Source organism: Bos indicus x Bos taurus, chromosome 17 (assembly GCF_003369695.1).
Source record: "Bos indicus x Bos taurus breed Angus x Brahman F1 hybrid chromosome 17, Bos_hybrid_MaternalHap_v2.0, whole genome shotgun sequence".
NCBI classification, from domain to species: domain Eukaryota; kingdom Metazoa; phylum Chordata; class Mammalia; order Artiodactyla; family Bovidae; genus Bos; species Bos indicus x Bos taurus.
Genome location: NC_040092.1, coordinates 58487626 through 58559714, shown reverse-complemented (window position 1 = coordinate 58559714; position 72089 = coordinate 58487626). Strand labels below are relative to the sequence as shown.

General features: G+C 41.2%; 1 protein-coding gene across 1 annotated transcript; it reads right to left on the bottom strand.

Annotated features, from left to right (window-relative positions):
- Positions 1-20108: 20108 nt before the first annotated feature.
- Positions 20109-65415, bottom strand: LOC113907807 (FRAS1-related extracellular matrix protein 3-like). Its single transcript, XM_027567431.1, is given in 10 exon segments — positions 20109-20194; positions 37741-37806; positions 41704-41910; positions 50690-50767; positions 56767-56856; positions 58459-59555; positions 59557-61859; positions 61861-62057; positions 62060-63361; positions 63364-65415. Coding segments are annotated over 8 exon segments (5364 nt in total). The 5' UTR covers positions 63635-65415; the 3' UTR covers positions 20109-20194; positions 37741-37806; positions 41704-41884.
- Positions 65416-72089: the final 6674 nt, after the last annotated feature.

Sequence of the window (72089 nt, the reverse complement as noted above, 5' to 3'; positions counted from 1 at the left end):
GGTTCAGGATGGGGAACACATGTATACCTGTGGTGGATTCATTTTGATATATGGCAAAACCAATACAATATTGTAAAGTTAAAAAAAAAAGGTATCTATATTTACTATGCTTTTTCATTTATGCTTTCTGCTCTTGACTTTAAACACTTGTTTCCATAAGGGACAAATGTTTTCTAATATTCTGAGGCTTACTCTTGTCTCAGGACTGGAACACTTTGATGGTATCCAGAATTACCCTTGAAAGGTGGAAGAGCTGCAGGGTTATAATGAAAGACACCTTGGGAGAGGCTGAGTTTCTATTTCTTTCACCTGAATTAGAAGCAAAAAATATTGATGTGTATGCCTCCCTGCACTAAAGAACAAAAAGGGATCCATTTAAAGACATAGCTCACAGAAAGGTCACAGCATTTTAGTGCTGACAGAGTCATTCCACCCCCACCTTTTACTCTAAATGAGAAAATGAGGACCCAGAGGAGGTTCTGGACATTTAAACTGGTCATTATGTTATTAAAACAGTTTTGAAACATAGGCCTAGTGTCCTCAAATGCTTGTGCTATTCAGGGGACTTCAGAAGACTCTCTGAACATTTCTAGAGTCCTCTGTGCAGAATTTTCCTCCAGAATCCTCTGCCCTGTGAACTCCAGCTGCCTTAGCTTTTTGTTGGTCTCAATTCTGCTTTCCTATTTTGTAGACCGCACAGGGCGTTGGGAAATGCTTCAGGCTGTAAGAGCTCACGTCCCCTCTCTTGGGAGTTGCTGTCCTACTGCTGCCTGGGGTCCACTGTCTGAAAATCATTTTTTCATATATTTTGTTTGTTGCTTGTTTATTTAGTAATATTGTTTCACGCAGAATAAATCTCAACCATTTTTCTCCATCTTCTCTCCTGCTGTCTGATCCAGGCAGTTCACCTTCTGTTTTATTAACTTCTCTTTATTGTCTCCTTTCTTATCCTTGCTTTTGGTTATTCTGTTTTTTTTTTTTTTCTTCTAACTTTTAAAGTTCATATTTAGTTAACTTTTAGCTTTTTCCAAATGATGTACTGAATTGTTTAAAATGTTTACTGTTTTCCTGTTTGTTGCTTCATTTTTTGGTAAGCTATTTAATGATTATTTTTACTTCCTAGATAATTTTTATTTTTAACATCACGTGGTGGTCCTCTTTATCTCTGAAAATGCCTTATTTGTAAGTCTATTTTGTCTGATATTGATATGGGTGTATCAGCTTTATATACTTCTTATAGACTCTTTACCTTTTTATTGAGATTTAATATACATACAGCAAAGAACATGGAGGGTGCTAATCTTCAGGGTTGAGCTTGATGAAATTTTTCTTGTACCCGCCACTTGGATGAAGACAGAGAACTTTTCCAGTATCCCAGCTGGTCATCAGCCTTTTATTTAACTTGGTAATTTCTGTGTACATCTTTTTCTACCTCTTTACATTCAACCCCTCTGTGTTATCTTTGAAAGATTTTTCTTTTAAATAGTATGTGACTTTTCCCAAAGTTGTAATAAATATATATTTACATTTAATCAAGAAAATGTTTTTGTTTACAAAATAATCACATGAATCACAGCCTTGTGTAACTCAGTGAAGATATGACCCATGCTGTGTAGGGCCACCCAGGATGGATGGGTCATGGTGGACAGTTCTGACAAAATGTGGTCCTCTGGAGAAGGGAATGGCAAATCATTTCAATATTATTGCCTTGAGAACCCTATGAACAGTATGAGAAGGTTAAAAGATATGACATTGGAGGATGAACCCCCCCAGGTCAGTAGGTGTCCAATATACTACTAGGGAAGAGCAGAGCTTCTAGAGCTAACACCAGAAAGATGTCCTTTTCATCATAAGGGAATGGAATGAAAAACTAGGAAGTCAAGAGATACCTGGAGTAACAGGCAAGTTCGGCCTTGGAGTACAAAAAGGCTAACAGAGTTTTGCCAAGAGAACACACTTGTCATAGCAAACACTCTCTTCTGATCAAACCAGTCAATCCTAAGGGAAATCAGTCTTGAATATTCATTGAAAAGACTGATGCTGAAACTTAAGCTCTAATACTTTGACCACCTGATGCAAAGAGCCTACTCATTGGAAAGGACCTTGATGCTGGGCAAGATTGAAGGCAAGAGGAGAAAGGGAAGACAGACGATGAGATGGTTGGATGACATCACTGACTCGATGGACATGAGTTTGGGTGAATTCCAGGAGATGGTGAAGGACAGGGGTAGCCTGATGTGCTATAGTCCATGGGGTCGCAAAGAGTTGGACATGACTTAGTGACTGAACAACAAGATTAGCATTTTGAAATTGAAATTATTTTAACAATAAAAGGGACCAGAGAATTTATTATCTCTCCAAGAGGTCTCTAAGGAATAAGAAAAATATATTCCCTATTGGGTAAATAAATAAAAGATTGAATGTTTTTTACCTTACCAGAAGGAGACTCCTCAATAACCAGTTTGCAAAAAAACTGTACGAGGATAATCATAGGGACTGAGTGTTATGAAGAAAATAAAGGGGAAAAAAAGAGGTAGAATTGAATAGGGAGGGGAAGAATTGAATAGAAAAGAAGCTGCTTTGTCTCCGCTTGGCTGGGGAGACTTAATTCATTCATCAACATTTTCTTGAGTTTTTCGGTATTCCACTCTCTAGTCCCAGCTTTGGACATACAGTAGTAAATAAAGCAGACAAACAGACAAGCAGACTCAACAGACTCTTGATTGAATGTGTGAGACAAGAATGATCTGAAGGAGGCAGCCTAGCAAAGGTATGAGACAAAAAAGAGAAGAAAAAAAAAAGAATAAAATTCTTGATAAAGGAGCAAGTGTATTGGAGTTTCAGGGAAAGGGTTTGACTGGAGACTAGTGAGCAACGAGAGAACTAGAGAGGGATGGGGCTGGCGGAAAAGGTTGGGCAAAGCTTTGAAGAGTGGGGTTTACTCTGGAGTAATGGGAGCCCATTGGAGATTTTAAGTATGGGAAGTACATGACATAATTTATGTTCTAGAAAAATTATTCTCATTGCATTGTGATGGATAAAATGTAGGAAATATGAGTAGAAACTGAAAGACAAAATGTGGCACTCATACAGATAACCTCACCTATATGTTTCAGTAAGAATAAATGATGTTGGTCATTTTTCAATGCCCTCCTTTTCTTAATTTCAAAATACCTAAGGAAGGGAGTACTTTGACCTGAGGAAATTAAAATATCCAGCACTTTTATGTTTGAATGGGCCTAGAAAGGATCTCATTGATTTAGGTTAAGTAAGACTTACATCAAACTGATTGCATTCGATTTAAAGATAATACCCTTCAGCTGAGAATGGAAATAATTCTCATATGGTTGGAAATATTTGAAATATTACTCAACTTCAGTTGGAAAAAAAAAAAGGTCTAAAAATTACTTTATTAGGTTTCCTCAGAGGACATCTTATTACAAATAATACCACCATGAGAGAGAGGAGCCATGAGATGGGTCAAGGACATTCTATGAGTAACTTAAGTAGAGATTGGAATAACATATTCTCCTGATATATGATGCCCCGATCAAATTTGGCAAAGTCAATTGGAAGAGACCCAAACTGAGGCAACAACCCTAGTTAATAAGCTCCATTGAGTGATGTTCATCAACTGATAATGTGAACTCAGCTTGAACTCTAGTCATAGCATTTGGGAAAAGGGAAGTCTGAGAAATTGTATATTGTTTATTGCAAAATGATTGATCTGAGCATGAGATTAATTCTAAGAATGACTCTAAGGGGGTCAGATAAGTTAAAAAAAAATAAGAACCACTCAACAGATGTTCATCATCTCCAGTTCTATTCCCAAACCCATATTTACTGAACAACTTTTTGGATCCCCACTGTGGAAATAAAACTCTGGTGTTTAATATGAACTGCCATTTTGAATTCTCAGTAAGACACAACTAACCAGTCTCTGAAACATTTCAGACATGCAACAGAATCAAAGAACATAAATTTGGATGATCATTTTTACCAATTATAAATAAAATCCCATGCAGGTTAATGCAGTCTGTCCATTAGGGATATGTGCTTAGCAACTATCTTGTCATGATTTTACTTTTTAACTTTGAAAAAAGTTAATGACTTTTATTGTACTTCTTGAAAAATGTAATACAGGCTTACTAATAGAAAATTTGGAAGCTAGAAAAATATGCAAAGAAGGAAACTAAAAATAGTTGTGATACCATCACCTAGATGAACACACACACACACACACATACACGAGTTCTTTAGGATCCATCTATAAACATAGGGCTTCCCTGGTTGCTCAGATGGTAAAGAATCTGCCTGCAATGCAGGAGATGAAGGTTTGATCCCTGGGTCAGGAAGATCTCCCAGAGAAGGAAATGGCAACCCACTCCAGTATTCTTGCCTGGAGAATTCTGCCATGGACAGAAGAGCCTGGTGGACTAGAGTCCCTGGGGTCACCAAGAGTCAGATGACTGAGTAACTAACACACACTTTAAACATACCACAAACATCATTCTTTATTACTAAATTTAACAAATTACAGCATAATGTGACTGTTAGGTAGTGTCCTGAGGTTTCTAAATTACTCTAGATTTTATACATTCAAAGTGATGCTTCAGGTGGTCATAGTATACATTTATTCAAATGCTGGTCTCGTGCAGCACAGATATGTGACGGTCCTCTTGGTGTCTATCAAGGGGAGCATGTGGCTTGTGGCTAGGGCCTCCTGCCTTTCAGGACAGGAGAAGAGCTGTCTCAGACACCCCTCAGCCCCTAGTAGGGCAGTCATGATGTGCCTGGTGTGTGTGGGGAAGGGTGTGCCACACAGGGTGACTCTAGATCCTGCGGTTCTAACTTTCCTTCGTGGACACGTGGGCCTCATGGAGTCCCTAGAAGGCTTCTGACTCAGCGTTCTCAGCAGGATCTGCCGTCCTCCCCAGAGCGCCTTCTCTGGGTGCTCGCATCCCTCTCCTTGTTCTACTGTTTATGGCTGTAAGACTCTAGACTTCAGCCACATGAATTATATTTGAGATCAATCCATACCTATGGAAGAAAGTCAGAAACCCTGGCTTAGAGACAAAGATTTGAATAAAACTTAGCCCCTGCCCTCAAGGAACTCACAGTATGAAATACTTGACCAGTGCAGTTTCAGCAGTTAGGCTCCTGCGGTACTTGAATGAATCTTAATTTTTCTGTATCATTCCTGTTGCATCCCACCCATGTGATTCCATTTGCTCTGAGACAGCCGCCCAGTGAGAATTCAGTCTGAAGCCTTCATTCCCTTTATGCATGTTCTCTGCTCTTGTCTTTGATGAGAACTTCATTCCATCTCACCTATCCTACTGCAAAGGGTTTCATATTTTAAAAACTGGATGAAAATAGCAAATCATCATTTTTTTCAAGTATATAATTTTTAATAAATGAAAGATTTAAAAAATTCTATAGTGCTTTACAATTTTCAAAACTTTCACACACGTAATTTCATATAAACCCATAACTAACCCCTTTTCCCACCTACACTTATATTGCTCCCTCACTGTTAACCACTGGTTTGTTCTCTATACCTGTGTCTGTTTCTTCTTTGTTTTATTTAGTTTGTTGTATTTTTTAGATTTCACTTGTAAGTGATATCAAGCAGTATTCATCTTTCTCTGTTTTGCTTATTTCACCTTATTATGATAATCTCTGGATCCAAACATATTGCTGCAAGTGGCAAAAATTTCATTCTCTTTTATGGCTGAGTAGTATTCCATCATATGTATATACACCACATGTTCTCTATCCATTCACCTGTTGGTGGACCCTTAGGTTGCTTTTGTACCTTGGCAATTGTAACTAATGCTACTATGAACTTTGCAGTGCATGTGTCTTTTTGTATTAATATTTTTTTTATTTCAGATACACACCCAGGAGTGGAGTTTCTGGGTCATATGGTAGTTCTATTTTTAGTTTTTTGAGAAACCTCCATACTATTTTTAAGTGGCTGCACCAATTTACATTCCCACCTACAGTGCACGAGAGTTCACTATTCTCTACATCTATACATGAACATTTTTTTAGAGACATTTCCCAACATTTTTTAATGAAAATTTTTGCTGTATAGTAAATTGATTCATATATATATATATATTCAGAATATTTAAAATAGCATATATATACTTTGTAAAATATCTTTTTTTCATTATGATTTATCACAGGATACTGAATACAGTTCTCTCATCTATACAGAAAGACCTTGTTGTTTATATATTCCATATATAATAGCTTATATCTGCTAACTCAACCTCCCAGTCCATTTTTCTTCCAACCCCTTTCCCCTTGGAAACCACAAATTTTTTCTCTATGTCCTTGAGTCATTTCTGTTTTGTACATAGAATCATTTGCCTCATATCTTAGAGTTCACATATAAGTGATATCTTACAGGATTTGTTTTTCTCTTTCTGATTTATTTCACTTAGTATGATAATCTCTAGGTCCATCTATGTTCTACAGATGGCATTATTTCATTCAACTCTTTTAAACTGGATTTGAATGATGTAAAATTTGGTGAGTTGATGGAAGATCATATACATACCTTCTGCTAACATTACAGCAAATAGATATATGTCTTAATATGAAAAAATAATTTTTAAGACTACATTCCTGCTCAGTTGTGTCCAACTCTTGTGACCCCATGGGCTGTAGCCTGCCAGGCTCCTAAGTCCATGGATTTCCCAGGCAAGAATGCTGGAGCGGGTTGCCTTTTCCTATTCCAGTGGATCTTCCTGACTTAGGGATTGAACCCAAGTATCCTACATTGGCAGGTGGATTCTTTTCCACTGAGTCATCTGGAAAGCCCAGTTTTAAAGACTACAACACATTAAACATGTAGGATCATATTCTTCCTAAGGTGTATAGACTAGATTATCTTATTGATGAATTAGGAAACAGAAATCTTTCTATTTCGCCCTTTTTCAAAGCATTTATTTTTCATGGACTATTTTTGCCGTGTTACCATGCATTTCAATCACACCCCAAAAAATGTTTCATGAGATACAGATAATGGTATCCCAAAATGTCTCTGATGTTCAGTTTTGAAATAGAGCTCTAGCTCTAACTTAGAGATATTTAGCAGGAACATACAAACTTTGGTAGCATTCCACTTTTAAACCAGCAGCCATAATTCTTCAGCAACAACAGGAAGAAAGAAACTATTGAATATCGGTACCCGTTTTGTTCTGAACTTGTTTATTTATGCACCTGTACTTCTGCTTAGTTCAGAGTAAACATGCTATGTTTTCTACCTTTCTGCTTGAAAGTAATTTGTGTGCACATTTTTGCATGGAAACGGAGTAAACATACTTGTTACTTTTCATGGCTGTGGAGCAGTCTATTTTGTTAATGTACTAACAAGAAAACTATGACTGACATATAGACAGTACCAAGTTGTTGGACATTTGAACTATTTCGTTGTTAGCTTCTGCCATGAATGCACAAAATAAATTACAAAATAATGAATTCTAAATTGCTCTTTTGTGTTTTTATTAGTGCACATTCTTCAAAATGAAAATATGAGCCAAAATATAAGAACAAATTTTTAAATTTGGGGATACATTTTTCTACTGTTTCTGAGTCAATTTAGAGAGTAAATCTGACCATGTGTAAGTGTTCTTTTCATTATGCCTTATCTATTTTTCACCAAAAAATCATTTTGCTCCATTAATAATTCTATCAGTATAATGGTTGGGGCTTCCCTGATGGTACAGATGGTAAAGAATCTGTCTGCAATGTAGGAGACCTGAGTTCGACACCTGGGTCAGGAAGATCCCCTGGAGAAGGGAATGGCAACCCCCTCCAGTATTTTTGCCTGGAGAATTCGTGGACAGAGGAGCCTGAGGGGTATAGTCTATGGGGTTGCAAAGAGTTGGACATGACTGAGAGACTAACACACACACACATAATGATTATATTGAATGAATAAGATCCACAAAATAAAATTTAAAATAACTTTAGTTATATCTCCTGTGTCATTTAAAATTTAATCTATGGAACTGGTCTTCCATTGTTCCTCTGTTAAAACCTGGGTGGACTCCAGGACTATCCTGATCACTGTTAATTAATACCAATCATGCTCCAGTTAGTTATTACAACATCTATACTATATTGCTCAGCAATTCCAGATATAGATCTGAAAAAAACAAAAACGCCAATTTGAAAAGATACTTTGAGCTCAGTGTTCATAGCAACATGATTTATAATCACCGAGATACAGAAGTAACCTAAGTGTTCATCAATGGATAAGGAAGATGTGATATATATATGTATATACATATGTTCAGTTATATAGGTGTTCATGTATATGTTGTTAACCTATATAAATCATACATAAATATTCTATACCAACACAAAGCACATACAACATATATGTATGTACACACATATAACATGTATGCACTATAACATACATGATATGTGTAGCATGCATCATATGTTAGCAGCATACACATGTTATTAACATGTAGTATACAATATATGTATATATTAACATATATACATAACACACGTGTGTGTTAATAACATATATATGTTATTGACATATAAAATATGTTATACAACATATAGCACATGCATGTGTAAATAACACGTGTGTTTCAATATGTTCAGAACATACATGCATATGTTCATATATGCACACACATATACATGTATATACATACATACACACAATGAACACTATTCAGCCATAAAAAATAATGCAATTTTGCCATTTGCAGCAACATGAATAGACTTGGAGGGCACTGTGCTAAGTGAAATAAGTCAGACAGAGAAAGACAAATATTGTATGAAATCAGTTATATATGGGATGCAAAAAATACAGCAAACTAGTGAATACAGCAAAAAAGAAGCAGATTCACAGATATAGAGAACACACTAACAAACTAATGGTTATCACTGGGGGAAGGGGCAATATAGTGGTGAGGGAGTAGGAGATACTATTGGGTGTAAGCTAAGCTGCTAAGTCACTTCAGTCGTGTCCGCCTCTGTGCGACCCCATAGACAGCAGCCCACCAGGCTCCCCCAGCCCTGGGATTCTCCAGGCAAGAACACTGGAGTGGGTTGCCATTTCCTTCTCCAATGCATGAAAGTGAAAAGTGAAAGTGAAGTCGCTCAGTCGTGTCCGACTCTCTGCAACCCCATGGACTGCCGCCTACCAGGCTCCTCCATCCATGGGATTTTCCAGGCAAGAGTACTGGAGTGGGGTGCCATTGCCTTCTCCAAAGCTAAGCTACAGGGACATATTGTACAACATGCGGAATATAGCCAATATTTTATAATAACTGTAAATGGACTGTACAAAAACTAAAAAGTTTTGAATTTTAGTTGATTTTGATTACCAATGCAGTAACCAAACTTTCCATTCTGATTTTGAGTTGATGTTTGTACTCCTTCCACCTCCCTAGGATTAGGAAAGAGATGGTCATCTTCCTCCTCCCATCCTACCTGGAGCTTTCACTCCTCTTCCTGCATCTTGATATGTGAAACTTCTGATCCCTCCCCCTTGCATTGGAGCAGAGTAAGGGAAAAACAGGTAAGAGAATGGGAAAGTTTTGACGACACCAATATCTTCACAGTGGCCCCGCGTTCTACTCTCAGCAGAGATTTTTCATTGGAATCTTTCTCTTGCAGGTGCTTTTGCAGGTTATGCAACTTTCCCATCACTGGGGACCTCTCACTTCCCATTCTCTTGGGATTTCTAGATCCATCTCTACCTCAATTGGTGGCTTCCATCTTGTTCAGTCCTTAGTTGTCTGGCTGCACTTCTATTTTCTATTAAAACCTGTTCCTTCATCTAGGAAGCCATCTCTGCTATACCCAACACCACCCCTCCCCAAATCTATCCTATATAAAGCCCACAGGAAAGCCTTTTTCTCATTGCCCCTCCCCCACCAGCTTCAGAAATGCTGTCACACCCGCATCACTACCATTCCTGGCTGCACCATCAGGCAGCACTAGAGCATCTGCTGTTTAGATTTCTCAAGTGAGAATCAGACTTCTATAATGTTCAGAGGACACAAGCACCCCGTTGGTGCTGGCCACCCTATAGACTTCATTTTGAATAAATCTCAAGACATTTTGCAAGGTAACTATTCTCATCCTCACATTGCAGACCAGGAAACAGAAAATATGTGAATAAATAAGCAAAGCTTTAAACTCTGGCATCAAGATTGATTCTCTTTCCACATCATGCTGTGTGAAATCTTTATGATATTACTATGCATAATGTCATTTTAAATATTAAGAAAAGTGTCATGAAATAAGAAACAAGTTTTGGGAAGCCATGGAGGAATTACGAAATGAGTGGAAGTCCCATCTTTCAATGACACCCAGTTAAGGAGGGAGAGAAGTGAAGTTGCTCGGTTGTGTCCGACTCTTTGCGACCCCATGAACTGTAGCCTGCCAGGCTCCTCTGTCCATGGGATTTCCCAGGCAAGAATACTGGAATGGGTTGCCATTTCCTTCTCCAGGGAATTTTCCCAACTCAGGAATTGAACCCAGGTTTCCTGCATTGCAGGCAGACTCTTTACTTGCTGAGCCCTGAAGGAAGTCCATTAATGAGGGGATGGAATTCAAATCATAAGACAAGCAACACATGAGAATTTAGATGCCTTTTTTAAAGCTAGTGGTGTAAAGTCCTTTTTCAGTTTCCAGTGGACATTCCAGCTAAATAGAGCTAAGTGCACAAACACATTAGCACTGGGAAGTGAAAATGGAGAGTGAAAAAGTTGGCTTAAAGCTCAACATTCAGAAAATGAAGATCATGGCATCCAGTCCCATCACTTCATGGGAAATAGATGGGGAAACAGTGGAAACAGTGTTAGACTTTATTTTTCTGAGTTCCAAAATCACTGCAGATGGTGACTGCAGCCATGAAATTAAAAGATTCTTACTCCTTGGAAAGAAAGTTATGTCCAACCTAGATAGCATATTCAAAACCAGAGACGTTACTTTGCCAACAAAGGCCCGTCTAGTCAAGGCCATGGTTTTTCCTGTGGTCATGTATGGATGTGAGAGTTGGACTGTGAAGAAGGCTGAGCACCGAAGAAATGATGCTTTTGAACTGTGGTGTTGGAGAAGACTCTTGAGAGTCCCTTGGACTGCAAGGAGATCCAACCAGTCCATTCTGAAGGAGATCAGCCCTGGGATTTCTTTGGAAGGAATGATGCTAAAGCTGAAACTCCAGTACTTTGGAAGGAGGAGAAGGGGACGACAGAGGATGAGATGGTTGGATGGCATCACTGACTTGATGGACGTGAGTCTGAGTGAACTCTGGGAGTTGGTGATGGACAGGGAGGCCTGGCGTGCTGTGATTCATGGGGTCGCAAATAGTCGGACACGACTGAGTGACTGAACTGAACTGAACATAACAAGAAGTCTATACATAATACTGGGTAGAATTTTGTACTAATTTTTGCCTAAGTGCTCTTAGGATTTGCTTGTGTGAAATTTGCAGCATTTGACAAGACAAATGCTTAGAATAAATCAGAAGACTCTTCCTCAGTTACTATTACGGGTACACTACAATACCCCTTTTGCCACATCATTCCCTGCCTCTCCATGTTCTGCCTTCCAGCATCTCCCCCGTTCTCCATTCATTTTCTGTCCATTGTAGACCCTTTGCTCACATCTATACAAGCAAGCACCTAGGCCTGAAGGATAACATTTTCTAATCAGCTTCACTCACACCCCATGGCTCTAGTCCCAAAATTTAAGAAATTTCAAGTTCGCCATTTATAGGGTCATGTTAGCTTTGTAGGTAAGCTTTCTTTACTATAATCTTATGATGACTTAATTATAAAAATATGAAGAGTCAAGGTCATTTCTTCCCACAAACATTAAATTTAAGTATGAAAAATTCATCAATAGAAGTACAGAGAAATTGAGGAAAAGTTCAAGGTTAAAGTAATTCCTATTTTTTCTCTGGACTCTTGCTCTGGTATAGATGGCAGGGCCATCTGATGTCTTATTGTCTCTGACTTGTAAATTGCTTTAGAGACAAGTTTAGTTGTGTGTTCTCTCTTGGTTAACATTTTGTTTTTATTGAAAAGAATGGAACTCCGGGAGTTGGTGATGGACAGGGAGGCCTGGCGTGCTGCTATTCATGGGGTCGCAAAGAGTTAAACACGACTGAGCGACTGAACTGAACTGAACTGAACTGAAAGTTGTATTGATGCTTGGGCCATTCACTTGATTAATTTAACATGATAATATTGTTATAACTACTTTCATAATATATATACCAACAGAAATACATTGTTCTTATTCTTTATTTTTCTATAATTGATTTAGTACAACCAACACTCTCTGAACATGCAAGTAGGTTAAGAATTAGATTTTTTAACATATAAGAAAGTAAATCTAAGTTGCCAAGCTCAAATATGTACATAATACTATTTCCTTAATTATCATGCAATAATGAAAAGCCATATGAATGTTTAAATGGAATATCACAAGAATACACAATGTTTTTACATTGCTTTTCAAGTTTTACTACAAATGAGTGATAAGTGTACAGTCACAAAACCTTAGTCTCCAGGATTCAGAAATTTCTTTTAAGTTATTTAAACCAATTTCCAAAACTTTATTAAAAATAGAAAGTAGGACTGGACAGATTAAAGCATTTAATTGAGAATACAGGGTAATCTTTTTATATATTCAAATACATGTCAAATTTGCATATCTTATTGCATTTACAGAGTTATTCAGAAGTTTCTTTTTGTAAGCAAAGTCATTAAGTCTTTTCCTCAGGATACTCTGCCCACTGACATAATTAAATATTCCAGTGGAACTCAATTCATGTCTGTGCCCCGAATGACTTAACACTTTAGACTTTCAGACAAGTTATCGTAAATGAGTGCTTTATACATGTGTACTATCCCACTTCTTTTAATAGGAAAAAAACTTTTGTGTTGATTTATGCATCAAAGGATGAATGTGTATGTCATTTTATATATTTAAATCTATTCCACGTCTTTATCTATGTATATGTACCTATGTGTATTTATGTATGAAAGGCATTTCCAAGCACAAGATTTATTAGTGTGATTAAAACATCATCTTTAATGTAACACATACCTTGCCTGTTCAGCAATGAAGGAAATAATAGCATTTTGCTCTCCTTTTAATTTATTCAAAATAATGAAAATAGACTCAGAAGTTTAGAATGAGAAGAAAGCTTAGATTTTATCTAGATATTACAAACCTGTTCATTTGAAAGCATAATCATTAAAATGCCAAAGAATAGAATGTCAGTCTTAAAGAACTGTGCATGAAGCCAACTAAAGTTTTGAATAAGAATTCTAAGTCATTTAATTATAAAAATTATGTTAACATACAAAAGCAAGCATGAAAGAAAACATTTGTCACTGGACTCATTATGATGAAATTTTTATCCTGAAATTGTACAACTTGGGAAGGTATACAACATATTGGTTTTTTTGACATGTTCATTTTTCACTTGACCAAAATGTACATGTTTATTTTTTACATGATTGAAGTCTTGTCTTTGAGTTCTTCCAAAACTTGATTTGGTGAGATGACTCTCATTCATTACTAGGCTGAGTCTTATGGAGAAAAAACAAAACAGTGGTATTAAACACAGTTATATTTAAATACAACGGGAAACTAATTCATAAAATAAATTTCAGGATTCTATATTCTTACAGAGTTGTCCTAGAATACAACTGTTAGGAAATGAAAGGAATTTCTTTTCAGATTATCTCTATTAGAGTTCTGTGTAGTGAAACAGAATTTCTTAGAAAATCTATTCTAAAAGCCTTAGAACTTAAGGAACAAACATAACTGCTCTTGTCCTAACTTCTGCAGAGACGAGAAACTAATAGAGAACTTGTGAAGGGGTGGAATAGAGTGTATGTAAATGATACATACAGTATCATGTATGTATCATGAAAGCAGTAAATGATAAGTGAGTGAAATTACACATATGTGTTTGAATTTAAGGCAAGCTTCCTAGTTTGTAATCTCTTTCAGAAGTAACTGTTTTTTCTTAGACATAAGCACGGGTAAGGCTGTACAGAAACTCACTGCTAAAATCCTCTCTGATTCTACCATGTGAAAGAAGGGCCGGCCTCCTCCACCAAGTGTGATGTCCCCCTTTCCTTAGCTAGTAGGTTGGATTTATGTTACTTCCAGAAACTGTGTGAAACAGATGGGCTGAACCTTTGCTGTTATGGAAGCAGAGCATTTCCCACAGTCTCCTTTGATTAGGGAATTACAGGAATGCTGCACCCCCAAATCCTGCCATAGCAAATGGACTGGTAGAAGTCACATGTGGCCATCACTGTGAGCAGCTAACTCAGATTCACTTATTCTCATTTCCCACCAACCATTAATCCTGTGCAAGTTCAAAGAGGTAAAAGCAATTCATTCTTTATGCCCCAACATCTCTTGTTCTTGTTGAGATGGCATGATCACTCCCATCTCTTATTGCCTTTGACTTGTGAGTTACTTTAGAGCAGTATTCTACAAAAATAGGGCTAACCCACTTTCTGGAATCTTGTGTGTTTTCCCACATTTCCTGTGAAGTGGGGTCTGATTTGATAACCCATTTTGTTAGAACAGGCAGATAGCTAGAAATGAGCAGACAAAGGGAGGCACAGACCAAATGGCAGGAAACCCCACATCTTGTAAACAAAGCAGGTCCTTGGGAAGACAGAAAACAGGAAACCTTTGGACTGACAAGAACCCAGACATTTGGGGGTAACAAGTGTCCTGGAGCCAGACAAAGAAAAGTAGGGAAAAGCGGAATCTCCAGTGTCCAAATGTAACCTTTTGTTCATTATGTTCTTGTTGCAATAAAATCAGCTGTGCAGATAAGAAGTTTCCATCATGTACTGATGCTGTGACACTTCTGATCAAGACTGAATAAGGACAAAGATCCCTCCTTTTCTTAGAAAGGTGGAGCTGGGGTAAAAATCAGGAAGTATCACTCTAAACCTCTCCCCTCCCAAATGAACATTCTGCCCACTCATTTTTACACTCCAAATAACCAGTTGGTTAAAGGAATTCAGGGCAGCTACCCAACCTGAATATACTCATGCTCCCCCTGAGAACATCCTATCACTTAATAAACTCTTTATTTTCTTGACTTACATGTCTCATCTCCTGTTTCTTTCTGCCAAGAATTTACTCTCTGGTAACAATTTCACTAACTTACTAGGACATATTTAATAACTTCATTTGCACAAATATGGAGAAATGAATTGAACCTAAAATCTGGTTTATCTCACTTTCCACTGCCTTTATGTATATTTGAGACATAAATGAAGAACTGAGGTATTAATCTTGCTAATGTGGAAATCCAAAATCACTGCAGATGGTGACTGTAGCCATGAAATTAAAAGACACTTACTCCTTGGAAGAAAAGTTATGACCAACTTAGCATATTAAAAAGCAGAGACATTACTTTGCCAACAAAGGTCTGTCTAGTCAAGGCTATGGTTTCTCCAGTAGTCATGTATGGATGTGAGAGTTGGACTATAAAGAAAGCTGAGTACTGAAGAATTGATGCTTTTGAACCGTGGTGTCAGAGAAGACTCTTGAGAGTCCCTTGGACTGCAAGGAGATCCAACCAGTCCATCCTAAAGCAGATCAGTCCTGAATATTCATTGGAAGGTCTGATGCTGAAGCTGAAATTTCAATACTTTGGCTACCTGATGAGAAGAGCTGACTCACTGGAAAAGACCCTGATGCTGGGAAAGATTGAGGGCAGGAGGAGAAGGGGACGACAGAGGATGAGATGGCTGGATGGAATCACCAACTCAAAGGACATGAGTTTGGGTAAACACCAGGAGTTGGTGATGGACAGGGAAGCTTGGTGTGCTGCAGTCCATGGGGTCACAAAGAGTCGGACACGTTGAGCGACTGAACTGAACTGACTGAACTGAATGTGGAAATGCACACAGTTCCTTGACTACATCATATTCTGTCTTCTTTTATGATTTTGTTCAAGCTGGACTTTTGTCTAGAACTGACTCTTCTCTAGAAACATCTATCCGTCCTTAAGACTGACCTCAGGTGATTTCATCTGCAGAAGCCTTTGCTATTAATGCCCGCCCCCATCTTTTTAGATACTAATGCCTCTGCTACCTTAAAACCTGTTTCCTTCAATGACCACAGTCTGTTTACCCCAAAGATGCTCAACTTCTAGAGGACAGAGACTCCTATTGGTATATCTAATAAGCGTGTAGGTGCCCAAACCACAGTAAGCATTTGGAAAATGTCTGTTGCACTTAAACTTACAAGGATATTTTAATGAACTTTGATGGATTAAATTGTCCCAAATTTTGCGGGCTATTGCACAGAAAGGTTCAAGATTATATGGGGAAAAAAAGCAGACAAAACATTAAACACTAAAATTGTCACCAAAATAAATCAGTAGTTAAAAGCATATAGAAATTTAGGTAACCAAACATTAGGTCTTGCCTAGTAATTGCTCCATTTTAAAAACAGCTTCAAAACATTTTTTTTTTTTTTTGGAAACAGTGCAGACTGTCGGTAAAAGAAATAACACATATTTGTCCTAGCTGCAAATCCTATAATGAAGTAACCCTAATTAAAACAAGTGAATCTGGTTCAGGATTCAAAATGTATGTTGTTTAAGGTATCTGCACGTTGGGGTTTTATAAATCCTGCTAGCTGAGAATGACATGTACGCCATTCACCCTACCAAGCATGAACCTTCTAGGACTAAACAATTATATACTAATCATCTTCAAGCTTTAAGAACCTATAAGGTAGTGTGATGAACCTAGTTCTGCATATATAGGCTGGGTTGGAGAGTTTAAAATTCTCTGTTTTTTTATGACCCCAGAGTCTAAAAAACCTAGCAAGTCCTTTAAAGATAAGTGCTAGGTCTAGGGTTAAACATTGGAATCTGGGAATTTACAGCCCCTAAGATCTGTCATGATTTTTTATAATTATGGGAAAAACTTCAATTTTGTAGAAAGCAGGATCAGTTCCCTTTTGCTTGAGCATTTAAAGCCCATTCTATAGCGACTTGTGTTTGGTGATTATCTCCCCAAACGCATGTCATTTGGGTTCACACCTCAGGCAAAATTTAATAGTAATAGAACTATATACTCAATTAGCGATATTATATAACAGGTCATAATTAATAAAATTAGTTAGATATTAAAACACACAGCAGAGGCAGCAACTACTACTCAGCTCTTATGAATTTGCTCTCATGTTGATAATGGATACTTCAGTCTTGTTAGAGTTTACATTTTTTTTTCTGCAAGGAAGTGCTAATATCTGGGTGTTTGTAAATGTAAAAATTTCACACTTTTTAAGGTTGTCTCTTTTTGGAAAACACTACTTAAGTCAATAGTGTTCTGGGTGAATAAGATCCACCTGCTGTTTTCACCATGTTTATGTATCCCCTTTCCCCCTGAGAGTGGAAATGATGAAGGAGCCAAGTGACTGGCAGAGATCATTGGGTGTGGAACCTGCAAAATTTTTAACAGCTACTAGGCATTGGAAAAAGCAATGGCACCCCACTCCAGTACTCTTGCCTGGAAAATACCACGGACGGAGGAGCCTGGTGGGCTACAGTCCATGGGGCCGCTAAGAGTCGGACACAGCTGAGCGACTTCACTTTCACTTTTCACTTTCATGCATTGGAGAAGGAAATGGCAACCCACTCCAGTGTTCTTGCCTGGAGAATCCCAGGGAAGGGGGAGCCTGGTAGGCTGCCGTCTCTGGGGTCGCACAGAGTCGGACACAACTGAAGTGACTTCGCAGCAGTAGCAGCAGGCGTTGGGTGCTTACTCTGTCCAAGAACTGTTCTAGGCACTCTACTACTTGTGGCAGTTTATTCACTCCTCATGAAACTCTGTGAGGTGAACACCATCATTATGCCCATGTTGAATTATCAGCCCACTCACTATTATTATCTCTATAAGAATAGCTGGTTTAGGGTTCAGATCAGATCAGATCAGTTGCTCAGTTGTGTCCGACTCTTTGCGACCCCATGAACTGCAGCATGCCAGGCCTCCCTGTCCATCACCAACTCCCGGAGTTCACTCAGACTCACGTCCATCGAGTCAGTGATGCCATCCAGGCATCTCATCTTCTGTCGTCCCCTTCTCCTCTTTCCCCCAATCCCTCCCAGCATCAGAGTCTTTTCCAATGAGTCAACTCTTCACATGAGGTGGCCAAAGTACTGGAGTTTCAGCTTTAGCATCATTCCTTCCAAAGAAAACCCAGGGCTGATCTCCTTCAGAATGGACTGGTTGGATCTCCTTGTGCTAAGTGGTGGAGTATGGATTCAAACCACGGTCTTTGTCCAGATTTGGGGCTATTGAACTAGCCCCCTACAGGTTTTCCTATACTCAACTTTGTAGCTTGGAAAATAAAAAGTACAGGAAAGAACTTGTTTTTTGCTTTATGTCAGCATTTTTTTTACTTTTTTTTTAAAAGATACTTTGCACCTAAGAGAGAATTTCATTATATTGAAGAGTATAAAAGTAAGTTATTAACTTATTTTCCTTCCAAAATGGCAAAAGGCAATAAAAATATTAGCACCAACCTTTTCCATTTGTTTAGAAGTTTCAGAAACATGTTTTAATACCCCATTTCTCTATGAATAAAAGGGAGAAGAATGTTAGTGCCACAATTTTATACACTTAGACACAGTAAGAAAAATACCTCAGATTAAAAGCACATTTTTTTGGCTAAATTTTGTTTTCTTTCAATTAAAATTCACTTTGTAGAGTTCTTTTGTGGAAAAAGCAGTTATTTCATAGATACTTACAAACTTTGGTTTAAACTTGTATTTCTAAATAGTATTTGTTATTTCCATAGGTGAACTATTACCCCAAACATTGACTGTGTCATAGTTCCCTGCTGTAATGAAAAGCTGAATTGAAATTCTTTTTAAAAAAGCGACAGTTCTTTTAGTTGTAATAACCATGACCCAATTCTACTATATTCGTATGGAAGATGTTCTCTGAATTTTGCCAACCAAGTATGTCATTGTCTTTTTCAGATTTAGGTCATCAGCCAAGAGAAAAGACAACTAAATTTGTCATCTGTGCCCAAAGACAAGGGGATGACTTTGTCCCCAACATTTAAACTGCAAACAAGGAGTCATCTTCCACTCAAGTCCTTAAAAAATCTCTCATATTAGAGCAGACACTCTCAATTACTTTACTTTTAATAAGAAAATATTATTTAGAGAAGATAAATTTACATGGAGTAATGCTAATCAATCATAGATTTGAATGATTATCAGAGTCACCTAACAAAAATAGTTAAAAAAGAAAAGGGCAAGGGAACTCTATGTAGATTTACTATCAATCTTGTTGTTATAGCCCTAACATTGCAGTTTTGTGAGCTCTCGAAAACAAGCATTTTATAAAGAATATATACGTATATAGAATGGCTGTGGTATGGAGATCACAAAGAAAGACAAAAATAGACGGTGAATGAGAACTCAATTGCACCACTCTTTTGTGACTAGGTACTTAATGACCTAGGATTATAATTCCAAATTACTAGCATTATAATCACACACACAAATGTTGTGTCTGAACTACCTTAAACAGGAGGTTATAGCAAAGGTAATGTGCTTTAGAATGCTGTCATACAGACTCAAAAGTATCTTTAGTGATGAAAAACATTATTCATGGCTGAAAATTCATAGGTGGAATTTGAAAAATCTGTCCCAGGAAATAGAATAAAAAAGCAAATGTTTTCAGCATTAGTAAATATATCGTGTTATTTTAAAGATTTTTCATATGCAAATTAAACTAGATACTATAATTAGACATTTGACTATTTCATACACATCCATCAAAATATATTAAACCAAGTTAGAAGCCTTGGAGGATGTTTCATTGGAAAACAGGTAGATTGGTATTTGGGGATTCTTCATAGGCAAATGCCAAATAAAAAATTCTGCTAGAGTAACTCAGTGACTTCTCTGTGTCCAGTTGAAAAAGATGGAGTTTCATGCAGTTTGTTTTCCTTTTGAGTTTAGTTGAAGCCCTAGAGTTAAACCCTCCTGGAGCTATTTATACCAGAACTTAAAATTAAAACTGAGTCCTCACCAATTGCAGTATGAAAAAAAGGCTGACACTTCCGATGATAATTCCAATGATACCAGCAATCAGCGCAAGAATAGCGATTACCATTTCTATAGGAGAAAAACAGAGGAGCAAATTATAAAAGTGTAAAGTAAATGACCACACAGCATATGTAAAATAAAGCAGGTAAAATCAGGGTAATATCGCTTTGTCTTTTTATAGGGGAAAGTGATAGTCCGCAAACAGTGTTGGGAAGGTAGCTCCAAAGTGGTAGCACAGAGTCTAAAACGAATCTGGACTAAGACAGGAAGGATCTGTATTTATTCTGGATGTACCCACGGTTGGCTAGAAAGCTGAAGATATATAACTTAAAATAAAAATGATGATCAGATTATATACTGCTGTTTCTAAAATGTTTAAGGAAATTGGAAATGCCTATTTTGGTTCTGAAAAGAGCATATTTTATTTGTTTTTACAATTTGTGTCATTGAAATAAGTAACACTCTTGTTTTTAAAATTAGCTAGTGGTTACCAGTGGGGAGAGGGAAGAGGGAAAGGCAATATGGGGATAGGAGAATAAGAGGTACAAGCTGTCATGTGTAAAATGAGCTGCAAGGATATATTATTGTACAGGGCTTCCCTGCTGCCTCAGACAGTAAAGAATCTGCCTATAGTGCAGGAGACCTGGGTTTGATCTCTGAGTTGGGAAGATCCTCCGTAGAAGGGAATGGCAACCCACTGCAGTATTCTGGCCTGGAGAATCCCATGGACAGAGGACCCTGGCGGGCTACAGTCCATGGTGTCATAGAGAGTCGGACACGACTGTACAACTAAGCACAGCACGTATATTGTAGAGCACACAGGGAATGCAGCCGTATTTTATAACAACTATACATGGAGTGTCACTTCTAAAAGTGTGAATCATTATATTCTACACCTAGAACAAATAATAATGTATAGTAACTATACTTCAATTAAATTTTTTTAAGCAAAATCAGAAAGAAAATAAACTTAAAAAAATAAAATTGATGCTTCTGTTCCAAGGCATTTAAAACTCTCAAAACAAAATGTTAAATGGAATGATCATCATTCTTTGTCAAATATTAACATACCTGGCTGTGTCGAATCAGGTTGAACTACTATCATTTGTCCTAAAAAGACAATATTGAAAATAAGGTCAGAAAACATATGTCATATTTAAAAAATACCCCTTTGGAATTAGACTGTCTAGTGGATTTTTGTTATTCCTTAACTGTGTTTAAAGAACTACATAGTTCATCTTTCAACAGTGAGTAAGTAAAATATATGAGGTGATGTGTCAGTCTTAACATTAATAATCCCAATATCTACTTTCAGCTACCCAACAAGTTTCCATTCATCAAGAATTAGTAAACTCCCTCATGCACTAAAGGGAAGGATATGAGAAACTATTTGAAGAACCATCTATGGACTTCCACAAGAAGCAGTGCATTTTTAAAAAATGTAAAAATAGTGATCAGAAAGAGATATATTGAGCTGTAATCCCACATGAACATCAGTCCAATCCTCAAAAAGAGCTGGACATGACTGAACATCCATTCAGTTAGAACTGGACATGGAACAACAGACTGGTTCCAAATCAGAAAAGGAGTATGTCAAGGCTGTATTCTGTCATCCTGCTTATTTAACTTATATGCAGAGTACATCATGAGAAACGCTGGACTGGATGAAGCACAAGCTTAAGTCAAGATTGCCAGGATAGATATCAATAACCTCAGATATGCATATGACACCATCCTTATGGCAGAAAGTGGAGAAGAACTCAAGAGCCTCTTGATTAAAGTGAAAGAGGAGAGTGACAAAGTTGGCTTAAAACTCAACACTCAAAAAAATGAAGATCATGGCATCTGGTCCCATCACTTCATGGCAAATAGATGGGGAAATAGTGAAAACAATGGCAGACATTATTTTTTGGGCTCCAAAATCACTACAGATGGTGACTGCAGCTATGAAATTAAAAGACATTTATTCTTTGGAAGAAAAGTTATGATCAACCTAGACAGCATATTAAAAAGCAGAGACATTACTTTGTCAACAAAGATCCGTCTAGTCAAGGTTATGGTTTTTTAGTAGTTATGTATGGATGTGAAAGTTGGACTATAAAGAAAGCTGAGTGCCAGAGAATTGATGCTTTTGAACTGATGAATTGATGGTGTTGGAGAAGACTCTTGAGAGTCCCCTGGACAGCAAGGAGATCCAACCAGTCCATTCTAAAGGAGATCAGTCCTGAATATTCATTGGAAGGACTGATGCTGAAGGTGAAACTCCAGTATTTTGGCCACCTGATGCGAAGAGCTGACTCATTTGAAAGATCCTGATGCTGGGAAAGATTGAGGGTTGGAGGAGAAGGGGATGACAGAGGATGAGATGGCTGGATGGCATCACCGACTCAATGGACATGAGTGAGTAAACTCCAGGAGACAGTGATGGACAGGGAGGCCTTGCGTGTAGCGATGTGTGGTTTCACAAAGAGTCGGACATGACTGAGCAACTGAACTGAACTGAGCTGAATGCTTTGCTAGAGTTAATACCCCCTTACCAGTCCACAATAATATTTCTTTTTCTGCTGTCTCCCAATTCCATTTTATGTCATTTGTTAAATTTACTACTAATAACATACTGCACTACATTCCATGACCTCATCAAAGACGTGATTACAGTGGGTCATTCTTTCGCCGCTCACTGTTTACAGGATTCATGGCATGTGTGCTGTGTGTGTCTGCAGTGGACCCATGAATGTTTCTGGTTTGACACTATCATGTGGGCTTAACACTGAAATCACTTTGAAAAGTAGATTATTTAACTGGATCCAGAAGTCCAGTAATGGGTTCTAAGCACTTAGCCTAATTTTCTTCTCTTGGTCTCCATCCTTCTGAAAACCCATTGCTTCCCTTTTTCTGTGTTTCCACTAGCTAATGATCCAAGAGCTATGCTGTCTTCCTTGAGACTTTACTTTCAATCCAGAGGACCCTGCTGAAACCCCACCTACAAAAGACCTTCTTCTTTTCTACTTTCAACCTGCTCTTCAAAGTCATCTTCTTCTCCATAGAAGAATAATCAGAGAGACAGTGAATGCCACCTGATCATCCTTATCTCAGGACCCAGATGGCTTATACTTTACTGGGCACGTATGATGTCTTGGGCTCTCAGTCAAGCAATTTTACACACATTTTCTTATTTAATTCTTAGAGAAACACTGTGAGATAGGTATAATGAGCCCCATTTTAAAATTAAGAGATGGAGACCCGTTGGAGAACTCAGGGCTCAATCTACTCAGGTCAGCACCTGGGACAGGGCCAAGCTCAGGGCTGAGTCCAGCCACGTTTGACCGTAAGCCCCTCTCACCACTGCACTACTGGGTCTCTTATACCTGGCCTACCATTTCATGCTCACATTCATCATTTATGTGTTTTTCTAGAATGTTTTAATGTCTTTAATCTACAGTAGTATTCTTGTCCAACATTCCAGAAGCGAGAGTTCCTCTAGAGGAGAGAGACTTTGACTATTTTGCTTTCATTTCTCGGTCTTTGTCAGTTTCCCTGCAGTAGTCAGTCCCATTAAGTCGAGCTGCATCATAACAGTGACTCCAGAGAAAAACTGTTTTAAAACATCAAGAAACCCCTTGTTTCTGTTTCAACAATTATATGCTCAGGAGTGAGTGGTGCTGTACTAGGAATGGCACTGGTCGAAGAAGGCACAGCTGTACGAAAGAGAAGTTGAGAAAGGGATTAAGGTTGAGGGAATGAGTGGACCACAGAGCACATCACACAAGACAAATTCATCCCACATCTCTCCCAGTGGCAGCTCCAGAATTTTTATGTGGCAGGGCCTTACAGGTGAAGAAGGCGAGCCTTGATTTCCCCATCTGTAAAATGATAATACTTCAAAATGTCATTGAGAGGACTAAGTTAGTTTAATATATAATTTGTGTGCCTTCACACACACACATATCAGTTAGTATAGTGTGTGGTTAGTCGCTCGGTCATGTCCGATTCTTTGTGACTCGTGGACTGTAGCCCCCGAGGCTCTTCTGTCCATGGGATTTTCCGGGCAAGAATACTGGAGTGAGATGCCATTTCCTTCTCCAGGGAATCTTCTCAACACAGCGTCTGAATTTGCATCTCCTATGTTGCAGGCGGATTCTTGACCACTGAGCCACCTGGGAAGCTCCACCTGACTCATTCAGATCAGATCAGATCAGTCAGTCAGTCGTGTCCGACTCTTTGCGACCCCATGAATCGCAGCACGCCAGCCCTCCCTGTCCATCACCAACTCCTGGAGTTCACTCAGACTCATGTCCATCGAGTCAGTGATGCCATCCATGTATATAAAAAATTATTACACAAATTAGGTATCAATTCAGTTTAGTTCAGTCGCTCAGTCATGTCTGACTCTTTGCAACCCCATGAATCGCAGCACGCCAGGCCTCCCTGTCCATCACCATCTCCTGGACTTCACTCAGACTCACAGGCATCGAGTTGGTGATGCCATCCAGCCATCTCATCCTCTGTCATCCCCTTCTCCTCCTGCCTCCAATCCCTCCCAGCATCAGAGTCTTTTCCAGTGAGTCAACTCTTCACATGAGGTGGCCAAAGTATTGGAGTTTCAGCTTTAGCATCATTCCTTCCAGAGAACACCCAGGACCAATCTCCTTTAGAATGGACTGGTTGGATCTCCTTGCAGTCCAAGGGACTCTCAGGAGTCTTCTCCAACACAACAGTTCAAAAGCATCAATTCTTCAGCACTCAGCTTTCTTCACAGTCCAACTCTCAACCATACCCTTGACTAGATGGACCTTTGTTGGCAAAGTAATGTCTCTGCTTTTGAATATGCCATCTAGGTTGGTCATAACTTTCCTTCCAAGGAGTGAGCATCTGTTAATTTCATGGCTGCAATCACCATCTTCAGTGATTTTGAAGCCCAAAAAATAAAGTCTGACACTGTTTCCATTTTTCCCCATCTATTTCCCATGAAGTGATGGGACCAGATGCCATGATCTTCGTTTTCTGAATGTTGAGCTTTAAGCCAACTTTTTCACTCTCCTGTTTCAATTAGGTATATGGTGTGACAAATAACTAGTATCTCTAAGTTATCCTTCATCATTTTGATGCAAAGGTGTAAAGTGTAATGTAAGAACAAGTGCTTTTCTCAATTGAAATATAGTTGATTTACTATAATTCAAAAAGAATTCAGTTATACACATACACACATACACACAGACATATATGTATATTTTCAGGTTCTTTCCCATTAAATTATTACTAAATATTGTATATAGTCTCCTGTGCTATACAACAGGTCCTTGTTGTTTATGTTTTTTACACATAGTAGTGTGCATCTGTTAAGACCAAGTGTTTTTAAACAATAACTAGATCATAGGAATGTTGAGGTTCAGCAACTATTGAGTTTAAAATCATGGAAAGAAAGATTTTCATTAGGAATCAATGAAGGTATATAAAAATAAAAAAGAATAGCTAATGAACAAAAATGATCTTTCTTTCTTAGTTAATGTTACATCTTACTTTATACCTTTCAGTTCAGTGCAATTCACTCACATTTAGGGCACACATTTATAACCCCTGTGGATACCAGTGAGCTTTTCTGAAACAAGCTTCCCTGGGCTCCTAGATCCCAGGTCTGGCACATTTTGAATCTCTTCCACACTAGAACAGGGCTCCGTACATGGCGGGTATTCAGTGAAATACTAGCTGTTGTAAATGTTTGGCCAATTTCCTTTCTTTTTTAAAAAGATCTTCTCATTTTCTTGAGATATAATCCACATACAGCAACGAATTGTTTGACTAGGTTCTTATGGAGAGACAGGGAGGTGAGTGTCTGGATCGCGCCTAAAATAAATGTACTGATGAATGAAACAAGCCACATGCAAAGGGGCATGCACGGAATGAGTGTAAGAATAGTGGAAACCTGCCTCCACAGCAGACTGACACAATATTTTGGATATTTCAATAACAAGCACACAATTTTACAACTACGAGAAAAAAAAATCCCAAAGTGAAAAACAAAAAAAAAAAAACCCCACCAAATTTAAAATTTTTAAGAAGTGCATGCATGCTAAGTCACTTCAGTTGTGTCCGACTGTTTGCGACCCTACGGACTGTAGCCCACCAAGCTTCTCTGTCCATGGGATTCTTCAGGCAAGAATACTGGAATGGCTTGCCATTTCCTCCTCCAGGGGATCTTCCTGACCCAGGAATCGAACCTGCATCTCTTGTCTCTTGCATTGGCAGGCGAGTTCTTTGCCACTAGTGCCAACTGGGTAGCTAAAAGTTTACCTGAAGCCATCTAGAGTTTTCACTGAGTGCAAAGATTGCACTACCCCGGGCTTTCTGCCTGTCTGAGTCCAGAGTTCCAGTGGTTAGTTAGGGAGGTGTGCTCAGTCTATGGGATGGTGCCCCCTCCTCTTTATGAACACCTACAAGACTCTGCCTGCCCCAGCCCCTGCCTGCCTCCCCATCAGTGCTTGCAACTTCACTCTCCTTTGGGGTCCAGGCATCTGGACAGCTCTTGGTTCCTCAAATGCAGCACACTCTTCTCCAAGCCCACACCTTTGTACCTAGTCTTCTCTTTGCCTGATATATCCTCCTGTCGTCCCCTTCTTGGCTGGCTATCCACTTTTCAGGTCCCAGTTCAAGGACATTTTTATTGGGAGGTCTTCTCTGACCTCCCCTACTTTTTGCTACTGCTGCTAAGTTGCTGCAGTCGTGTCCGACTCTGTGCGACCCCATAGATGGCAGCCCATCAGGTTGCCCCGTCCCTGGGATTCTCCAGGCAAGAACACTGGAGTGGGTTGCCTTTCCTTTTCCAGTGCATGAAAGTGAAAAGTGAAAGTGAAGTTGCTCAGTCATGTCTGACTCTTAGCGACCCCATGGACTGCAGCCTACCAAGCTCCTCTGTCCTTGGGATTTTCCAGGCAAGAGTACTGGAGTGGGGTGCCATTGCCTTCTCCGTCCCCTACTTTGGTTTAGGCTAAAAACTCCACAAGATCCCAGTGCTTAGCATAGTGTGTTAAAACTAAATGAAATCTTATGATTGTTTAGAATCCAGATGTTTTTCATAGGCCTTGATGGTGTGGATGAAAAAAAATTGCCTGCCGTATCAGTGAACAAAGGATGTTGCAGACACCATGCTTTCAGCCATTGCTGCCCCCACAGACTGTAGACCCTGAGGGGATTCAGGATGCAGAGAAGCAGGCTCAGTTCAGTTCTGTTGCTCAGTCTTGTGACCCCATGAATCCCAGCATGCCAGACCTCCCTGTCCATCACCAACTTCCAGAGTTCACTCAGACTCATGTCCATAGAGTCAGTGATGCCATCCAGCCATCTCATCCTCTGTCATCCCCTTCTCCTCCTGCCCCCAATCCCTCCCAGCATCAGAGTATTTTCCAATGAGTCAACTCTTCGCATGAGGTGGCCAAAGAACTGGAGTTTCAGCTTTAGCATCATTCCTTCCAAAGAAATCCCAGGGCTGATCTGCTTCAGAATGGACTGGTTGGATCTCCTTGCAGGCCAAGGGACTCTCAAGAGTCTTCTCCAACACCACAGTTGAAAAGCATCAATTCTTTGGTGCTCAGCCTTCTTCACAGTCCAACTCTCACATCCATACATGACCACAGGAAAAACTATAGCCTTGACTAGATGGACCTTTGTTGGCAAAGTAATGTCTCTGCTTTTGAATATGCTATCTAGGTTGGTCAAAACTTTCCTTCCAAGGAGTAAGCGTCTTTTAATTTCATGGCTGCAATCACCATCTGCAGTGATTTTGGAGCCCAGAAAAATAAAGTCTGACACTGTTTCCACTGTTGCCCCATCTATTTCCCATGAAGTGATGGGACTGGATGCCATGATCTTCGTTTTCTGAATGTTGAGCTTTAAGCCAACTTTTTCACTCTCCACTTTCACTTTCATCAAGAGGCTTTTGAGTTCCTCTTCACTTTCTGCCATAAGGGTGGTGTCATCTACATATATGAGGTTATTGAGATTTCTCCCGGCAATCTTGATTCCAGCTTGTGCTTCTTCCAGTCCAACGTTTCTCATGATGTACTCTGCATATAAGTTAAATAAGCAGGGTGACAATATACAGCCTTCACGTACTCCTTTTCCTATTTGGAACCAGTCTGTTGTTCCATGTCCAGTTCTAACTGTTGCTTCCTGACCTTCATACAGATTTCTCAAGAGGCAGGTCAGGTGGTCTGGTATTCCCATCTCTTGAAGAATTTTCCACAGTTTATTGTGATCCACACAGTCAAAGGCTTTGGCATAGTCAATAAAGCAGAAATAGATGTTTTTCTGGAACTCTCTTGCTTTTTCCATGATCCAGCGGATGTTGGCAATTTGATCTCTGGTTCCTCTGCCTTTTCTAAAACCAGCTTGAACATCAGGAAGTTCACGGTTCACGTATTGCTGAAGCCTGGCTTGGAGAATTTTGAGCATTACTTTACTAGCATGTGAGATGTGTGCAATTGTGCGATAGTTTGAGCATTCTTTGGCATTGCCTTTCTTTGGGATTGGAATGAAAACTGAACTTTTCCAGTCCTGAGGCCACGGCTGAGTTTTCCAAGTTTGCTTGCATATTGAGTGCAGCACTTTCACAGCATCATCTTTCAGGATTTGAAATAGCTCAACTGGAATTCTATCACCTCCACTAGCTTTGTTCATAGTGATGCTTTCTAAGGCCCACTTGACTTCACATTCCAGGATGTCTGGCTCTAGGTCAGTGATCACATCATCGTGATTATCTGGGTCGTGAAGATTTTTTTGTATAGTTCTTCCGTGTATTCTTGCCACCTCTTCTGAAGTGTTTGAACCAGACTTTCATTTGGAGAAGATCATTGTCTATGGCACGAAGGAGGATGTAGGAAAAAAAAAAAAGAACAAGCCAAAAAACCATGGCCTGAGCTCTTCATAAGACGATCCCATCTTGTGTTCAGTACTGGTCAAGATAAGTCGTTTTGCAAATAGGCTGCTCCTCCTTACAGAGGGTCCTTACCACTTGTCAGCACAGCCTTTGGTAGGGAAGGCCTGTGGACTAAGACCTTCAAGGACAGGAAATTGCAGCAAGTTGTAAAAAGAATATGCCACAGAGCCGGCGGTAAGATCTCACACCTCTAAAAACTGGCACTTTCAAGCCTCTCATTTTAAGCAAAGTCAGAGAAGAGGAACATGGTGTTCGCCAGGGATAATCAGTTCGGTGTAACTTTTTGCTATCCAAATAAGAAAATGCTTAGGGAGAGACAGCTCATTAAAATTAATTTGAACTTTAGCAAAGCAATTTTAACAGTCTAGCCTGAACCTCTTATGGGCTGGATTCCAGGAGGCATTTCTTTCCTGCCTTTTTTTCCCCTCTTTTGCTCTAGGCCCTTCCCTTTCTGTTACTTGTTGTTCAGTCGCTCAGTTGCGTCTCTGTCCTCTGTGCTCAGACTCTGTGCGACCCCATGGACTGCAGCACTCCAGGCTTCCCTGTCCTTCACTGTCTCCAGGAGTTTGCTCAAACTCATGTTCATTGAGTCAGTGATGCCACCCGACCATCTCATCCTCTGCTGCCCACTTCTTCCGCCTTCTATCTTTCCCAGCATCAGGGTCTTTTCCTGTTTGCCTTATTTGTTGACTCAAAGTCAATCTCAATTTTGTCCTAATTAATTCAGAATATACTTTTACATTTTACCTTCAAGTCCCTTGGAACAGTTAACCTAACTTGCTTATTTTACAGATAATAAATTTGAAAATTAAATGATTGGCTCAGTTTAACAAAGTAGGTAAGGAACAAAACCGAGACCGAATTCTGCTGTTTTCCAATAATATTCCTACTTCACAGATCTCCACCTGGTTGAGATCTTGTCAGCAGGATTTCTTCGATGTTTTAGCATATTAGCTGGTGAACATTGGGATGCATTGTACACACAAAAATGACAACTAAGTTCCTTGAAATTCCCAGATACCCTAAGGGCTAGAATTGATAGAATAATCACGTAGTCTTCATTTTGATGATTTGTTCACACCAATTTATTGTATTACTTCCTTTATACCTCTTAGACTTCCATGTCCTCTTGTTAGAGCCTCTAAGAAAAACTGTTTTCTGCTCTAGCAATATTGACCTGAGGGTCTTTTCCTTAACCCTTTTACTTCTTTTTCAGGAACATATCCAGACTATACCTGAAAAATTCCACTCTGTCTCCAAGAGAAGCACTTTTACCTCGAGGCATAATGGAAGATGTGTCCAGTGTCACACTACCTAAGGAACACATGGGTCTTGGACCAACAGGGCACAGTTCCTGAGCTTCACTGGGCTCCAAAGACTTACTCTGAAGCCTCACCCTCCGCCTGCTTGCACTGAGTCACTGGCTGAAACTTGAAGGATGGATAGAGTTTTAGGCGGAAATGTGGACGAGGTCAAATTAAGGTGAAGAAGTGACCTTAAAATGGGCTAAAATATGAAGAAAGAGAATACAGTGTGCATTTACGTGGGCGTTAGAGGGCAGCCAGTAGGCAAAGATGGCAAACCTCTCAGACTGACACGAGTTTCATGTTCAAGTGGCAAATTAGTGCAAACGGGAATAAAAGGGTAGGTTTAGCAAGGCCTCAAACTCCTAGCTTAAAAAAATTTTTATAGTGCCCAAATACTAAAATGACATTTGCTCTGGCACTTTGCACAAAGTATGTATTTGTTACTTGGACTGAATCACTTAATTTTAGGTTTCAGAGGCAGGAATGAATGAATGAATATGCCACCCAGAATCTTAAATATTCCAAATTTGTGTGGTGGTATCATCTCATACTTGCATAACATCTGAATTGTTCCAGAACATTCATCTCTTTTGTCTTGTATTGTCATGGCTCTGACCTCACAGTTGTTCAGAAAAACTCTACCAGCCCGAGATGTCTGGGTATTGCAGGAGGGAGCACGACAGTGCGGGAGAGGTGGGTTGACTCGTGGGTTAGAGACACAGTCGGGCATGGAGATCTAGTCTCCCAGCTCTCTGCACTATGCTCTAACTGGTAGGCACACAGCTCTCCCAAACAACTGACTTTCTAACATGGAATGTCATTAGAAAGAATATAAAATGCAATGTTGGACCAACACCCTGTAGTTTTGCTCTCTGCCCAAATTTCTAGCTGCTGAGCTCCTGTCATGAAGTGATAAAGTCATCTCATGCAGTCGTTGGTTTTAGCTTGGTTCCCTCCTGCCTTGCAACTGATAGAAGTCTTATCTCAGCAAAGCAAACTCTTACAAGGATACACCCCACCTATGAAAGGCCTTCAATAGTTTCCAAGTCAGAAAGTGACATTTTCTAAGTGTTAGACTTTTCTGGCACTGGGATGACCAGGAAAACTGATCGGTAATGTATTTGTGAAAATTCTGAACAGCTTATTTGTGGTAAAACTGGGAAAAACTCACATTTGCTGGCTTCCAACTCAATGCCTTTTCTTCCAGACCTTATTATTTTTTTACAGAATGGACAGGACTCTTCCTTATTCCAAAAGATATTTGAAGAAAGCTATTGCCATGAAGCAATATTTTAAAAGAAATACTCAGTTTTGCCCTTGAACCAAAGGGTTGACAACATCAATCTGATCAAGTTGTGATAATATAGTTAGATGTCCCTTTTGTCTGCTGTTGTTCACTTTTATTTTTTTGGAGAGATTTAGTAAGTCAAAGTAGCTAGTTACAATTTAGAAAAATTGAACTTTCTAAAGGATAAAACGAGATGCCAGTCCAGGTTCGATGCACGATACTGGATGCTTGGGGCTAGTGCACTGGGACGACCCAGAGGGATGGTATGGGGAGGGAGGAGGGAGGAGGGTTCAGGATGGGGAACACATGTATACCTGTGGTGGATTCATTTTGATATTTGGCAAAACTAATACAATTATGTAAAGTTTAAAAAAAAAAAAGTTGATGGGATAACATTTGCACTTAAGTGTTTTGAATAGCCCTCGAAATTTTGTGTGAAGTCTCTGGTTAATGACTCTTAGAGAGCATGTCCACTGGTGCAATCAGTGGACCGGATGTCAAATGCAATGACCCAGTGTCTGCTCACCTACAGAGTGGCCTGCTTGGACAGTTCCCAGCAGCGAATGGGTCACAACTCTGTCTTCCCCAGCTTGGTAGAGAACAGCTCCTCACTAAGTCTGCCTTGAAGCTATTATTGCCTTGGAGGACAGTGGTTTCCCTGACAGAACTTCATAGCCTGGCTCTGTCAGTCTATGTCCTGCCCAGATTCTAGTCACTCTCACTGTTCCGAACTATTACTGAACCAGCCAGTGAGAGAGAAAAACCAGCCTATAATCCCAGCCACTGTGCGTTCTTTAGCCTGAACGGATAGAAAGCAAGGGATGTTTCTGTTCATTGCCCCAGGGAGAAAGGAGATCAGGATTCAGGCCCCGGGTTTGCCATCAAGGGGTGGAAGACCTGAGTAAGTCACCGAATTTTCTAAGCCTCCATGTCTCACTTATAAAATGCGAGTAAATGGCAGGGGTCCCCAAACTCTGGGATCTAATGTCTAATGATCTGAGGTGGGGCTAATGTAATAATAATAATAATAGAAATTAAGTGCACAATAAATGTCATGCAATTGAATCATCCCAAAACCACCCCTCCCACTCCTGGTCTATGGAATTGGTTGTCCATGAAACTGGTTCCCAGTGCCAAAAAGGTTGGGGACTGCTACCTAAGGTACTCCATTATTCCAAAATCATAGACATTTGCATGTCTGAGACAGTAATATTCATAACAAACAAATTGTGCATTAACTACATTCTAGGCATTTTCTCTTCAAAACAATTACCTGAGAGTATATTATTATGTATTAATTTATTATGTGTAGAGGAAAAAAAAACCAAAGATCAGAAACATCGCTTAACTTGTCTAAGATCATAAAGCTGATAAATGGTGGAGGTGGCGTTTCATTTCCCACCTATTTGACTGCAGAACTCTCTGCCAAGTTCTGCCATGATCTATGCAAAATAAAAAGGTTGAGAGCACCAAATAAGTGTCATTAAAAGAAGATGAAACTCTCACCAAGTTATGTAACTAACTCTCAAGTAAGCCATCCCTTCTAGTAAATCAGGGCTAACTGAAAAGATGCAAAACCAATAATTTCTGTTGTGCAGAAGCTGAGGGTGGGAGGGTTAGTCCCTTAACATAGAGGTAGAATGATATCCAGTGTCATATCCAGCTTATGGAAGGACAGGTATTTCTGGTTGGTAACAATTTATAACCTGAAATTTCATTTTTTTCCTGCTAAATATCTTCCAGTCCAGTTACTCTTGCTTTACCATGAATCCTCGGAATTAAAGAAGATTTCACGTATTTTAGATATGCCAGCTTTACTTTAAGATATGGGCATTTGTGTAGCTAAACTCCCTAAACATATTAGATATGGGATTAAAGAAGTTAGACTGGATGAGAAAAATTCTAATTAAAAAATTAAAGTTCTCACAGCACTGATACTTCTCATGCCTGGCTGGACAATAAAGAATGGGAAAATAGAAACTAGATCAGTATGCTCACTCTTGATGCTGTGTATTAGAATCATCTGTGTATTCAGACATTGGAGTCTAATGCACTGCCTGCAGCAAGAATATTGCTCCAGACTAGATAAACATGTAGAAACATCATTTTCCTAATCATTAGGACTATGTCTTACATTTTCAAAGGTTCTAATACCAGTTGCTGCTGCTGCTGCTAAGTTGTTTCAGTCGTGTCCGACTCTGTGTGACCCCATAAATGGCAGCCCACCAGGCTTCCCCGTCCCTGGGATACTCCAGGCAAAAACACTGGAGTGGGGTGCCATTTCCTTCTCTAATGCATGAAAATGAAAAGTGAAAGTGAAGTCACTCAGTCGTGTCTGACCCTCAGTGACCCCACGGACTGCAGCCCACCAGGCTCCTCCATCCATGGGATTTTCCAGGCAAGAGTACTGGAGTGGGGTGCCATTGCCTTCTCCGTCTATAATCAGTAGTCCCCAATCTTTCAGGCACCAGGGACCAGTTTCATGGAAGACAATTTTCCCGTGGACTAACGCTGGGAGAAGAGGGTTTGGGGATGAATCACCCACATTACACTCATTGTGCACGTTGTTTCTGTTATGACTACACTGAGATTAACCTCTACTAATGATAGTCTCCGTTTGCACCGCAGATCGTCAGGCGTTAGGTTCTCATAAGGAGCACACACCTGGTACCTTCCATGTGCAGATCACAGCAGGGTCCATGCTCCTGTGAGAATCTAAAGCTGCTGCTGATCTGACAGGAGGCGGAGCTCAGGGGGCGATGTGAGCGATGGGGACGCTATACATACAGATGATGCTTTGCTCACTCCTGCTATGTGGCCCGGTTCCTGACAAGGGTTGGGGACCCCTGTCTTACATCACCCTTATCTTGTGTTGAATAGATTTATAAAGCAATTGGATATTAGCCTGATTCGCTTGAGAAGAGTTGGATGTGACTTAGTGACTGAGCGACTTAGCGACTTAGCGACTGAGACTGTGTCTCCTGGTCAGACACAACGCCATTTTCCTGGTCCAGCTTCCCAGTTGCCTTGATCAGATGCACTATGTTCACCTTCTGTGCTCTGGATTTATTTTCTTTCCTTTTGACTTTTAAATATCATCATGACTGAGAAATAAGTAGCAATATCAAAGGGAGAGCCCTCGAGAAAAAGATCACTTAGCCCAGATTAAAATGAGCAAAAGGTTACCATCATAGTCATAAAATTAGGGTTCATTAGCTGTACCAATGGCACCCCACTCCAGTACTCTTGCCTGGAAAATCCCATGGACAGAGGAGTCTTGTAGGCTGCAGTCCATGAGGTCGCTAAGAGTCGGACATGACTGAGCAACTTACTTTCACGTTTCACTTTCATACATTGGAGAAGGAAATGGTAACCCACTCCAGTGATCTTGCCTGGAGAATCCCAGGGACAGCAGAGCCTGGTGGGGTGCTGTCTATGGGGTCGCACATAGTTGGACACAACTGAAGTGACTTAGCAGCAGCAGCTGTACCAAAAGGAGAAGACAAACTAGGAGCCTTTATATAGGCTTCACTTTAGCGAAAGCATGAGTAGAACATTAAGTGACAATGTTGCAAGAGTATGGAAGAGCCAGGACTTCCCTGACAGTTCAGTGGTTAAGACTCTTCACTTTCAATGCAGGAGGTGTGAATTTGACCCTTGGTCTAAGAATTAGGATCCCACATGCCAAATGGTGCAACCAAAAAGAAAAAAACAGTTAAAAAGGAAAAAAGAATAAGATAGGGCCAAGCTCAGAACATCAACGTGGATGAGGAATAAGCAGTTTCATGTGTGGATGAAATTCACAGTCTCTAGAGCCTGAATGCCTGGTTTCAAACTAATTTCACTAGTTATTAGCTGAGACCTTGGGCAGCAGACTTATACTCTATACTTTTGGTTCATAATTTACAGAATGAGGATAATAATTGTCAATCAGGCAGAGTTACTGGCTAGTTAAATGAATTAAGTATACACAGATATATAAAGGTTTACACAAATAGAAAAATTGGTCTTAAAATTCATATGGAATTTGTAGGGACCCCAAATAGCCAAAATCATCTTGAAAAAGTACAGAGATGGATGACTTACATTGCATCATTTCAAAACTTACTACAAAGCAATGGTAGTCAGAACAGCATGGTGCTGCCCTAAGGATCAATGGAATAGAATTGAGAGTCTAGAAATTAACTCCTATATCTGTGTAACTGGCTTTCATCAAGGGTATTAAGACCACTAAATAAGGAAAGAATAGTCTGATCAAAATATCAAGGAAGACAAGGCTCTAGACACGCTGAGGTCGGAACTCTCCTCCTTCACTATGTACTGGAGGTTGGTATGGTGCTTGGGAACCAAGAAAAGAATGTACAGTGTTTTGTGGCTTGGGGCTTTTAGTATATTTGGAGTCATTTGCTTTTCTGAGACTGACATGGTCAGAACATTGCCCGACTCCCAAGGTGTGGTAGAAGTCTCTCCATGAATTCCTTCCTAAGATTCTATACGCTGCCACTGTCCCACGACTCTTAGCAAGTAGAGTGTGGCAGCTGGGGACTTGTGGGTGAGTTACTGTATCATAGAAGAAACAAGTCCTACAAGAAAACAGAAAATGGGCCTTTTCCAAAGAAAATGTATATATGGCCAACAGACACATGAAAAGATGTTCAACATGGCTAATCATCAGAGAAATGTAAATCATAGACACAGTGAGATATTACCTCACATCTGTCAGAATGACTATCAAAAAAATCTACAAAAGTTGGCGAGGATGTAGAGAAAACAACCCTTGTATACTGCTGGTGAGAATGGTAATTGGTGAAGCCATAATGGAAACTACTATGGAAATTGCTCCAAAAATTAAAAATAGAGCTACCATAGGATCCAGCAATTCCATTCCTCAGTATATACGCAAAGAAAATGAAAACACTAACTCCAAAAAATGCATGAACTGCAATGTTCTTAGCAGCATTGTTTACAATAGCCAAGGTATGAAAGCAAGCGAAGAGTCCATCAGCAGATGAGAGGATAGAGAAGATGTATAACACACACACACACACACAGAGACACACACACTCACAGACACACAGACACACACAGACACAAATAGACACACACACAGAGACACACACAGACACACACTCAGACACACACACACTGATACACACAGGAATATTATTCAGCTGCAAAAAAGAATGAAACTCTGCCATTTGCAACAACATGGATGGGCCTAAAAGGTATTATACTTAGTGAAATAAGTCAGAGGAAGACAAATATTTTATATCACTTATATGTGGAATCAAAAAAATAACATAAATGACTATAACAAAACAGAAATAGATTCCCAGGTACAGAGAAGAAACTAGTGGTTACCAATAGGGAGTGGGGGGCGGGAAGGGCAAAATAGGGATAAGGGATTAAGAGGTATGAACTATTATGTATAATATAATTTAGCTAAAAGGATATATTGTAGAGAACAAGGAATATAGTCAATGTTGCATAAAAGTCTAAATGCAGCAGAATCAATACAAATTTTGAATCACTATCTTGTACACTTGACTACTATATAACACTGTAAATCAACTATATTTCAATTAAAAGAAACAGCAAATGGGAAAATATTAGCCCTGGGTTACCTCGTATGTCTACTGTCAGTTCTTGTGCTTCTCTCTATCAGATCCCGGAAATCAGTTTCCGTATCCATCACAACCAAGTTTCTTTGAGCAGTAAATAAGGACATGAAATGAGCGTGCTGATGTCCAGGTTTGTCTCTGTTAGTGTTTGTCACTGTTGGTTAATGACAGACACAGCTTAGAAAGCACAGGTTGTATGTGTTTGGCTTAATTTGAAAAAATTTAAACCTTTTTCTAATTATATTTTATGATTCATTTCACAGAGAATTTAGAAAGCATTAAAAAGCAGAAAAAAATTACCCCAATTCCAATAGCCAGAGTTAACCCTGAAATGTTTCTTTTTAGTGTTGTTGCTTTAATTTGACTTGTGTGTCATAAAAAACCACACAGATAGGTGCTTATTAAATACACAGATATGATACTAGGGCTGGAAATCTATTACCTGTCTGCTTTGGTTGGTAACTTACCTGGCAAACGAGTAGTGTTACTTGCCCCTGGAGCCTGTGTTGCAACCGGTTTTGTGAAAATATAACCTATAAAGACATTTGGGAAAATTATCTAAAATGTGCTTCCCTAATACGTTCATAGATGTTTTCAGTCATCCTCTAGAGACCAAAATAGAGAGAAATTCATCCCAATGATGTTAAATCCAACTTCCCAATTTGAAACCAGTGCAAGTTGATTTTGAGATACTGTGCCTCCTTCCCCATCTTAGAAATCCTTCTCCAGGGTTTCAGAGTGAGAGTGTTCATTTCTTTCTAAAAACCCAACTTCACACCAAGCTAGAGATTTAGAGATTTGGAAACTAGCCTATGGATCATCTCAAGCTGACCTTTGAGGCATCACTGAAGATTAGAGATGAAAAGGATTTTGATGCCATCTAGTCTGTGTTTTATTTGATAGGCAGGACGAAAATGAGACCCATGCGAGTCAATCAGTTCTCCACACTTAAACTGGTCTGCAACAAAATTCCGATCATTTGTTGTTTCTGCAACTACTATTAACTGAGAGCCTAGTACATGCCTGGCAGGCTTCCCTGGTGGCTCAGATGGTAAAGAATCTGCCTGCAATACAGGAGACGCAGGTTCGATCCCTGGGTCAGGAAGATGTCATGGAGAAGGGATGGCAACCTACTCCAGTATTCTTGGCTGGAATATTCCATGGACAGAGGAGTCTGGTATGCTACAGTCCATGGGATCACATGGATGAAACTGAGAGACTAAGCACATATGTAAGCCTAGCAGAGTGTGGGAGACAAAAATGAAGACACAGATTTGGCTTTTAAGAAATTTAGAGTGCTGTGTCCCTGAATCCCAGTTCAGAACTCAGTCCTGTAACAGTTAAATTGAGAGAAACGTTCTCTTCCTAGATTACTGAAGGAAAAGGAGAAGTCTTGCTTCTTTGCTGAGTCATTCTAACGGTGTGCCTGCAGGCGTGTGTGGTGAGATGCACACAGATCACCAAGGCCTATGGACCCAGAGCTCTCTCCAAGTGCTGTTTAGCATCAGGACCCTATACTCAAATCAGAGCTTCGGCTTTTCCTTGAACACACTCTGCCTTCTTCTGCCTCAGAATTTTCTTCCTTCATCTCCTTTCTACCTCCACCACCCTCCCGAGATTTTGCAAGTGTGGCCTCTTATTGTTCAACTTTCATCAGAAACATCACAACTCAGAGAAAAAGGTCCTGATACCCTTCTCTACGTTGGCCTTCTGCATTATGTCCACCACCTTCCCTGGTTTATTTCTGGGTGCTATTTTCACTCTTTTTTATTTCAATACTTGTTCTGCTGAATGCCTCTGTTCCCTCCCTCTCCCTGCCCCCACCCGCCCTGAACATGAACTCAGGAGCTCATTCGTGGCACTGTCGTGACCTTGGGGTGCCTCATGCATAATTACTGAATGCACAAATGAGTGAAGGAATTGAGGGATTGGGAATCAAATCATAGAAAAGAAACTTACTCTCCACAGGAGGATGACCTCTGATACACTTAGAAATACCGGCTTTATCCTCTAGATTACTGGAGAAAGCAAACAAACTCTTTTTAGCCCCATTTCCTCACACTTCTCATGTTCTCTTCATCTAATGAGTAAGGGTGGTGGCAATCATTTCCAGTACCTTCGTATTATTCTCTAAAGTAGTCACATCAAGAGAGTTTCTTTGGAGGATTCCTGAAATGCAAAGCTGATGACAGCCTTGGCACTGGATACCAAGGCAGTCTTTGGAGTCACTTAAACTTGCTGACCTCATGAAGTCTCATTAAGGCTTTAACTCACTCTGCCTGAGCATTTGTAGCATGAATTTCTTTCTTTTCCAGGAGTCCTTTCCAAAATCGTGTCCCTCCACTTCCCCAAATGGGTAACGTGTCTACTTCGGGACAGTAACCCCACTCTGCCCTCTGGAACCACACTGTGAATACCTCTGGTCTCCTCTGTGTGAAACCTTTACATATATTTGAATATATTTAAATATTATGTTATATTTCTGCCATGTATTTCCTTTTCCTCAAGCTACCTGTTTTTATTCTTTGCTATTTAGAAAAATTCAAGTAACTCTGTGCGTGCATGCTAAATCCCTTCAGTTGTGTTCAACTCTGCAACCGTATGGACTGAAGCCCACTAGGCTCCTCTGTCCATGGGATTCTCCAGGCAAGGATCCTGGAGTGGGTTGCCATGCCCTCCTCCAGGGGAATCTTCCCAACGCAGGGATCAAACCCGTGTCTCTCAGGTCTCTTGCTTTGGCATGAGGATTCTTTACCACTAGTGCCACCAGCGTGGGTGCTAAGTCGCTTCAGTCGAGTCCGACTCTTTGCGACACTGTGGACTGTAGCTAGCCAGGCTTCTCTGTCCATGGGATTCTCCAGGCCAGAATACTGGAGTGGGCTCCCATTTCCTTCTCCAGGAAGATAACTCTGCTAGTCTTCTGTTTCCTGGAATTGCCCCCTTCTCCTTCACTTCTCAGAAGTCACCATCCTATACCCAGGTTTGTTTCCTAGGTTATAATTGTTAGCATAGCTAAATACCTCTTCACTACTGCCAGACGCTGGAGGAAGGACATTACGGTAATGACTTTGTTTAGTCCTTAGGCGACTACTCGTTGACAGCAGTAGGCAGGTACCAATATTGCCTGTATTTCTCAGATAAGAACACTGAGGCTGAGGGAGGGAAAGGAACTTGCCTTAATGCTCCCCGGTTTTCAGATGTGAAGCCAGGTTTGAAACTTTCATATCTGTGCTTTAACCATTACACACTTTATCCCCTAGTGCAGGGTCAGGCGAAAAGGTTGTTCAGATATTCTCATAACATGAACGAGTGAATTTTTTAGCCAACCTAATATCTAAGAAATTCCTGAATCCCTACTCCAATTCCTAGAGTGCTCAGTTGATTCTTGAGACTCTCTGTAAACTCAAATTACAACCACGTCTGATGGGGCTAAATACATTTCAAATAATTGCCTGCTCCTTATCTAGGTGCTGGGCACTAGTATTTCTGACACATAAACGCTGTATTTGAGAAGAACTTTTAATCTTAACACTCTCAGGAAGAGGCCAAAAATAATGCTAATTTGATACTACTTCATAATACGCCTATGTTACTTTTTATTTTAATGAATTGATTTCCATTTCTGTCTAAACCACACAATCCCTCAGCCAATAAGAGTTCTTTCTTCCTTTCCTTTTTCCCCCCCTGTATCACATCTCAGTAACAGACCACAAAATGGAAAATAATGGCGCCTCAACGGCCGCGCCATGGATTCAGGGTTCATACTTGTGGCTTGTAATTTTGTGGCAGGTGAAGGAGGAAATTATATTTTTGGGGAAAACTTTTTGAAAAATAAGGAACATAGACACACCATGACCTTCATTAATGACTCTAATTTAGAAGTTAAACTCATGAAAATGCCAATAAAGCAACACATTCTTTCACACAGACTTGTTTTTCAGAGTATTTGATTACATTGTTTCAAGGCTGCCTAGGCTTATAATTGAACAGCATACCTCTCATCCAGCCATGGGTAACTTCCCCCACCTTACCAACCCACTCACAATTAAAAAAATCCATCCACCAGACTGGGCTGGGGTCCTGGTGGCTCAGGGGCAAAGAATCTACCTGCCAGTGCAGGAGATGTGGGATCTCCCAGTGCAGATCCCTGGGGCGGGATGATCCCCTGGAGAAGGAAATGGGAACCTACTCCAGTATTCATGCCTGGGAAATCCCATGGACAGAGGAGCCTGGTGGGCTACAGTCCATAGGGTCACAAAAGAGTCAGATGCGACTTAGTGACTAAACAACAAGACTGGGATCTGAATACTACTCATTCAGTTATTCAGTGAGTCAAATAGGACTAAAATGAAATCATTTTTCTTGTATCTATAATCCTATGTCCCATAAAACAGCATCCTGGTAAAAAAAAAAAAAAAAAATCCACCTACCTGACAGTAGTAATACAAAGATCATTTTTCGGTCCATCCTGAGATCGTAAGCTGGCTTCCCAAGGTCAGTGCAAGAAAACCGCCAAGAATGACTGATGTGACATCTGTGGCCTCAGCCTACACATTGTTATCTTTCAGGCTCACATTCTCTAGGCATCAGTTGATAGGCTGGGTGGCATTTTTAAATGATGCAAAGCTGCACACCATCTGTCCATGAAGATATGTGGGTGTCTGCTTAACCAGGATTATTAAAGCCTTCAGTCAAGTCTCCACTTCAGGGAAGTGCATACATGTTACAATTACTTTGCATAAACTCAGTGGGCAGTTCAAGGTAATAGCAGTCAGGAGCCACCCGATTAGACAAATGAGAATGAGACTGTGAAGGCCTGAAATTGGACTTCCCGATGGCTCAGCTGGTAAAGAATCTGCCTGCAATGCAGGAGACCCCAGTTGGATTCCTGGGTTGGGAAGATCTCCTGGAGAAGGGATAGGCTACCCACTCCAGTATTCTTGGGCTTCCCTGGGGGCTCAGATGGTAAAGAATCCTCCCACAATGCCAGAGACTTGGGTTCGATCCCTGGGTTGGGAAGATCCCCTGGAGGAGGGCATGGCAACCCACTCCAGTATTCTTGCCTGGAGAATCCCATGGGCAGAGGAGCCTGGTGGGCTACAGTCCATGAGGTCACAAAGAGTTGGACACGATTGAGTGACTAAATACACACATGCAGGCCTGAGACTAAGGCCTGAATCAGGCTGAGGTAGCCAGGAAAATTGTTTTAATGTGGAGAGTCTTATGGGTCACAGAGAAAATGGCTTCTTACATGAAATAAGTGTTTGAGAACTGGAATTACTATTAGAGTGCTCTGAGGTTTGAAAAACTCTCTAGATCATGGCAAGTCATACAGCAACATAATAATATGATATGCAAGAAATCTTTAATTCACAATAGAATTTGAATGGATTAGCTAGGGCCCACACCGAACCAGTGTGGTGATTTCTCTCCAAACACGCCTCATTATGGAGGCATAGGGTGGATAATTAGGAGATTGGAATTGACATATATAAAATATATAACGAATGGGAACCTACAGGATAGCTCAGAGAACTCTAGTCAATGCTCTAAATGGGAAGGAAAATACAAAAAAAGGGGATATATGTATATGTTTAGCAGATTCACTTTACTGTATAGTGGAGACTGACACAATGCTATGAAACAATTATGTGGTGATGGTCAAGTCACTTAGTTGTGGTCGATATTTTGTGACCGTATGGACGTAGCCCACCAGGCTCCTCTGTTCATGGGATTATCCCAGCAAGAAGACTGGAATGGGTTGCCATTTCCTCCTCCTATAGTTGATTCATTTTAGTGGAGACTAGCAGCCGTGAAATTAAAAGATGCTTACTCCTTGGAAGGAAAGTTATGACCAACCTAGATAGCATATTCAAAAGCAGAGACATTACTTTGCCAACAAAGGTCTGTCTAGTCAAGGCTATGGTTTTTCCAATGGTCATATATCGATGTGAGAGTTGGACTGTGAAGGAAGCTGAGCACCGAAGAATTGATGCTTTTGAACCGTGGTGTTGGAGAAGACTCTTGAGAGTCCCTTGGACTGCAAGGAGATCCAACCAGTCCATCCTAAAGGAAATCTGTCCTGGGTATTCATTGGAAGGACTGATGCTAAAGCTGAAACTCCAATACTTTGGACACCTCATGCGAAGAGTTGACTCATTGGAAAAGACCCTGATGCTGGGAGGGATTGAAGGCAGGAGGAGAAGGGGACGACAGAGGATGAGATGGCTGGATGGCATCACAGACTTGATTGACGTGAGTTTGAGTAAATTCCGGGAGTTGGTGATGGACAGGGAGGCCTGGCGATTCATGGGGTCTCAAAGAGTCGGGCACGACTAAGCAAATGAACTGAACTGAACTGAACACAATATTATGAAAAAAATTACACTCCAGTAAAAATTAATTTAAAAAACCTAAGCCATTTTAGACATGTGTCGATTTCAAATACAAAAGACTTTGTACTAGCAAAAAAAAAAAAAGGAAGCATAAACAAATGAATGATGAGACAATAAATGTGGACACTCAAAATCAAAAAGGATGACCCAAAAAACTCGTTGCAAAGCAGATTAAAATGAGATATATGGTCATTCAAAGAAGATCAGTTTTATAAGGAGGTGGAACAGCAACAACATGAACTAGATCTGAAACAGCCCCAAAGAAGGTGTTTGGATACTCTATCACAAATGGCTAATTCCTCTAAGCACTGTGGAAGTCCTTCCTGCTTGACTCAGAAAATAAATTTGCTAAGTCAACAACTTGTTAAATAGAGTCTATGTCTATTTTTACCCGCACATTTTTATTTTTAGCTGTGCTGGGTCTTTGTTGCTGTGTGGGCTTTTCTCTGGTTGTGGAGAGTGGGGGCTACTCTCTAGCTGTGGTGCTTGGACTTCCCGTTGCAGAGACTTCCCTTGTTGTGAAGCGTGGGCTCTAGGGCACACAGGCTTCAGTAGTTGTGGCTCCTGGGCTCTACAGCACAGGCTCAATAGCTGTGGCAAGCAGGCTTAGTTGTTCCATGGCATGTGGGATCTTCCCAGATCAGGGATCAAACCTGTGCCTTCTGCACTTGTAGGAGGATTTTATCCCACTGAGCCACCAGGGAAGTCCCACTGATGTTTTTTTTGTTTTTTGTTTTTTTTAATATACATTATTTATTTTAATTGGAAGCTAATTACTTCACAATATTGTATTGGTTTTGCCATACATCAACATGAACCTGCCACGGATGTACACGTGTTCCCTATAGTGAACCCCCCTCTCACCTCCCTCCCCATACCATCCCTCTGGGTCATCCCAGTGCACCAGCCCCGAGCACCCTGTATCATGCATCGAACCTGAACTGGCGATTCATTTCACATATGATAATATACATGGTTCAATGCCATTCTCCCAAATCATCCCACCCTCGCCCTCTCCCACAGAGTCCAAAAGACTGTTCTATACATCTGTGTCTCTTTTGCTGTCTCGCATACAGGGTTATCACCACATGTGGTTTTAAAGAAAACTATTGATGAAACTGATATTTGCAGCTTCAGGAAATGGAGCCACTGCACACAATTTATTTACTGGGGAAAAGATGGAGATAGATATCCGTTGACATCCCAAGATCCCTGAAAGTGGGGGATAGAGGAAGTGTTGAGATGCAGACATGGAGGAGGCTGAGGGGCACAAAGGGGCCCCTGAGGACCAGTGCGAAGTCCGAAAGCCCCAGAATCCTGGAGCCCCTCTGAAGGCCCCACCAATGCACGTGAGACAACTGCAGCAAGGTTTATGATAAACCAGCATAACCAACCTTCAGCAAAACAGTAACCTGCTTAAATTCACTGTTTGCTGCCAGGGTAATACCAGGTTGGGCTGCAGAACTTTTTCTCAACAGATAACCAAGTCAAAGAGACCTGAGGGGGAATTAATATGAGCAATAAAGATTATTTCAGATAGACATTTACAAGAGGAAAGCAATTAACATGAGCCTTAAAATGCTTATTTCCTTTTGAAAATGGGTATATAAATGAGCAGCTATCCCACAGGAGACTAGTAAGCAGCTATTAAAATGTTTTCAAAATAGTTGATATGGAGACTCAGGATAAAATAGAGAAGTGGAAAACAGCCACCTCAAAAACTGAATACACAGAAATAAAATCCTGCTTGATTCTTTTCTGCTTGATGCTGTGTGTGAAGTATATGACCACACAGCATTTGTAACATAAAGCAGGCAAAATCAGGGTAATATCACGTTGTCATTTTACAGGGGAAAGTAGAGTTCAGTTCAGTCGCTCAGTTGTGTCCAACTCTTTGCGATCCCATGAACTGCAGCATGCAAGGCCTCCCTGTCCATCACCAACTCCCAGAGTCCACCCAAACCCATGTCCATCCCATCTCATCCTCTGTTGTCCCCTTCTCCTCCTGCCCTCAATCTTTCCCAGCATCAGGGTCTTTTCACATGAGTCAGTTCTTCTCATTAGGTGGCCAAAGTATTGGAGTTTCAGCTTCAACGTCAGTCCTTCCAATGAATATTCACGACTGATCTCCTTTAGGATGGACTGGTTGGGTGTCCTTGCAGTCCAGGGGACTCTCAAGAGTCTTCTCCAACATCATAGTTCAAAAGCATCAATTCTTTGGCGCTCAGCTTTCTTCACAGTCCAACTCTCACATCCATACATGACCACAGGAAAAACCATAGCCTTGTCCAAACGGATCTTTGTTGGCAAAGTAATGTCTCTGATTTTTAATGTGCTGTCTAGGTTGGTCATAACTTTGCTTCCAAGGAGTAAGGATCTTTTAATTTCATTGCTGCAATCACCATCTGCAGTGATTTTGGAGCCCAGAAAAATAAAGTCAGCCACTGTTTCCACTGTTTCCCCATCTATCTGCCATGAAGTGATGGGACCAGACGCCGTGATCTTAGTTTTCTGAATGTTCAGCTTTAGGCCAACTTTTTCACTCTCCTCTTTCACTTTCATCAAGAGGCTCTTTAGTTCTTCACTTTCTGCCATAAGGGTGGTATCATCTGCATATCTGAGGTTATTGATATTTCTACTGGCAGTCTTAATTCCAGCTTGTGCTTCCTCCAGCCCAGTGTTTCTCATGATGTACTCTGCATATAAGTTAAATCAGCAGTGTGACAATATACGGACAACTAACCAATCTGATCGAATGGACCACAGCCTTGTCTAACTCAATGAAACTAAGCCATGCCATGTGGGACCACCCAAGACGGACGGGTCATGGTGGAGAGGTCTGACAGAGTGTGGTCCACTGGAGAAGGGAGTGGCAAATCACTTAGTATTCTTGCCGAGAGAACCCTATGAACAGGGGAAGGTGATAGTCCTCCAATACAGTGTTGGGAAGGTAGCTCCCAACTGGTAACACAGAGTCTAGCTAAAGATATATAACTTAAAATAAAAATGATGATCAGATTATATACTGCTGTTTCTAAAATGTTTAAGGTAATTGAAATGCCTATTTTGATTCTGAAAGGAGTATATTAGCTAGTGGTTACCAGTGGGGAGAGGGAAGAGGGAACGGCAATATGGGGATACGAGAATAAGAGGTACAAGCTGTCATGTATAAAATGAGCTGCAAGGATATATTATTCTACAGGGCTTCCCTGCAGGCTCAGACAGTAAAGAATCTGCCTATAGTGCAGGAGACCTGGGTTTGACTTGTGAGTTGGGAAGATCCCCTGTAGAAGGGAATGGCAACCCACTGCAGTATTCGGCCTGGAGAATCCCATGGACAGAGGAACCTGGCGGGCTACAGTCCATGGTGTCATAGAGAGTCGGACACGACTGAACAACTAAGTACAGCACATATATTGTACAGCACACAGGGAATGTAGCCATATTTTATAACAACTATAAATGGAGTATAACTTTTAAAAGTTGTGAATCATTATATTGTACACCTAGAACAAATAATAATGCACAGTAACTATACTTCAATTAAATTTTTTTTATCAGAAAGAAAATCAAAATCAGAAAGAAAATAAAATAAAATTGATGGTTCTAGTTCCAAGGCATTTAAAACTCACAAAACAAAATTTTAAATGGAATGATCATCATTCTTTGTCAAATATTAATATACCTGATAGTGACAAACCATGTTGATGTTCTGTGTATAGTCCCAAAAAGATAATATTTCAAAATAAGTTCAAAAACATGCAGCATGTTTAAGAAACACCACTTTGGAACTACACTGTCTGGTGGGTGTTTGTTATTCCTAAAGTGTGTTTAAAGAACTACACAGTTCAACTTTCAACAGTGAGTAAGTAAAATATATGAGGTAATGTGTCAGTCTCAACATTAACAATCCCAATATCTACTTTCAGCTACCTAACAATTCCAATCATCAGGAATTAGCAGACCACCTAATGCACTAAAGGGAAGGATATGAGAAACTATTGGAGGAACCATCTGTGGACTTCCATAAGAAGCAGTGCATTGTAAAAAAAAATGTAAAAATGGTGATCAGAAAGAGATATTGAGCTGTTATCCCACATGAACATCAGTCCAATCCTCAAAAAGAGCTGGACATGACTGAATGTAAGCTCAGTCATGTTGCTATCCATTTTCCACCATCAGAATCCAAACCCTTACTTTGCCTCAGCTGAGTTTTTGCCAGCAGTCTCACTGGATTCCTTTCTGCAAACATTCCTAATATAGTTGCCTTAAATGGTATGGACCTAACAGAAGCAGAAGATATTAAGAAGAGGTGGCAAGAATACACAGAAGAACTATACAAAAAAGATCTTCATGACCCAGATAATCACGATGGTGTGATCACTCACCTACAGCCAGACGTCCTGGAATGTGAAGTCAAGTGGGCCTTAGGAAGCATCGCTACAAACAAAGCTAGTGGAGGTGATGGAATTCCAGGTGAGCTATTTCAAATCCTAAAAGAGGATGCTGTGAAAGTGCTGCACTCAACATGCCATCAAGTTTGGAACACTCAGCAGTGGCCACAGGACTGGAAAAGGTCAGTTTTCCTTCCAATCCCAAAGAAAGGCAATGCCAAAGAATGCTCAAACTATAGCACAATTGCACTCACCTCACATGCTAGCAAAGTAATGCTCAAAATTCTCCAAGCCAGGCTTCAACAGTACCGTGAACTTTTAGATGTTCAAGCTGGTTTTAGAAAAGGCAAAGGACTCAGAGATCAAATTGCCAATGTCCGCTTGATCATCAAAAAAGCAAGAGAGCTTCAGAAATACATCTATTTCTGGTTTATTGACTATGCCAAAGCCTTTGACTGTGTGGATCACAATAAACTCTGGAAAATTCTTTAGGAGATGGGAATACCAGACCACCTGGCCTGCCTCTTGAGAAATCTGTATGCAGGTCAGGAAGCAACAGTTAGAACTGGACATGGAACAACAGACTGGTTCCAAATAGGAAAAGGAGTACCTCAAGGCTGTATATTGCCATCCTGCTTATTTAACTTCTATGCAGAGTACATCATGACAAATGCTGGCCTGGTAGAAGCACAAGCTGGAATAGATTGCCAGGAGAGATATCAAGAACCTCAGATATACAGATGACACCACCCTTATGGCAGAGAGTGAAGAACTAAAGAGTCTCTTGATGAAAGTGAAAGAGGAGAGTGAAAATGTTGGCTTAAAGCTCAACATTCAGAAAACGAAGATCATGGCATCTGGTCCCATCACTTCATGGCAAATAGACGGGGAAATAGTGGCAGACTTTATTTTGTGGGGTTCCAAAATCACTGCAGATGGTGACTGCAGCCATGAAATTAAAAGAGGCTTACTCTTTGGAAATGTATGACCAAACTAGATAGCATATTCAAAAGCAGAGACATTACTTTGCCAACAAAGGTCCATCTAGTCAAGGCTACGGTTTTTCCAGTAGTCACGTATGGATGTGAGAGTTGGACTAATGAAAGCCTAGCACCAAAGAATTGATGCTTTTGAACTGTGGTGTTGGAGAAGACTCCTGAGAGTGCCTTGGACTGCAAGGAGATCCAACCAGTCCATCCTAAAGGAGATCAGTCCTGGGTATTCATTGGAAGGACTGATGTTGAAGCTGAAACTCCAGTAGTTTAGCCACCTGATGCTAAGAACTGATGCATTTGAAAAGAACCTGATGTTGGGAAAGATGAGGGTTGGAGGAGTGGGGATGACAGAGGATGAGGTGATTGGATGGCATCACCGACTCAATGGACATGAGTGAGTAAACTCCAGGAGACGGTGATGGACAGGGAGGCCTTGCATGTAGCGATGTGTGGTTTCACAAAGAGTCAACTGAGCATGACTAGACATGACTGAGCAACTGAACTGAACTGAAACTGAATGCTCTGCTAGAGTTAATCCTCCCTTACCAGTCCACAAGAGTATTTCTTTTTCTGCTGTCTCCTGATGCCATTTTATGTCATTTCTTGAATTTACTACTAATAACATACTTCACTGCATTACATGACCTCGTCAAAGACGTGATTACAGTGGGTCATTCTTTCGCCGCTCACTGTTTACAGGATTCATGGCATGTGTGCTGTGTGTGTCTGCAGTGGACCCATGAATGTTCTCTGGTTTGACACTATCATGTGGGCTTCACACTGAAATCACTTTGAAAAGTAGATTATTTAACTGGACCCAGAAGTTAGTAATTGATTCTAAGCACTTAGCCTAATTTTCCTCTCTTGGTCTCTGTCCTTCTGAAAACCCATTGCTTCCCTTTTTCTCAGTGTTTCCACTAGCTAATGATCCAGGAGCTATGCTAAGTCTTCTGTGAGGCTTTACTTTAAATCCAGAGGACCCTGCTGAAATCCCACCTACAAAAGACCTTCTTCTTTTCTGCTTTCAACCTGCTCTTTCTAAGTCATCTTCTTCCCCATAGAAGAGTAATCAGAGAGAGAGAGTGAATGCCACCTGATCATCCTTATCTCAGGACCCAGATGGATTATACTTAACTGGGCACGTATGATGTATTGGGCTCTCAGTCAAGCAATTTTACACATATTTTCTTATTTAATCCTTAGAGAAACACTGTGAGATAGGTGTAATGAGCCGCATTTTAAAATTAAGATGACAATGACCTTTTGGAGAACTCAGGGTTCAATCCACTCAGGGTCAGCACCTGGGACAGGGCCAAGCTCAGGGCTGAGTCCAGCCATGTTTGACCATAAGCCCCTTTCACCACTGCACTACTGGGTTCCTTATACCTGGCCTACCATTTCATGCTCACATTCATCATTTATGTGTTTTTCTAGAATGCTTTAATTTCTTTAATCTACAGTATTATTCTTGTGCAACATTCCAGAAGTGAGAGTTCCTGTAGAGGAGAGAGACTTTGTCTATTTTGCTTCCATTTCTTGGTCTTTGTCAGTTTCCCTGCAGTAGTCAGTCCCATTAAGTAGAGCATCATAACAGTGACTCCAGAGAAAAACTGTTTTAAAACATCAACAAACCTCGTGGTGGTGTAGAAACAGCAGGCCCAGTATTGCGTGACTTTGTACTTGGAATGGCCCTGGTTGAAGAAGGCTCAGCTGTACAAGAGAGAAGTTGAGAAAGGGATTAAGGTTGAGGGAATGAATGGACCACAGAGCACATCACAAAAGACAAATTCATCCCACATCTCTCCCAGTGGCAGCTCCAGAATTTTCATGTGGCAGGGCCTTACAGGGAAGAAGGTGAGCCTTGATTTCCCCATCTGTAAAATGATAATACTTACTTCAAAATGTCGTTGAGAGGACTAAGTTAGTTTAATATATAATTTGTGTGCCTTCACACACACACATCAGGTAGTATAGTGTGTAGTTAGTCACTCAGTTGTGTCCGACTCTTTGTGACTCATGGAATGTAGCACATGAGGCTCTTCTGTCCATGGGATTTTCCAGGCAAGATTACTGGAGTGAGTTGCCATTTCCTTCTACAGGGAATCTTCTCAACCCAGGGTCTGAATTTGCATCTCCTGCATTGCAGGCAGATTCTTGACCACTGAGTCACCAGGGAAGTCCCCAAGTAGTATAGTACAGGCATGTAATGAACATTACATTCAAACCGGCTATTATTATTGTCCTTATAAATGGGAACTTGAAGCTCCTTTTGCATAGCATTTTACATAACTTTATAAATTGTCCATGTAAAGAAAGATGAAGACTCATGACAGTTATACAAAGACTGATGTTCTGCTCCATGCCTCCCTGCCTCCATCTCTCAGGTACAATCCTACTTCCCCAGTAAAAATGAAAACAAAGACACCATTAAATTTAGTTTTCTTCTAGCTAGAGAGTGGGTGAGTCAATACAAAAATCATCCATCATCCCACTACCCAATTAATAGACATTTAAACATCTTGGTATATAGCTATCTGAACTTTTAGCTATTGTGTCTAAATATGGAATAATTGTGTTTAAATATATATAAATATGTAAATAGCATTTTAAAAATATATATTACCGGAGCATATGCCCAATATTTTGAATCTGCCTCTATTAAAAGATTTTTAATTGCTGCATACTGTGCCATTGTATGAATATTGTACTTTATCAGTCTCTGAGCATTTATGGTGTTTTTACTCTTATGACATTTGACACCATTCTCTGATAAACATTAGTGCACTAAACTTTGTGATGTATCTCTGCTCATTCTTTAGGACATTGTAGTAAAGGAACTAGTACTCAAGTGTGATGCTGTAGGGGTGGAACGCCCTCACTTCTCAGGACAGCATCACCTTGGCTCCTCAGCTAAATGTGCATGGATTCCTGGAGAATCCATAAAGAACTGAAAGTGTCGTTGGCACTTCTGCTCAGTCTATCTAAGGACAGTTTTCCAAGGCTTTCCTCTTTCTACCAGCTGCCAGCTACTCAGTTCACCCTCAAATATTTCAGACAAGATTCATTGCCCCTAAACTAAAATATCTTCTCCCCTCTTATAAACCCTATTTCCACCTTGTTCCTTGACTTGTCCTACTACCTGATTCATTGTTATGGTTGTTGTGTTGCTCAGTTGTGTTCAACTCTTCTGCAGCCCCATGGACTCTAGCCTGCCAGGCTCCTCTGTCCATGGAATTTCCCAAGTAAGAATACTGGAGTGGGTTGCCATTTCCTTCTCCAGGGAATCTTCTCAACCCAGGGTCTGAAATTGCATCTCCTGATGCAGGCGGATTCTTGACCACTGAGCCACCTGCGAAGCCCTGCCTAATTCATTACATGTATATAAACAATTGTCACACAAATTAGGTATATGGTGTGACAAATGACTAGTATCTCTAAGTTATCCTTCATCATTCAGATGCAAAGCTGTAAAATCTAATTTAAGGACAAGTGCTTTTCTCAATTGAAATATAGTTGATTTATTATAATTCAAAAATAATTCAGTTATACACACACACACACATATATGTAATTTTCAGGTTCTTTTCCATTACAGTTATTACTAAATATTGCATATAGTCTCCTGTGCTATACGACAGGTCCTTGTTGTTGATGTATTTTACATATAGTATTGCATCTGCTAAGACCAAGCTTTTTTAAACAATAACTAGATCATAGGAATGTTGAGGTTCAGCAACTATTGAGATTAAAATTATGGAAAGAAAGATTTTCTTTAGGAATCAATGAAAGTATATAAAAAATAAAGAATAGCCAGTGAACAAAAATGATCTGTCTCTCTAGTTCAGTGCAATTCATTCACATTTAGGGCACACATTTATAACCCCTGTGGATACCAGTGAGCTTTTCTGAAACAAGTTTCCCTGGGCTCCTAGATCCCAAGCCTGGCACATTTTGGATCTCTTCCACACTAGAACAGGGCTCCGTACATAGCGGATATTCAGTGAAATACTAGCTGTTGTAAATGTTTGGCCAATTTCCTTTCTTTTTTAAAAAGATCTTCTCATTTTCTTGAGATATAGTTGACATACAGCAACGAATTGTTTGACCAGGTTCTTATGGAGAGACACGGAGGTGAGTGTCTGGATCACACCTAAAATGAATGTACTGATGAATGAAACAAGCCACATGCAAAGGGGCATGCACGGAATGAGTGTAAGAATAGTGGAAACCTGCCTCCACAGCAGACTGACACAATAGTTTTGATGTTTCAATAACAAGCACACAGTTTTACAACTAGAATAAAAGAAAATCCCAAAGTGAAAAACAAAAAAATAAAACCACACCAAATTTAAAGTTTTTAAGCAGTGCGTGCGTGCTAAGTCACTTCAGTTGTGTCTGACTGTTTGCGACCCTATGGACTGTAGCCCACCAGGCTCCTCCGTCCATGGAATTCTTCAGGCAAGAATACTGGAATGGCCTGCCATTTCCTCCTCCAGGGGATCTTCCTGACCCAGGAATCGACCTGCATCTCTGGTCTCTTGCATTGGCAGGCGAGTTCTTTGCCACTAGTGCCACCTGGGTAGCTAAAAGTGTACCTGAAGCCATCTAGAGTTTTCACTGAGTGCAAAGATTGTGCTACCCCAGGCTTTCTGCCTGTCTGAGTCTGGAGTTTCCGTGGTTAGTTAGGGAGGTGTGCTCAGTCTATGGGACGGTGCCCCCTCCTCTTTATGAACAACCCTGCATGCCCCAGCCCCTGCCTGCCTCCCCATCAGTGCTTGCAGCTTCACTCTCCTTTGGGGTCCAGGCATCTGGACAGCTCTTGGTTCCTCAAATGCAGCACACTCTTCTCCAAGCCCACACTTTGTACCTCGTCTTCTCTTTGCCTGAAATATCCTCCCGTGGTCCCCTTCTTGGCTGGCTATCCACTTCTCAGGTCCCAGTTCAAGGCCATTTTTATTAGGAGGTCTTCTCTGACCTCCTCTGACCTCTACTTCGGTTTAGGCTAAAAACTCCACAAGATACCAGTGCTTGGCATAGTGTGTTAAAGCTAAATGAAATCTTATGATTGACTGTTTAGAATCCAGATGTGTTTCATAGGCCTTGATGGTCTGGAGGAAAAAAATTGCCTGCTGTATCAGTGAACAAAAGATGTTGCAGACACCACGCTTTCAGCCATTGCTGCCACCACAGACTGTAGACCCTGAGGGGATTCAGGATGCAGAAAAGCAGGCTACTGGCTCTAGATGGTTAAGGTTCTATCAAAGGGATGACTGTAGTAAGCCCAGACTCTTGTATCTTCCCATAGAGGGAAAAATGCTAAATTTATTAACTTGAGATGTCTGGCTTTCTTTAATTAAAAGTAATCTTCTGACTTTCTGACTACTTGACTTCTGCCTAAGGTACTTCATTATTCTGATATCATAGACATTAGCATTTCTGAGACAGTAATATTCATAACAAACACATTGTGTATTAACTATATTCTAGACATTTTCTCTTCAAAACAATTCCCTGAGAGTATACTATCACGTATTATTATGTGTAGAGGAATAAAACAATGATCAGAAACATTGCCGAACTTGCCTAAGATCATGAAGCTGATAAATGGTGGAGGTGAAGTTTGAATTTCCACCTATTTGACTGCAGAACTGTCTGCCAAGCTCTGTCATAATCTATGTAAAATAAAAAGGTTGAGAGTACCAAATGTCATTGAAAGATGAAATTCTCACCAAATGATGCAACTAACTCTCAAGTAAGCCTTCCCTTCTAGCAAATCAGGGCTAACTGAAAAAGATGCAAAAATAATAATTTATGTTGTGCAGAAGCAGAGGATGGGAGGGTTATTCCCTTAACATACAGGAGTAGAATGACCTCCAGTGTCAGATCCAGCTTATGGAAGGACAGGTATTTCTGGTTGGTAACTATTTATAACCTGAAATCTCATTTTTTTTTTCCTGTTAAGCATCTTTCCGTCCTGTTACTCTTGCTTACCATGAATCTTCAAAACTAAAGAAGATTTAACATACTTTAGATGTGCCAGCTTTATTTTAAGATATTGGCATTTGAGTAGCTAAACTCCCTATACATATTAGATGTGGGATTAAGGAAGTTAGACTGGATGAGAAAAATTCTAATTAAAAAAGGAAAACGTTATCCCAAACTTCTCACAGCACTGATAATTCTCATGCCTGGCTGGACAACAATGAATGGGAAAACAGAAACTAGATCAGTATGCTCACTCTTGATGCTGTGTATTAGAACCATCTGTGTACTCAGACATTGGAGTCTAATGCACTGTCTGCAGCAAGAATATCGCTCCAGACTAGATAAACATGTAGAAACTTTAGTTTCCTAATCGTTAGGATCTTTTCTTACATTTTCAAAGGTCCTAAAATCAGTAGTCCCCAATCTTTCAGGTACCAGGGACTGGTTTCATGGAAGACAATTTTCCCGTGGCCAAGGGTCGGGAGAAGAGGGTTTTGGGATGAATCACCCACATTACATTCATTGTGCACTTTGTTTCTATTGTGACTACATTGAGATTAACCTCTACTAATGATAGTCTCCATTTGCACCACAGATCGCCAGGCATTAGGTTCTCATAAGGAGCACACAGCTGGTACCTTCCATGTGCAGATAACAGCAGGGTCCATGCTCTTGTGAGAATCTAAAGCTGCTGCTGATCTGACAGGAGGTGGAGCTCAGGGGGCGATGTGAGGGATGGGGGTGGCTGTACATACAGATGATGCTTTGCTCACTCCTGCTATGTGGCCCGGTTCCTGACAAGGGTTGGGGACCCCTGTCTTACATCACCCTTATCTTGTGTTGAACAGATTTATAAAGCAATTGGATATTAGCCTGATTTGCTTGAGAAGAGTTGGATATGACTTAGTGACTGAGCGACTTAGCGACTGAGACTGTGTCTCCTGGTCAGACACATGCCATTGCCATGGCCCACCTTCCCAGTTGCCTTCAACAGGTGCAGTATGTTCACCTTTTGTGCTCTGGATTTATTTTCTTTCCTTTTGACTTTTAAATATCATCATGACTGAGAAATAAGTAGCAATATCCAAGGGAGAGCCCTAGAGAAAAAGATCACTTAGCCCAGATAAAAATGAGCAAAAGGTTACCATCATAGTTATAAAATTCATTCAGTTCAGTTCAGTTCAGTCCTTCAGTCATGTCCAACCCTTAGCCACCCCATGGATTGCAGCCTACCAGGCTCCTCCATCCATGGGATTTTCCAGGCAAGAGTACTAGAGTGGGGTGCCATTACCTTCTCCTAGAGCAGCTTCCTACCAGCTCTCTATTTTACACATGATAGTGCATATATGTCAATGCTAGTCTTTCAATTCATCCCAACCTCCCCTTCTGTAGATTTGTTTTAGTTGTAGAGTAAGACAAACTACCAGCTACATTCTCAGATCCTCTTGAAGAGGAAATCTACTTGCCTATAGGATGTCACACATAACCTTGGTCAGGTAAAATACTTCATATTAATTATCGAAAATTTTCATTGCTTTCCCTTCCTAAAAAGTGATTTGTCAAGGATGCTTTGGCAGAAGACTACAAGTAAAACCAAAGGAATTCATTTGGTGATAGTATGACATTACTGACTGTGATTACTATGTACATGATTTAATTCTTTTCCATCTCATACTGACTTTAGTTAACCAGGACTGCCAGGTATGGTCTCAATCCTGACTTACCATTGTCTTCAGCCGAGAAGTAGAAGATGTCTTTAGTTGCCTTGCTGCCTTCGTTCAAGATATAGTAGATCCTCATCTCATCAATGTCATCTAGCAAAAGAGCAAGCATCATACACACACCGTGTTGGCACAGAGAAAATGAGTATGATAAGAACTTCAGTGTTTTTTATAGGGCATGAAAATATTACAGTTAGTAAATTTAAAAATGATTAAATGAACACAAATCTAACTTTTTAAAAAATAATGAGGTTAATAAGAATTTAACTTTTTCTTAAAGTTGCAATAGCAAAAAAATGGAACCTTATAATTTAAAATTCTGTAACTGTGCTACTATGTGTATGATCTCTGGGATGACGAGGTGGGCATCCAAGAAGGATGCCCAGGTTCTACCTATGCACACTTCACAGTACCATGGTCCTCTACAGACAGGTTAATCCAGCTGGTGTTAGGTCTTCTATCCAAGGTTGAAACACTCGGACACTCACAAACTATTTGTTGAAAGGAATTTAAACAAGAATAACTATTGCATCCTCAGTAAAAAGGAAATAAGAATAAAATCATGATTTTTTTCTATTGCCCATTCTCTTGGATATTTGAGAATGTGTCAGTTGGGTCTATAATTGTGTTTTTGTATTGCTAATACTACTATTTTCAAGACAATTTGCATTTTGGGGTACTCATTTGCAAGAACAATTTTTATAGAACCTGATATGATTCCACTTGGTTTAGAAGCAATTCCAAAAATGTAAAGAAACTGTTTTTTAAACAACCTTCTTTAGTTTTACTCTAAAATTGCATCCAGCTTTATGCATATCAAATGTGTACAATTCTATGTATCTCTTCACATCTCATGCATAGAGCTACATGAAAAAGTTTTATGACTATGTGAAGAGCAGTCAAAGGTACCAGTATCATCACCTGGGAAGCCAGCGGGACCTGCCTTTAGCTCACCATTAGTAGTAACAACAAATATAAAAGAAAAATGATCATTAAAACATATACTCCCATAGTTAGGCAAACTTCTGTGCCTGCGTGTGTGTTAAGTTGCTCAGTCCTGTCAGCCTCTTTGCTATGGACTATAGCCTGCCAAGCCTCTCTGCCCATGGGATTTCCCAGGCAGAATACTGGGTTGCCATTTCCTTCTCCAGGGGATTTTCGTTACCCAGGGATCAAACCCATGTTTTTTGTGTCTCCTAGGCAAACTTAGTTCTATGCATTTTCTAGATACAGAAATTGAATTTGAATAGTACAATAAAATGTGCAGTGTAATTTTTATATCTGAAATCAAGACACCAAACCACTATCTTCAGAAATCCAGACTTACTGGTAAACTATGCAAGTGATTCCTAGGTATGTCATTCTTACTTAAAATTCAAACTTAAACTGATCTTTTCAAAATCATTGTAATCTTATAATATTTCAGAAGCAGAAGCTGTCCACCTGTATTTGGCAGTTTTAATGTGCAACTACAAACCTGACAATGTCTGAGAGTTCCATCTGAGAGTTCATGCTGATGAAACAGCTGATAATGGATTTGTTGCCTTTGTTTGTTAATTTCTCATTCCATTGAATTTCATTAGAATTAGAATCTTTCTGCTAAAGGACTGAGGTCAGGACAATTTCATGCAGAGCTGGGAGATCTTATCTACTTAAAGAGCAGGACAAAGGCATCAGGGGACACTGTGTACTAACCTTGTGTAAAAACTCGAGTGCTCTCATTTCCAAGGCCAGTGTTGATAATGAAGCCATGCACCAGTCCTCTGGTTACTTTATACTTCTGGAGCCTGTGGGAACTGTCCCAATCCTCTGTCTTCAGAGACCTGCTGGTAATCAGGAAGCCTTTATGTCCAGGGTGAAGGTGTTTCAAGGCCAGGGCATCTCTGTTAAAGGCAGTCTGGGAGAACCTGTTGTCTAGGGAGTTTCTTATGTGAATCCACATTACCTGAGGTCTGTGTGTCTCCACAGCAGTGTTTGGGAAGACATAGAAATCAGCATGAGTGCCATCTGTCACAGTCAAGGAGAAACTGTCTTCAGTTGTCTCACTGCCATCGTGCCAGTAGCAAACCAAATTCTCGTTCAGGTCCCATTGGGTGAAGGTGGTCACAGGACGACTGCCATTATACAAAATCCTGCCATGGATGGGGACCTGGGTGATGGTAAAGAGGAGGAGATCATCCGGGGTATCTTTGTCTTCTGCTGTCAACTACAAGGGAGTGATGCATTTTCTTTCCCCTTCTTGTAGTATCAGTTTATGGATGGTCATGATAGGTTTCTTATTATTCACTTCTGTAATGAAGATCCTAAAGGTTTGAAACACGGGATTATGTTCATCAGTCTCTTGAAACTCAAAGCTGTCCATCTTTATCTCATCATTTGAAGTGTGAACATAGACTATCTTGTTGCCAGCCAACTGCCACTGAGTGAAAGAGGTAATGGGCTCCCCAGGGTGGTCAGAGATTTCCAAGTGCCCCAGGCTAGGAGCCCTTGTGATGCTGAAGTGCAGCTGTTCATCAAAGCTGTTGATGTCATTGGTGCTAAGCAGATCCGTGGTGAGGGTCACTCTGCCACCTTCTGTCAAGGTGACCCCTTTGCTAACCACCTCAGGTAAGAAGACCCTGTCTAAGCTGCCAATGGTGATGTTGAAATAGCAGTCTAGCAAAGGGTTAATCCCATCAGTCACATCAAACTTGATAAGGTCATGAAGTCCTTGGCTTGTGTGGGTGTAACAGATGAGGCCTCGGTCAATCTCACCCTTGATGAAGTTCATTCCCAGGGTGAGGTTGTTCCTCACCTCTGGGTTTTCTCAGTCGCTGTAGAAGCCCTTGTTGAGGCCCAGAGCGGAGGATAAAACTGAGGCTCTTACCATCTGAGTCAAGATCTGTGGCTTTGAGGACCCGATTGGTGATGACCTCAGTGTGTCCAGTCTCTACTTCCAGCCCATTGTTGATGGTCAGCCGAGGGGTTTCATCGTCCACCAGGATCACCACAATGGGTACCGTCCTGTGGGTGGCGTGCTTGCTGTCACTCAACCAGACCTCAAAACTGTCCTCTGTGGTCTCAGAGTCATCGTGCTCATACACAATGGTGGAGGCTTCCTGAATCTCCTGTAAAGTGAAGCTACAGATGGGCTGGGTTTCTGTGGCCAGCTGCTGTATGATTCACCCATGCCAAGGGAGGGCTGTGAGCTGAAAGTGAAGCTCATTTGGTGGCAGGTCAGTATCGGCTCCATTGAGCAGTGGGGTGTCTATGATGATGCTCATTCCCTCTAGTACCACAAACTCACGGGCAAAAAGTTCAGGCTGCTCATCATTGGTGGGTAAGATCATTATAGGGAAGAAGACATTTGGGGAGAAGTTGATGCCATCAGAGCAATAAAAGGTGAATTGATCTTTTTGTGGTTCTACTCCCTTGTGGATACTCTGTACATAGTTGATATGTCTTAGCTGGACATCTCTGATAGAGAAAGCGCTGATGGGATAACCAGCTCGGGTCTCTTCTGATCCAGGAGCTGGTGTCATATTTTCCAGGTAGCCAGAGACTGGCTGACCAGTTACTGTGCAGAGAATTTCATCTTGGGGAGTGTCTACATCTTCAATGCTGAGATGTTGTAAGGTCAAGGCACCCTTCCCACCTTCATGGACAACATAAGGCTCCCTGACCAAGACCTTGGGGGCTACGTTGTTGATGGGCAGCACCACCACTTGAACCTGTACTTCTTCCACTGTGCTGTCTCCCATCATCCGCTGATGAGACTCCTTGGAGAGGGCAAGCCTGAAGGCATCAGGCTGCTTCTGGAATCCAACTTCACCTCCTGTGTGGACATAGACTACTGTCCCACTGATGAGGTCCTCTTGGGTGAACTGTTCTGTGGGTAAACTATTCACCAGAATAGTGCCCAATTTGGGGCTGTCTTCCACAGTGAAAGAGAGCATCAAGTTGCCTGTGTCCTTTAGACCATGGATGATGTCCATGGTGATCTCAGTGGCTGTATTTTCTAGTACATCTATGGACACATCTAATAATGCACTACCTATAATAGAGGTCCTGGGACTTTTGTCAGCTGCTACAGGATGCACAGAAATCTGGACAGTGATGGGTATGTGATGTACCTTATCACTTACCTCCAGATGGAAGGTATCACTAGTCGCCTGGTTTCTGCGGTTCCGATAAGAGATACTCCCATTAACAATATCAGCTTGCGTGAAATATTCCCCTGGGACCATACATTTTTTCAAGTACTGCAAATGTCCATGTTGGGGACCCCAAACTAATATGAAGACAATCTGGCCAATGTCTGTGTCAGGGTCGGAAACATGCAGCTCATTACTGCTGAGGCTGAAACTCTGTCCTTCTAAGACAGTAAAGCCTCTGTTGGTGACTTGGGGAGGCTGGTTGTCCACAGGCCTCAGGAATAATGTGAATGTGCCAGGTACACTGTTGCCTGCAGCATCCTCCACCTGGTAGGTGAACTGCACAATCCGCAGTACAATACCCAGCTTCTTCTGGGTGGGCTGGTAGGCAACTTCATGGTGATTTACCTGGTCCTGGGTGAAGTGCACAACGGGTGTGTCTGGTAAATCAGTGAGCACAATGTCTCCAGCCCGGACTTGGTGGTTGTCATCTGTGTCAGTAGGGGGCATCAACAGGGTGTACCACAGGTGCTGGTCATCTGAGTCCTGGTCAATATATTGGAGGAATTTCTTCTGGAAGTGAGTGAGTTGGTATTGCTGCATGGTCATTTCTAGGGCAGTTCCTGGAAACAGCTCTGGACTCTGTAGATCAACTGGTTGGACTCTGATGGTGAAGAAATGTTGCTTTGATAGATTGGGTGGGTCATGGTCATCCTACACATGGAAAGTTATCTGGGCCATTATGGATTGAGGGCCAAGGGGTCCAAGATGGCGGTAGAAGAGTCTCCCTTACACTATGTCTTGTTGAAGCCACTCAGTCACCACCTTCTCATAAAGTCCTTCCTTTCCCACGTAATACCAGCCTTCATCTTCAGGAGCCCGAGGTGCTTCCGACTGCCGCAGCAGCATCTCCCCCAGATGCTGCCTTGAGTTGGAGGAACTGGGAGCCAGATCCCCCGCTTCTTTCTTCCTCTTCTCCTTCCAGAGGCTGGTCCTCCAGCACAAAGTGGATGGTCGAGTCCTCAGAGTCAATATCCATTGCATTAAGGACAAAGGGGGAGATCTGGACTGCCTGCCCTTCTGTCACCGAGAGCCTGGTGTTGGCAGTGACCATTGGTGGTTCATCATCAACAGGGATGATGGTGAGAGGGGAGAGGAATCCACCTGGTGGCGCCCATCCTCCATCCGGAAGACGATGTTGTCGCTGTAGGTGTTGCTGCCGTCATGCTGGTACACCACTCTCTCTGCTGCCAGGTCCGTTGGCGTGAAATGCTTGCACCCTGCTGGCGCCCCAAGTACGACCAGCTGCCCATGTCTCAAGCCCCTGATGGCAGCCACTTTCACCTCTCCCAGGTGATCACTATCACTGATCTGAAGGCTGTTGGCGCTGAAGAGGGGCCTTGACTGACCTTCAAAAAGTGGTAGTCCCTGGTCATAGCTAGCCACCGGGGCCAGGGTGTTCAGGGGTTTCACGACCACCATAAAGGCAAAGGGGTCTGAGGTGGCACCATCTGCATTCACCACCCCCATCTCCAGTTGGAAGAGGTGCTCCACATCCGATTTCTCCGTAGGGGGCTGATAAGCAATTTTCAGTTCCCACAGCTCCGGCTGGCTGAAGAAGGACACTGGAAGGCCCAGGGGGTCGTCAGTGCTGAGCACGTAGCCCTGGTGCCCTGGCGTGGTGATGGGAGCATTGAGAATGTTGAAGATCAGGTCATTGGCATTAGACTCCTTGTCCTCCGCAGCCAGGGCGTCGCGCGTCAGGGCTGTCCACAGGAACTGATGGACCTCCAGCATCATCGGAGCTGCGAGGCTGGGCCTGGGCTCCGTGTTCTCAGATCCCTCAAGGATCCTCACCAGCAGCTGGAAATGTTCTCAGAGCAGCAACTCCTCTGACTCAGCTCCTGGGTCCCCTGGCCCTAGCAGCTCCGCCACCATGGGCACACAGTCCCGGTTGGGCGAGGGGGTGGTGGAGGTGTGCTGGTAGCGCACCCCAGCCCGGATAAAAGCCTCACAGTCTATGGCCTTGGCCCTGGGGAGAGGGGCCCCCGCGGCATCCGCCAAACGCCCATACTTGGGCAGTGGGCCACCCTCGGGGGGAACAGGGGTGAGCCGGCACCTGCGGGTGGCCGCGGTCCCGGGCTCCGGGGAAGCAAAGGCCAGCACTCTTCTGTCAATGGCATGGCTCCAGCCGCGCAGCTCCTCCACCGCCAAAGGCCTGCTGCGCGTCACCAGCTTCAGCCGGTGGAAGACCACGTCCACCGCGAGCATGAAGGGCAGCGCGAGCGTGGAAGTCGCGGCGTCGTAGCGCAGCTGCAGCCTCACCCGCGCGCGTCCGCGGCTGCGGGCGCCCCAGTGAGTGTAGCGGACCTGGCGGGGCCCGAAGGAGCAGGGGAAGCCGCGCGGGGAGAGCGCGCTGTGGCGCGGCGGCAGGGCGTCCAACACCGTCACCTCGCACCGGTCCCCGGCTGCACTAGAATCACCAGGTCCCGGAGCGGGTCGAACCAAAGCGAGCGGCCCACCGGTACCCGGAGCCCGGGGTTGGCAAGGAGGATGCTGGGGCCGTCGGGGCTGCTGCGGCCAAGGGCGCCCCAGGTGGGCAGGTAGGGCCTCTGAGGGGGCTCAGCCTCAGGCGAGGGTGTCTGTCCCTGTAGGGCAGGGCAGCTCAGGAGCAGGTAGGAGAGCGCGGCGGCAAGCTGCCGGGGCGTCCCAGCAGGGCGCGGAGAAATGCCAGCCATGGGACCTTGGCGCTGGGCTGCCTGGAGGGTATCCTGTCTGCAGAGTGGCCCGTTCAGCAGCAGGTGCAGGCGGTGGAGACGGTGGCTGCTGTCCACTCTGGAGCGGGTGAGCGGACTCAACAAGAGCCCGGGGCTGCGCTTCAGCTGCGGCAGGTAAAAGCAGCGGGGGGTGGATAGGGGAGTGCTGGTGGGAAGGTGGGGGGAAGGGGCGCAGCCACCTCCGCCCCTCCCCCTCTCCAGGCTGTCCACTGCAGGCACCAGGCGTTGTCCAGTTGCCCCAGCGCGCGGAGACCTAGGAGCGTGCGGGAGCACTCCCCTCTGCCCCTTGGTACCTTTACCCAGGGTATCTTACCGACCTTCGAGCCTGGAGGGGTAACCGGGCACCGTGCAACCCTGGACTGCCTGCCTCGGACCAGTCGGTCTGGATACTCTCCTTCCCGGGCGGCTCAACGGGATTGTCCTCCAGGGCCCGAGACGGTGACCATCGCCGCGTCAGTTCTGCTCCTGTGAGACACTGCGCTCCAGCGGTCCATTCATCCAGGCAAAGGTCTTTCTGAGAGTGGGGAGAAACCCCATTCCTCTTCCTTACCGCTGACAAGAGTGCATTTTCCAGCCAAAATTGAGTCTCACTTCGGACATGAAAGGTGCTAGAGGAGCTATTTTGCAAATAGGATTTTCTAGCTGTCTGCCTGATAAAGCAGCTTATTCCAGATCCTGTGATTCCTTGCTTACAAAATAACCCCGACATTTCTCCTTCTCAGTTTTTTGGGGGAAGAGCACTAGCATCCAGACTGCTGAACTTGAACAGCTTTTGTTTCTAGCCAGTGGGTCTCACATACCACAGAACTGGATGGACCGGATGGCTTTTATTTTCTTAGACCGTGATTTCCGTATCTGATCAACAGTGACTGCCTGTGAGTTTATTAGATATGCTTTTTCCTAATTACTTTCTTTGTAGAAAAATATATCGGTAGCCAGAGGGGAGGATGTCAAGAGAAACAGTAACAGAGAAAATAGTTACCACAGTTACTTGGATCAATTTCTGTGAATTAACCTATTTAACATCTGTAATGGAATTTAGCTTTCACATCTGGGATGCCTGCCCTCCCTGGTGTGGGGTTAGGTTCTTAGCCTCATACTCATGTTTTATGTATCAGAGGTGTCCACTTAGCCACAGTGTGGAGTAATTTCTTCCTATAAATAAAATGGTAGTTACTGTGATTTTTAGAAAGCAATTAATGTAAATGTGAGAGAGACCTATTGATGATGGAGAAATAGATGCATCTAGAACTGTACTGATAACAATGGCTTTAAGGGGAATATAAATCTGAACAATGTTTTTCTTAAAGTATTCTTTTGATTTTTTTTTTTACAATTTTTTTTTACAGGCTGTTTTATTCACTTGAGCAGCAGCAACAACAACTGACTGACTCCCAGAGCAGGAATAAACTGCTAGTGGATTGAAATAGTTAATTTCCTCCCTAAATATTTCATTTAACCAACCGGTGACATGCTATGGGTCTATATAACCCACCAAAGTAGAATACTACTTAACACACAGAACATTAAGAGATGGTAAATTTGAAACAATATATATTAGCCTAATTATGTGGAGCTACCCTGGTGTGTTTGGAAAGTATTTATTAAGAATATTTTAAACTGAAACACGGGTCAAATTTCACTGTAAATGAAAGAGGCATTATATTTGATAAAACTCCTACCTTGTCCAAATTTTTTTAAAATAATAAAACTCTCATTTGTCCCATATATTAAATTTTACCAAGTGCATGTTCTTGTGTGAGTGTAATTTTGGTTCCCTTTCAAGCATCACTCGATCTGGGCAACTATCTTGCTCATGTGCTATTATCATTATAGGCAGAGATGGGGAGGGCAGTTGAGCTGACAGTCAAACTATGTTGATGTTTTTGTCCTGGGATCCGCCCCTTCCAGCTAACATTCCTTCTCTTCTTCACTATGAAGCTTGTTGAAGGTGGTACTTTTTCTTCTTGTGTTTTGTTTGTTTTTGCTTACTACCTCCATTTCATAACCTCCTACCAACTCCCTCTTAGCATGCTTCCATTTCAACAAAACTCCTGCTAAGGTCATTAGTAATCTAGATGGAAAAATCCAATAGCCACCCTTGGTATTCTCCATTTGCCATACCCTTCTGGTTTTCTTCTTTTCTTTCCTCACTCAAATCCTAATTTTTCAAAAAGTCTTTTTTCTATGCTCCCCAAGCCACATTAAATCTCTGCAATTATACATTTACAGACCATTTGATTAAGATCTGTCTTTTCCACTAGACTTTAAGCTCCACGAGAGTGGGGCGTGTACTCTGTTCACACCTGATACCTAATGCTTATACCCTCCACCGCGTAGAAGGTACATGATAACTGTTTGTTGACTGAATGAATGAATAAAAGAATGAAAGTCTCAGAATTAGTAACTACATTCTATAAAGCCAAGGTGTTAGGTAGAAAAAAACCAGTGCAAATGTAGGATCACTTCTTTCTTTCTGCTTCATACTATGGCAGTTTATTAGAAGCTGGTGATGGTTCTGTTCAGAGGACACAAATTTGATTTCCAACAACTATTTATTAGAGTTTTCTTTGCACAGAGCAATTTAAGTTATCCATATTGTATTTCTTTTATCTCTTGCCTTCCCAAATTTCTCTTTTACACCTGAGCTGCATTTCAAGCCTATATTAAGTGGGAAAGAAAAGAACTACAGCATATATATGTGTATATATATAGAATCTAGAAAAGTGGTACTGATGAACAGGAATACAGAAGCTGACCTAGAGAATGGACTTGTAGACATGGGGCAGGGTTGGGGGGTAAGGAGAGATTGGGACAAACTGAGAGAGCAGCACTGACATATATACCCTGCCGTATGTGCCATAGCTAGTGGGGAGCTGCTGTATAGCACAGGGATCTCAGCTCAGTGCTCGGGGATGACCTGAGAAGACCGGGATTGGGGAGTGGCAGGGAGGCTCAAAAGGGAGGGGATATATTTATTCATATAGCTGATTCATTTTGTTGCCCTGCAGAAACTAGCACAACACAACATTGTAAAGCAATTATAAGGAAACAGAAGAAAGAACCAGAGACTGTGTGCTATGCTGGTGGTTTTCATATGCCCTATGTCACTGGATTCTTTTAGAACCCTGCAAGGTAGCTATGTGTCTTACTTTGAAATTATATGTAATGATAGACCCCATCTCATACAGCTATTATAAACATTAAATAGATTACTGCACACAAAAAGCTTTGAGTAGTAGCCGGCACACAGTGTTCAATAATGAAGTTACTATTACAATTACAGATGAGAAATGGAGATTTACAGGAGTTAAGTAGAAATTTTTACCTTGTAAACTAATTCAACTATCACTAAAAGTGTGTCCTGCAGAGAGGAGTCCTCACATGCCCCTGTCACCCCAGGAGACTCTCTGTCATGCCCACTCCATAAATACTTGGCTCTGCCTGAAGTTCGTAAATGGTATTTAATAGGTCACCCGAAAAGAGACTATATGTGCAAATATTGTGCTTGTGCTTTGGCAGGGAGACAGTCCATTTTCAGTGAAGTCACATTCAACTTCAGGAAAAATGACTGAGAACAGGTGGAAAGCGGTGCCTCAAGAACTAGGAAGTTCCACACCACTATCTCTGTTCCCCATCCAAGGCTAATGGAGCCCAGTTATTCAATCTGATCTTTGCTGAAGCTGCTTTTTCTCTACTAACTGGAGAAATAAAAGGGCCTAAACCCTAAATTTTGTAAGATGAATGCCTCTCCACAGTAAAACCTACCCAGAGGCTTTCCTCTAGTCGACCTTGGGGCCAACAATGGATTCTTGAACATTAAAGAACATGTTCCAGTAAGGCAACAGGTTAAAAAAAAACCAAAACCCCTCCTCCCCAAAACTTTAAAATCACCTCCATTGGCTGTGTGGGTCCTACATCATCTGCCAAGATAGCAGCTTCAAGAGGGGTTAAGCACAGTGTCTGGCATTGGCCAAGCCAACTTTGCCCCCATTACACATGCGGTTAATTGGCATCTATGTTCCTATTGGTCCCTCCCAGCCTAAAGAATGCAGTGGCCACAGCTCCCCCTCAACGGCTGTATCCCAGGACCACATCTTCCTTTGCATAATTGACAACGGTCTCCCTGCCCTACAGGCTGGGCACCACTGTTTTCTGTGCCTCCACTTACTACAGGGTGTTGTTAAAGGCAGGCCCCACCCAGTTGGCTACCCAACGGGAGTAGCCACAGAGCCTGTATCAGAGATATGATGCCGGACTCATTAACTTAAACTCACCCAGTGAATACTGCCGCTGTTGTTGTTCAGTCACTCAGTCATGTCCCACTCTTTGTGATCCATGGACTGCAGCGTGCCAGACTTCCCTGTCCACCACCACCTCCCTGGAGCTTGTTCAAACTCATGTCCATTGAGTCAGTGATGCCATCCAACCATCAATTCTTTGGTGCTCAGCCTTCTTTATGTTTCCAACTCTCACATCCATACATGACCACTGGAAAAACCATAGCCTTGACTAAATAGAGCTTTGTTGGCCAAGTCATGTAGCTGCTTTTCAATATGCTGTCTAGTGTTTGCCACAGCTTTTCTTCCAAGGAGCAATCTTCTAATTTTGCAGCTGTACTCACCATCTGCCATGATTTTGGAGCCCAAGAAAATAAAGTCTGTCACTGTTTCCATTGTTTCCTCATCTACATGCCATGAAATGATGGGACCAAATGCTGTGATCTTTGTTTTTAGAATGCTGAGTTTTAAGCCAGCGTTTTCACTCTCTTCTTTCACCATCATCAAGAGACTCTTTAGTTCCTCTTTGCTTTCTGCCATAAGGCTGGTGTCATCTGCATATCTGAGGTTATTGATATTTCTCCCAGTTATTGATATTGATACTGCTGCTGCTAAGTCGCGTCAGTCGTGTACGACTCTGTGCGACCCCATAGACTGCTAGTTATGCTATTAATGCGAAGTCAGCACATTTGGGAACTGGGTGGTATGGGGAAGGAGAGAGAAGAGGGGATTCAGAATATATTTTCCTGCTCTTCTGAGATTCCACCTAATGTCTGGAAGAGAGCAGATGACAGAGAGAGCTGCCCTTCAGGCTGTTGTGTTCATGATCCCCCAAAGAAAGGGCTCCTATGCAGATTGCAGCTGCTCAGGGAAAATGCTTGAAGGCTAGGGGTTAAGGGCAGGGGAGCTTATGGAGTTGAGTGAGGAAAGGACTCTTCTATTTTGCATCAGGACAAAGAACTGATTCAAATGCTTTCATTCCTGATTGAAAATAAGACCCTGGAAGACCAGAAGGGATTCTTCTAACCTGCCACATGATAATTGATTATCTTACTTTAAATCATACAACACTTAAGGAAGTAACTATATTTCATTTCAAAGGAAGGCATTAAGAACATATGTTAAAAGAAGAATCAGAGCTAAAAGATTGAGTGATTTTCTAATCTAACTGATATTCTTTGCTCCTTGATTGTGTATTTTGATATCATGTCCATTTAGCAGTGATTTCCTTTAAAGTAGTTTCAAAGATTTAGGAGCCAAAGCTCACATGATGAGGAAGAGTGATACTATTTAATTAGCAGTGTTTCTTTTTTGGGGGTGGGGGTGGAAATCTTAGTTGAATCTGATGTCAGAATAATCTAAAGAGGGCAATATTTTGTTCTTTATCCTGGCTTTCCATTAATAGAATTTGAATGATTTAATAGGAAGTCTGGCTTTTTAATAAGCAGTTCTGTCTATTTGTCTTCAAGTTTTATGTGATGGGGAATTATTTATTTTTAGTGTCAGCATTTCTCTCTCTTAAGAATTGATCTGTTGCGTATTATAATCATGGCTTCCATTCCAAAATTTACAGCTCAGCCAAATTGTAAAAATGATTCATTACTGTACTTATCAATTACATATAGTTACTATTGTTGCTGTGGTTCAGTTGCTAAGCCACATTGCCTCTCAGCTTCTTTTCTTTTGTTTATACTTTCAGAGTATTATATTTTTACTTTTTTCCTTTCAATCAATAAGATAAGTATGGAATATGCATACGAAATACAGAACTAGTAAGGTATGATTCTACCTTTATTAAATATATTTTATAAGGAGATTAAAACTAGCACTAACTTACTGCAAGAAATTATCAATTGTTGTTAAACACATTCAAATGTCACATAAATTCTATGATTTTAATATCAATATGTTTTCTATGTTAAATTGTTATAATTAAATGGTGTTGTGTGTGTTTTTTGGACTGCTGTAATACAGTGCCACAGACTGGGTGATTTAAACAACAGAGCTTATAGTCTCCCAACTCTGGAGGCGCGTGGTTGGAAATCAAGCTTGATTCCTTCCAAGGGCTGTGAGGGAAGGCTCTGTTGCAGGCCTCTCTCTGTGACTTGTAGATGGCCATCCCATCCCTGTGTATCTTTTTTGTTTAAATTTATTTGGCTGTGCCAGGTGTTAGTTGAGGCATGCAGGAGCTTCAGTTCATGCAGATCTAGTTCCCTGACCAGGGATCAAACCCAAGACCCCTGCATTGGGAACATGGAATCTCAACCACTGGACCACCAGGGAAGTCCCTTTCCTGTGTATCTTTGTATCATCTTCCCTCTGTGCATGTCTCTGTGCCCAGATTCCACTTTTCTTGGAACACCAGTCATATTGGATTAAGGGCCACTCTAATGACCTCACTTTAACTTAATTACCTGGGTAAAAATCTTATCTCTAAAGATCGCATTCTGAGGCACTAGGGTTAGAACTTCAACATATGAATTCGGGCACAATTTAACCCAGAACACTCATGGTCTGGTCCCTCTAAATTCATGCCCTTTTCATATGCAAAATACAGTCACCCCATTTCACCATCTGTGAAAGTCTTTAACCCAATCCATCATCAGCTCTAAGTCCAAAATATCCAAATATCATCTAAATCAGTTATGTGTGAGGCTTGGGGTCTGATTTATCCTGGGCAAAAGTCCTCTCCCTCTGTGAACTTGTAAAACTGAAACTGAGCAGACCCCTGACTTTCCAGGGAACAGACATCTCTTGTTTGTAGAAAAACTCTGGCCTCCTAAATTTCCCCCAATTTCCAAAGAGCAAATTTAATCAAAGAAGTGAGAAACTGTAGAAACAAAGCGGAAAAAATAAAGAAAGACAAAATAATAGTTTAGCCAGAAAACAAAGTCAAGGACCTTTAGTTCCTTCTCAATGTCTGTAGATAATATCCTGAGCTATCTGCTCGAGTAGTTTTGCAGATACTAAGATCTCTGACAGGTGGAGGAAGTCAACTGTGGGCTGAGCATCAGCACATTGACTGGTTGGAACTAGAAAGCTGATGAATAAGATTCTTCAAACATAGCCTGTTGCCTCACCATCAACCGGAGAGTTGAGCACCAGCTGATCTTGCACCCTGTGACCCTCTCTCTCATACTGTCTTTAAAACACTTCCCTGAAAGCCATTGAAGAACTTGGGTCTTTTGACCCTGAGCTGCCCATTCTCCATGTTTGGTTCCTTCCAATAAACACAGTACTTTCTATCACTAAATTCTGGTATTAGTGGATTGGCTTTGAAGTATTATTGAAGTATAGGACAATGTTATATAAGTTATAGGTGTACAACATACTGATTTCAATATGAGTTTTAGAAGTTGAATTATTCCAAAATTCATGTTCAGCTGTCATGGGTCACACGATTATACAATATTTTATAAGTGGATTTTTCCAGGCTTGGCCTTATTCTCTGTGTAATACACAGAAGAATAGATATGGTTTATGTTTTGAAGAGTGTTTCTATTTTTCTATTTTCCTCCTCAGAACTTTTTGAAGCAGAAATCTTATAAACAGATGAAATATGTAGTATATGAATTGCATTAAGTTTCAACTACATCCATTTAATATATTTGAACATGTAGACACTGCAATATGAACACTGCAACAGAACAATTAAAATTTATGTTTTCAAGTTTAAAAAGTTATGTTTTTGAGTTGTAAGGGAAAATTGTTAAAGTAGTGCAAATGAATATCACATTTTGAAAAGTCTAGATTGCTCTGGTGTCAGTTGCAAATGTAAAATTTTAATAAGATAAAGCAGCTGCAGTGGAAGAGGAGCACATCGTGCCAGCTGCTTTCTTTTGTTATTGTTGATGAATGGGTTTATTTTTAGTAATGTGACATGTTGATTATTCTTTTAAAGTGATTGTAAAAGCAAATGTTGAATAGATGCTCTAAGCATATGCATAAATTCTGAGTTTTCTTATTGAACACATTATCTTGAATAATGTTATTGGTTTAGTTGCTCTCAAAACATTTATGGTGTTCGATACCATTACTTTCACTTGTGTGCCTTATAATGTCAGATGTGCTAAATTAAAGATGTGGTTGGTAATTACATAGCTATTTGAATTTGTGAGCTAAGTTTACAAACTGTG